The sequence below is a fragment of the Tiliqua scincoides genome, chromosome 12, assembly GCF_035046505.1.
Source record: "Tiliqua scincoides isolate rTilSci1 chromosome 12, rTilSci1.hap2, whole genome shotgun sequence".
Taxonomy (NCBI): Eukaryota; Metazoa; Chordata; class Lepidosauria; order Squamata; family Scincidae; genus Tiliqua; species Tiliqua scincoides.
Genome location: NC_089832.1, coordinates 3,504,116 through 3,575,948, shown reverse-complemented (window position 1 = coordinate 3,575,948; position 71,833 = coordinate 3,504,116). Strand labels below are relative to the sequence as shown.

The window sequence follows — 71,833 nt, the reverse complement described above, 5'->3', positions numbered from 1 at the left end:
CTACCTCACAGGGTTGTTGTGAGGACAAGAAGGAGGGGAGGAGCAGCTGTGTAAACCGCTCTGAGCTCTTTGGAGGAAGGGCGGTATAAAAATGTGAATGAATAAATAAATAAATAAATAAATATTTGCATGACACTGAAAAACCAACATCTTTTTGCATAATTGGCGACATACTTCTGTTGCTGAGATAGTTTCTTCTTATAGTCTTTGCATTTCTTCTTTTTCTTGCTAGCATCATACTCCCCCTTCAGTTGAAACTGTGCAACTTCCACGTGCAGTTTGTAGCCTCTAATTTCGTTTTCATCCAGAAGTTTCAAAGCAAGCTCAACAGATTCTCTCTATTAAAAGGAGAAGGAAGCTTGTATTTCAGGATTTCACTTTCCACTTATACACAAGTTAAATCCATTTATGAATGTTTCCAGACACATTTACCATAGTAAGTCACCTTAAATTTCCAGCGACTGCTCAGAATTAAAACACTGCAAACTGACATCAAGAGAGATGGGTAAAACATTTGTGTCTTGGTAAAAATAAACATCAGACACATTGTCAAGGAATATACTTGAAATATACTACTGACCTTTAAATAACAACAGAGTCCGTCTCCTTTAAGGTTTCCTTCTTTGTCTTTATAAAGCTTAATTTTAGGTTCTTCTGTCTGAGGATCGCGCATAATAATGCCACATTTTGACATAACCTGTACAAACTCATCTTTTGTTATGTCTGGCGGCAAACCTATTGGAATAAATTCAAATAGCCACAAATACAAAAAAATACACACATTAAAACCAGGTGTTCAGCAATACTATTAAGTAGAAAATTCTACTTTTTCTTCACAAAGTCCCAGATTTAACAATACCACTATCATTCAGCATTTGTACAATGTTTTCCCAAATGCACAAAGCATTTCATATCTTCCTTACAACAACCCTGTAAGATGAGTAAGCATTATTATCCCCATATTGCAGATGGGAAAGACTGAGGCTGAAAGGAAGCAGCTTGCCTAAGGCTACCTAGTGAATGTGTAGAAGAGGCAAGATTTCAGCCAGAGAAGTTCCAATTTCCAGTCTTAGCCACTACACTCTACTTTCCCCTCTTTTCACAAGTCCTAATTGTTTTTACACTCTGGGCAAGAGCAGACCCTCCCAAAGTACGTGCCTTTCCACAGTACTAGGAAACATAGCTTTCTTGCATTACAACATGACTGCAGGACCTCAGAGCTGGCTGCCCACATGCCATGAAACCTTTAACACATGATTTACGCTCAGCACAACAAATCTTCAAGTCCCAGGCCAGGCCTTAACTGCAGGCTATTGTGCAGGCATGCCAACCATTCTGGAGAAGTCAGTCGCTGTAGGGAGTCGTATTAATGGCAGCAAACACCTGTTGCTTCTGGGTTCAGTGAGGTGAAGAAGGCGGAGCAGAGTCTGCTCTGTTACTCAGTCTGGCCTTTCTAGGGCTGCAGTCTGGTAATCCTGAACCAGAGAAGGTGAGCCTTACAGAAGAAGCCAGTGGAACTTCAGATCAGCAGACCAACTCTGCTTTGGTGCCATCAGGAGCTGACAGGAATGGGACAGATGGGGAGGAGAGAACTGCAGCCCAGACATTTGAAGGGTCATCTTGTTCTGGCACCACAAAAAGGTTTCTTGTGCAATTTGCAAATAGAAAACTGACAAGGAATTAACCAAGTTTTTGGTTTCTGCTGGTTTCACTCAAAAGTAATCCAGTCATCACTAAACAGATACCCTGGGTGGGCTCTCAATCTCAGGCATCACAAACAGAGATGAAAGGATAAGATCTCAAAACAAAATTCATTCACTCGTTTTACTGTATGTAATCTTATATCTTGTGGACTTTAGGAATACTGCACAATTCAAACGTTTTAACACTTCATTTTGCTGTTTGTGTAGCCTCCTCCTCTAGGGATAATGCGTTTTTTTCATCTTAGTTCTAGCCCATTAACCAATCATTCACCTTTTATTCTGATTCCACAAAAGACTACAAGGGCTTTGCATAATTAGAAATAGAAAATAAGTTGTACTTGGGATTTTTATTACTAACTAAGAGTTGATGAAGAGGCTTGCTTTTTTTATCCTTGTAAGTTTCCTAACACATCTTCTGCAATTTGCAAATATCAATACACTGCCCCTTACCTGTCACATATACATTAGTGTTTTTCTGGTCTTCAACATGAAACCATCCTAAAGGGGAGATTGTGATTAAATTAGTTATGTTGCAGTTCTAAGCATACAGAATAGCTCTTCAGATTCAAGTTCATATCTATCAAGTTTTTGCACTTTAACAGAGCTCACAAATCACTTAAAGTGGTCTGTAACCTTTTTTACATTAGACCTTCAGAATCTGATCAAGCAGCAGTTTCTGAATAGTTACTAGAATAGGAACAGGCCAGTGCAACACTGCTGCTGAAGCCGTTAGGGCACAACTGTAGAAATACACATTTCTTCTTGAGCAGCAGACTACTTCTAAGCCATGCACAATGATCCCCTTGCCTGCTTCAGGCTTTCTTTTCTCTCCTTTTTGTTTAAGATCTGTGGAGGGCGGCACTTTTTGCTCTCCCGGCTGCTGGACCTTGGCTGTCTTAGAATCTGCAGAGGGCTTCGTTTCAGTCTTTGTAACAGAAGTCGACAAATTATCAGAACTTTCATTGGGAAAGCCATAGTTAGCATGATACGTTGCCAGAAAGTCTTCAGTGATCTGAAAGAGAATTTGGAAATTACTCCATAGCCTGAAAATCAAGGCTGAAGCAGAATTGTTTTCCACATTTTTATACCGCCCTTCCTCCAAGGAGCTCAGGGTGGTGCACATGATTCCTTCCCTCCTCCTGTCTTCACAACAACCCTGTGAGGAAGGTGAAGCTCAGAGACAGTGACAGGCCCAAGGTTACCCAGGAAGTTTCATAGCTGAGCTGGGATTTGAACTTGGATTTTCCAGAACTCCAGAACCATGACACCATCCTGGCTCTCAAGAGTTACTGTGTCTAATGAATGATCTAAGCTTAAGACAAGCCTCTGAAACAAATAATGCAGGCCATGTGCTATGTTTAGATGGTGGGGGTGTAACCTTTCACAGCAGCACTACAAATGACAGGCAGCCAAGGAGCACACACATGCCTCATGTACAAAGCACAAGAATGTTCCTCCAGCTATGTTAGTGCAAGCCATGATGTGAGCCACAACAGCTGTGCATATCCAGGGGATCAAGTCATAAACGATTTACAGCACGTTTATACTCAATTAACAACCTTCCTGTTGAACTAACTCTCCAGACTCTTTTGAGAGAATGGTGAGAGAAGTCTTGAAAATGTCCACCCAGAACCATATTAAAAGAAACTCACAAGTTTTCAGGAATGCCTGCTTGTAAATAATTCAGTAGCAGGGCAGCATGACCCGTATTCACTAATCTAATCTTGTGGCTACAGCATTGACGCTGGAGCTGGATTCCAATTTCAGGCATGGAGCAAATATCACTGGATAGATCAAACACAGGCAATACTTCTGAGACCTGCCAATAAAATGGGGATAATGGGCGGGGTGTGTGTGTAGGAGAGACACCTTGGCTCACTCTTGGAGCACCTGCTCAGCATGACAAGGCTCAGATTCAATCCCTAACAGTTCTACAGGGAGGACTGGTGAAGACTGCCGCCTCCCTCCTCTCCAAGTCTGAAACCCAGGAGAGACACCACCAATCAGTGAAGACAATATGGGGGATAGATGGATGAATAATTTGATTTGGTAAAAGGTAGTTTTATATGTTTTGCAGTAAAAACAACTTTCCTAACTGGAATCTTCAAATGAGCAAAGAACACAATGAACCTTGCATAAATGACAATACATGCAAGATAATAAAATGCAGAAGAGAATTAAAACAGACCACTTGGGCTGGGGTGTGTAGAATCACTCTACCATATCCTATTTTACTGCCCTTTGTATCAGGACCTGTGGTCATGCTATCTTACTCCAATTCTGGACATCCATCCAGGCTGGAATGACCTGGTTAAAACTCAATATATTCTTAGGGGGGTGGATGTGGGGTTATCAGAGGTGGTGGCCAAGCACATAAAGCTGATAAATAAAGGTACACACCTCTATGGTGGTTATCTGATTTTAATATATGATGGGGCAGATCGTGTTTGTTAATTGTGGAACATGTGTTCCGTACGTAAATTTATTATGCCAATAAAGGTTCTGATATTGATATTTAAAGAGAGCATCGTTCACCATCTAACAGATTGTTAGCCACCTCAAGAGTTACTTACTAAGATATGGGACAGAAATATTTTAACAAAAACATATCAAAAAGTTTAGTCCCAAGATCACCAACCACTCCAACAGCAACATTTGCAGATTGAACTGAGCTACTAGAACTGAATAGTGTTATTAGTGCTCAACAATGTACTAAAGCAAATTACACCTACAACTTTGGAGGAGGCCATCATGGAAGAAAAAACTTGAAATAAATGTCTGAACAAGCTCCCCAGCTTGGCCTCTTCACCTTTTCCTGGGGAAGCTGTGCTGATTTAATATCAAACGTTGCTGTGAACAAGATTTGGAGGAGATGGAAGAGTGAAATCTGAAGTTCACTGTGATGCTAGCAACAGGACCCTGCTTTCCCTTAAGCCTGAGGTTGAAAGGGCAGCCACACATTTCGACTTGCCATACAAGCCAAGACATATGAACCTCTGTACATAAATACTTTTCAATGTTTGACAAGGGAAGGAAGCAGAAACACTGTTTTAAAATTATGCCACCTGGTCCATGGAATGTCTTCAAACAACTGGAGAAGCTTCACCAGTTGAATGTCTGTTGGTCACTCACCTATAAAGGCATACCCAGGCCTTGATATTCATACACGGGAAATAGTATAGTGTAATGATTAACAGTAACAAGCTTTGAAGTGCTGTGTACAGGCTTCAAATTCATGAAAAGAGCTTAGGGAAGGTGCTATACTCTTAGTGCTGGCCCACCCGCCCGCCCGTCTGCTGTCTGAAGATAATATAGGCCTACTTTACACAGCTGTTCTAAGAAGATAGTCACATGAAACACTCTAAACACCCTGAAGCGCTATATAAATACTACTGTGATTATGGGTTTGTAAATACCAAAGAAGACCAGGCTAATGTCCAACAGTCATCTCTAGGCAACTAGAAAAGAAACGTCTGTGAGTGTCAGAGTAGCCTGGCTAGATTTAAAACAAAAACAAGAACTGGTATGTTTTCTGGCCTTATTTATAAGGCGGTGTCATCTACCCTTTGTCTAAACCTTACAGACTTTCCTATTCCTGTAATACCAAGTTAGACAGCACTATACTGAAGTTCATTATTACTAAGAGTTAGATTTATAGCCTAACAACAACCTATAAAAGAAATAACGTTAATATGTTATGTTAGTATTATGTTTTATGATACTGATTTATCTTAAATGTTAGGGTTAAGATTTAATGCAATTGTAGTATTTTTACAAGTTGCTATAATGTTTTTCATAAGTTACTTTACGATCTAATGCAGTTCATTATAGTAACTACACTTGTTGCTATAACACCTAATACTATTTACTACAGACCGCTGGCTCAGACCATCAAGCTCAGTCCCGAACTTAGCACAGGAGTTGGATACATCCAGGAAGTCCATAAACAAGGCAAATTCCCTTATTGTTGATTCCCAGCAACAGGACAGGGTACACAGCAATGGAAATACTACAAAATTTAATAGTCTCAGATCTTTCAAAGTCATCTGAGAAGCAATCATCTTGTGGCAGCAAATTGCATAAATTATGTATCTTTACATATCATGTGACTAAGGGCTGTAGCTCAGCAACAGAGCCCCTTTCTTTTCATCCAGAAGTTACCAGGTTCAATCTGTGACAGCTCCAAATAGGGTGGAGCAAAATTCCAGATGTGGCGCCAGTCTAGATGGTCCAATGGTCGAAATCAGTCTGTGTCAACAGTACTGATCTAGTCACACCATCCAAGTTAGTGCCAGACGCTCTCCAGGGGTTTGGGGCAGATATCTTGCTCTGCCTTACCAGGAAGCCATCCAATGGTATTATGCTGATGGTCACTGATTCTTCAATCTTTCAGGAAGGGATCTAGCTGCTAGGCCAGTGGTTTTCACACATTTTAACACCAGCACCCACTTTTTAAAATGACACTCTATTGGGACCCACCTAGCTTTACAAGTCTTTAAAAAAAGCTGATTAGAAATAAATAATACTTTTATTTATGTATCTAAGAACATAAGAACAGCCCCACAGGATCAGGCCATAGGCCCATCTAGCCCAGCTTTCTGTATGTCACATTGCATTGGCATCCTTCAGTCTTGGAAGACTATGGTATCGCGCTCGGAATGGTGGTTCTGGAACAGAGTGTCCTCTCCAGTGCACAAAGCCTGGGTAAAGTAGGTATGGAGGATAGACTGTTTCCCATGCAGTAAATCCCCCCTCTCCACGTCACTGAAATGGTCCAATGGAAAGGCAGAGGCCAATACAGTTGGTTCCAGCAGCGTCGCAGGATATGCCAGAACGTGACTGTGTTCAGCCATGAACCTCCTCAGGGACTCCAGCTCCAGATTTTGCCTCAAGGTTGACTCCTGAAGCCTTTTCCATAACTGGATGTAGCCACAAGGCAGTGGAGGTTTGGGATCAGTGTTTTCCTTCTCTCAGATGAGCTGCCTTCCCAGGCTATCGAGTCCCATCTACCCGGTGGTTGTTTAGTTGCCTCTTACGGCAAGTACAGCCAAACTGAGCACCTATTCCTATGTATCTCACAGCAGCCCACCAAATGCCCCAGAGAGCACACCAGACAACAAGAGACCTGCATCCTGGTGCCCTCCCTTGCATCTGACATAGCCCATTTCTAAAATCAGGAGGTTGCACATACACATCATGGCTTGTAAACCGTAATGGATTTTTCCTCCAGAAACTTGTCCAATCTCCTTTTAAAGGCATCCAGGCCAGATGCCGTCACCACATCCTGTGGCAAGGAGTTCCACAGAACAACCACACGCTGAGTAAAGAAATATTTTCTTTTTTCTGTCCTAATTCTCCCAACACTCAATTTTAGTGGATGTCCCCTGGTTCTGGTGTTATGTGAGAGTGTAAAGAGCAACTCTCTATCCACTTTATTCTTCCCATGCATAATTTTGTATGTCTCAGTCATGTTCCCCCCAGGTGCCTCTTTTCTAGACTGAAGAGCCCCAAACGCTGTAGCCTTTCCTCATAAGGAAGGTGCCCCAGCCCAGTAACCATCTTAGTCGCTCTCTTTTGCACGTTCTCCATTTCCACTATGTCCTTTTTGAGATGTGGCAACCAGAACTGGATGCAAAACTCCAGGTGTGGACTTACCATCGATTTGTACAATGGCAATTTTATAATATAATTTATTGTTCAATCTATTTACAATACCATTACATATTAAGCAATACAATTACTAAATAACTTATTTAATAATTGGTATAATCACTGGCATTACATTATTGGTATATTACAATATTGGTATAATTGAATTTAAATATTATTACTTATTTAGTTACCTAAATTATTTTTATTTATTATTTTTGCATTAAATTACTTAAATTAAATTTGATAACATTAACAAAGTAATAAATTACTAAATATTGATGATTAATGTTAAATTTAACAACTAATTAGTAATAACTAATTTATTACTTTAAATAATGATATATTTAATAAATAATAACAAATAAAAACAACATTTAACCCAACTGTGGATCAGAGCAAAGGAGGCCCCAATTTTATTACTATTATATTGGCATTTGATACAATAGCAACTAATATTGGTACTGATTAATTAAATTTAACTTATTTAATTATTTAAATTAAATATTACTATTTTAATTTATTATTATTTATTAAATTTGATACATAAAGTTATCAGAGTAATAACCAACAGCCCAATCCTACCCACACTTACCCGGGAGTAAGCCCTATTGACTATAATGGGACTTACTGCTGAGTAGACCTGCACAGCATTGGGGTCTGAGGCTGCCATCCTATCCACACTTTCCTGGGAGTAAATCCCATTGACCATAGTGGGACTTACTTCAGAGTAGACATGCACAGGGCTGGGCTGCCCGTCCTGCCCACTCCCACCAACGCAACCTGCCGAGGACCCAGGGGCACCCCTCCTGGCCCCGCCGCGTGACGTCATGAGGCCCCGCCCCCGGCCTCACCTTGGGGAACCAGGCCTTCCTCTCGGCGTCCCACTCGTACTGGCTGCCGTCGTTGTGGTCGGTGTACGTGAGCTGGTCGCCGCCGCCCTCGCCCTCCCTCTTCCCGTACAGCTCCTGGAGCCGCAGCTGCTGGTGGAACTCGTCGTTGCGGTCCGAGCCGCCGCCCACGCTCATGGCGCCGGTGCCGGCCCCCCTCGCGCAGAGCCCGGCCTGACAGCAGCGCCGTGCACCCGACTACAGGCCTCGCCGCCGCCGCCTCCTTCTTCGCCACAGGCGCGAGACACTACTGCGCATGCGCACGCGGGCCTGGGCCGTACTGCGCAGGCGCAGCGCCAGCGCCCCGCCCCCTCGCTCTCTTACCTCAGGGGATGCTGTTACTCGGGGCGAGAGCGAAAGGGGCTTTTGCGCATGCGTACGTCTCTCACGCAGAGCGGCGTCCACCTTATGGGTCTCTAGGCGTCGCCCCTCCCCCCGCTGTGAAAAGAAAAACGAACTTTCCCGCCTCCTCTCCTACTCAACGCAAGAATGTGATACCACGTGACCCTTTCAAAGCGAAGCGACCAATCAACGTTCAGATACGTCCGCCAATGAACGGCTGAGAGGATGGCGGTGGGCAGGTGTGAGTGCGCGCAGAGATGCAGTGGCGCACGGAAGGGCACTGCGCATGCTCAGTAGAAGCGGAGATGTCCGCTTTTTAAGGGGCGCGGGGGGCTGTGGGCAGCTCCGCGAAAAGGTATGGCGCGCGAAAGGACTGGGCATGCGTAGTGGGAGTGGAGGTGTGGGGGGCGCTTTCCCGCCTTTTTAAGAGGTGGCGGGGAGGGGCGTGTGTAACTCTTTGAAAGTGTGTGGCGCTCACTGCGCATGTTCAGTAGGGGGGTTGAAGACGCTCAAGGTTGCGCTTTCCCGCCTTTTTTAAAGAGGCCCGCGTAGTTTGTTCCCTCATGAGGTAAATACAGATACAGATAGCAGCTGACACGGGCAACATCAAGGGGATGTATGATGGTATCAAGCAGGCCCTAGGTCCAACACAGAGGAAAATTGCCCCTCTGAAGTCTGCCACAGGTGAGGTCATCCAGGATCGGGCGCAGCAGATGGAACGCTGGGTGCAGCACTACTCTGAGCTATATTCCAGAGAAAATGTAGTCACCGAAGAAGCGCTGAACAACATTGAGTGCCTGCCTGTGCTGGAGGAGCTTGACAGTGAACCAACCCTAGAAGAACTTCACGTGGCCCTGGACTCCCTTGCCTTTGGCAAGGCACCTGGAAAAGACAGCATCCCTGCTGAAGTCCTAAAATGCTGCAAAGAGATCATCGTCACTGAGCTGCATGAAATCCTCTGTCTCTGCTGGAGAGAAGGTGGAGTACCTCAAGACATGAGGGATGCAAACATCATCACGCTGTACAAGAACAAAGGTGACAGGGGTGACTGCAACAACTACCGCGGCATCTCTCTCCTTAGCGTTGTAGGAAAGCTGTTTGCCGGAGTTGTACTAAAGAGGCTCCAGGTACTTGCAGAGAGCGTCAAAGAGGCAAAGAAGGAAGGCCCATAGCCAGGGAGACAGACCAGGGACAGACTGCACTTGCTCCCGGTGTGGAAGGGATTGTCACTCCCGGATTGGCCTTTTCAGCCACACTAGATGCTGTGCCAGAACCACCTTTCAGAGCGCGATACCATAGTCTTTCGAGACTGAAGGTTGCCAATACATGAGGTAAAGCTGGGCTGTGAAGTGGCCCTTCATAGGCATGTAGCCTAAGTGGCCCTCTTCCCCCCAGGGCTTCAACTGCAGATCTGTGCTACAGTGAGGCCCTTAGCATGAGCACTCATAGAGACAAGTGTGTACACACGTGTTTGCATGCACACATGTACATATATGTGTACAAGCACGTGCATACACAAACACAGGCACATATATGTGTACAAGCACGTGCACACAATCACGCAGGTATGTGTACAAGCACGTGCACACAAACACGTACATATAGGTGTACAAGCACACGAACACACAAACACATGCACATATATATCAGGAATGAGTGGTGGATGGGGAGGCAGGTGAGGCAGAGCCTCCCCACAGGAGTCCTCCAAAAAGCACCACTGCCTTGTGAGGTGCGGAAGCAAAGTGCATGGGTTGGGTGTGCTTCTGCATCTCATGGCAGTGGCGCTTTTCGGAGGACTCCCGGGAGAGGCTCTGTCTCACGTGCCTCCCCATCCACCACACGTCAGGGTGGTGTACATAGTTCCTCCCCTCCTTTTGTCCTCACAACAATCCTGTGAGGTAGGCGAGGCCAAGGGAGAGTGACTGCCCCAAGGTCATGCAGGAGGTTTCATGGCTTGGGTGTGCTTGCGCACCTCACATGGCAGTGGTGCTTTTCGGAGGACTCCTGTGGAGAGGCTCTGCCTCACGTGCCTCCCCATCCATCGCACGTCAGGGTGGTGTACATAGTTCCTCCCCTCCTTTTGTCCACAACAACCCTGTGAGGTAGGCAAGGCTGAGGGAGAGTGTCTGCCCCAAGGTCATGCAGGAGGTTTCCTGGCTTGAGAGTGCTTGCGCACCTGACACGGCGGCAGCTCTTCTTGGACGACTCCCGTTGAGAGGCTCTGCCTCACCTGCCTCCCTGTCCACCACAGGGTGGTGTACATAGTTCCTCCCCTCTTTTTGTGCTCATAACAACCCTGTGAGGTAGGCGAGGCTGAGGGAGAGTGACTGGCCCAAGGTCAGTCAAATGGGTGATGTAAAGCAATGTTCTCTCATGACCTTAAATTATGAATTAAGAGCTGAAGACTTCATAAAAACTTCATACAGTTTATTTTAATTCTTAAATAAAATCTTGGTTAATACCGGACCATATGATTTAAACTAGGTCAACTGTGATGGGAAAGAAAATGCAACTTGGGTAGCCTTTGCAAATCCATCTTCCAAACACAAATATGTATATCTTACTATCATGTAAAGTAGAATGATGATAACACAAAGAAAACACTCAGTGGGGGAGCTACTAAGTGGTTGGTCAACAGGCTGTCAGATAAGATTGCAGGAGTTGTAAATATAGACGGTCAGTAACCTTTTCTTGGTATGTTTAAATGCGTCCTGCCTAGTTAAGAGTCATCATGTTTCAAGAATTTTCTGTTGGAAGAGCTGTGATGTCCATCCAAAGATTATTTCACTACCAAGTCATTCAACGGGCACAATCCTAAGCAGGTCTACTCAGAAGTAAGTCCTTATTGTCTTCAATGGGACTTACTCCCAGGAAAGTGAGGATAGGATTGCAGCCAATGTAACAGAACAAGAGGCATCTTAATTTGTGATATTTCAAGATAGCAAATCGCTATGATGATTATTCTTTGCATTATCTTAAACTGAATATTCTCAGTTGCACTTTATATTCTCCGTTGCACCCCACCTCCCCCCACACCCGGCCTCTCTGCTGCCCAGCGGTCCATGCAATTGCCGAGCGGTGGAGGTTTGATGTTCCACTGGCGCACTGGGCTGGCACCAGCACTCCACCGGTGCTAGGGCCCACAAACATGCCTTATGGCACATTTGCAACAGTGTGTGCCGGCGATGAGCCGGCACACACTCTTTATGATTGGGCCTGAGTTCCATTGAAAACACTGGGTGTAAAGTTACTATCGAATCCTATGCATGGTTTCTCATGAATTTGTTCTACAGCGTTCAGTGCAACTTATACTCAGTTGTGTGAGCCTTAATGATCCCAACTAATGAAGGATGACACCGCCACATCTTGACACAATTTGGAATTGCACTTCACCAATTGCTGTTTATAAAAAAAAAAAAAAAAATTGGGTGCAAACAGTACTGATACCAGGTTGCTGGCGACCCAACCTGGTCAGGGCAGGGTAAAGCACTGCACTGGGTCTGCCATGATGACCCCTGGACTGCTACAGAATGGTGCATGGGACACTGCTACTGGAATTGAGGATTCAGGGTCAGCTCAACTTGGTGGGCCCTCTGATGTGCACTGGCTGTTGGCCAGTGTAGCTAGCAATCCCTCACACCACCCTGAGTTTATCTCCCTCTTTGGCAAGCCTGTCAGTCCTCATCCTCAAGCTCCTTTAGCTAACCCACCATACCTTCCCATGTACCTGGGCTGGCCTTCAAAGCAACAACATTCAGCTCTTCCTAATGTTTTTCAAATGGTTGCAGCAGCAGCAACCAGGTAGTCTCACTGTAGGCCACCCACTTCCCCCTGCCATCTGCTTAAACCAACTATTTTCAACCACTGTGCTGTGGCACATTGATTTGCCCCGCATGGTCTCCAGGTGTGCTGTGGGAGTTTGGGGGAGGGTCATTTATTAGTAGGGCTAATGGGGTGTGAGCCCCCCACCAGCAGCATGGTGTGCCTTGTCAATGGTAAAAAACTGGTGGTGTGCCTTGACAATTTTAGCACCTTGTCAGTGTTCCATGAGATGAAAAAGGTTGAAAATCACTGGCTTAAACACTGCCATGGCTGTATCTGAGGCACCAGGGATCCTAGGAAAGACAATTTTCCCCAGGTTACCTAACACCTTTGTATAGCTGTAGCAGCATTCAGGTTTCTAGGGAGAGGCAGACTTCCATTGAGACCTTCTTGTCACCACCACGAGTCTAAGCTGGAGAAGAATTTGTGGAACTGTAATTCTTACCCCATACAGTACAAGTTGCTCAGGATCTTATTCAAACCAGGGACTAGCAAAAGTTTTGGCAATACAGTATCAACAATTGCAACCAATTTTCTCCACTGATTTCAACAGGACAGTTTGATTGAGATTGTAGTTTCTAAAACTAGAAGTCAGTGGTATACAAAACATAAGAGCACAATGAATTACAGTACTCATAATTCATGTAGGATCTTTACAACCACTTTTTGGTTGCAGATGCAAACTTTATTGAGCAAGTAATTAATCATGGTATAAAGCTGTCGAAAGCAATTCAGTACAGGATGTAAAAACTGATCAGATCAGATTTGCAGTGTGGACCTGCAAACTTGTAGCGTTAATAGAAATGAGGACACAATATCTAAAAAGAGAAGAAGATGGTTGAGAAACAGCGATGAGAAACAGAGCAAGAGGCAGAAACCCCAAGTCCCTAGAGACCAATTCATTTGGGGAAGGCGGAAGAAAGAACTGACTCCTACCCTCCTGCCAGTTGGGTTGATCCCAGGTTCTCCTTCCTCTCCTTGGCCATCTGGCTTGGTTCCAAGGGTTTTCTGAATGCAGAAGGTTCCTGGGAACATGACCAAATATCTAGAGTCAACTTGTGACTCTAGATCAGGGTTGCCCAAACCCCGGCCCCCAGGCCACTTGTGGCCTACAGGGGGCCCCAATCCAGCCCCCCAGGGAGCCCCCCATCTCCAGTGGGTGCTCAGCCCGTTGGAGACCCACCGACTGCTCTTTGCAGCGACAGCAACAGCAAGGAAAAGGCTAAGCACTCACAGCAGAGCAGGAGCCCCACCCATCTGCAACCCTCCCATTATGTTGGGGAGGCTGCAGCTGAGTCCAGGCGTCAGATGGGGGTGAGAAGTCCTGAGTCTGTTTGCCCTGCTGTTTGGGTTGGGGGGGCGGGGGTAGGCACTGAGGAGGGATGGGAAACTGTGGGTCTATTTGTGCTGCTTGCATGTGCTGGGGGGTGGGCACTGCAAGGGAGAAATTGCGGGATGCTTGAATGCAGCTGGAGAGCATGTCTGGCATTGGCATCCTTCAGTCTCGGGAGACTATGGTATCGCGCTCTGAAAAGTGGTTCTGGAACAGCGTCTAGTGTGGCTGAAGAGGCCAATTCAGGAGTGACAATCTTTTGCACACTGGGAGCAAATGTAGTCTGTCCCTGGTGTGTCTCCCTGGCTACAGGCCTTCCTTCTTTGCCTCTTTGCCTCAGTCTGTTGGGAAAGTGCCTCTTCAAACTGACAGGGGCCATGCTGCACAGCCTGCCTCCAACTGCTCTCCCCCTCCTAATTATAAGAGGACGTGTTAACATAGAAATGTTAAGTGGTTGTGTTTGAAACACTCCTCTTGTTAGTTGTCTGAACAACCTTGTTGGAAATTGGGATGGAACAAAAGAAAGAAAGAACGAAAGAACGAAGTTACAGATTTTAATGTGCTCTACTCTGAATCTTCAAGCAAAAAATTCACCAGACAAAGTGGGCATCTTAACCAATGCCTTGGATAAAGATCAGAATAGGAACAGATCCGAAGGTCCACCTAGCCAAAAGATATCTCTAGAAAGCCCATGTGCAGGGCACAAAGGAAATAACCCTCTCACGCCATTGCTCCCTGGCAACTGCAACAGATTGCCGCAGAACACAGGGTACAGATTGCCTTGTACCCAGTTATGGCTACCAGTCATTGGAAGACCTACCCTCTGTGAACATGCCCAATTTACTTTTGAAATAAGCTACTGGCCATCATAACTACATTACATTATGATGTGTAACAACATCACATAGCAATTTTTTTGTTGGCATCCTTCAGTCTCGGAAGACTATGGTGTCACGCTCTGAATGGTGGTTCTGGAACAGAGTGTCCTCTCCAGTGCGCGAAGCCTGGGTAAAGTAGGTATGGAGGATAGGCTGTTACCCATGCAGCAAATCCCCCCTCTCCACGTCACTGAAATGGTCCAATGGAAAGGCAGAGGCCAATACGGTTGGTTCCAGCGGCATCGCAGGAGTTGCCAGAACATGACTGTGTTCAGCCATGAACTGCCTCAGGGACTCCGGCTCCGGATTTTGCCTCGAGGTTGACTCCTGAAGCCTTTGCCATAACTGGATGTAGCCACAAGGCAGTGGAGGTTTGGGATCAGAGTTTTCCTTCTCTCAGATGAGCTGCCTTCCCAGGCTGACGAGTCCCATCTACCCGGTGGCTGTTTAGTCGCCCCTTACGACAAGTACAGCCAAACTGAGGGCCTATTCTTATCCCCAGCCCCCAGGGGTAACGTAGCAATATATATATGTATATTATATATGTATATTATATATATATATATATATATATATATATATATATATATATATATATATATATATATATATACACACACACACACACACACACACACACACATGAGTTTTGTCTCCACAATGCCCTTCTGTTTTTCTGTCAGATCTGAAAAGGTCCATCCATAGAAATAAGCCCCATTGTGTATAATGGCACTTACTCCTATGTAAATTGCGTAAGGCTTGCAAGGTTCAACGAATAATAGTAATTACTCTCCTATCACCCTCTAGTGTTCTTAGTATTGTTTCATATTCAGATCTAAGAAAGCAATCTTTTGTGAACATTTTTGTCTTCTCATTGTCTGCAGCAGTAAAGGGCAGACAAAAACATTTCTAGAGGTTGATTGGAATTTAGTGGGACTGGAGCAACAGCTTGGTATAGAAACTCCTTGTGTGTAGAACAGATGGATTTCATTTCCAGTGAAAATCTTCTCTGTATGCCTGGGTGTGAATTTTGTGCAATATAGCAGAAAGTGCTCTGCTCAAAAAGTTTTGCATGCATTAAGAAATGAGTGCTTGGCCCCCCCAGTTCTGTTCTAGATCCTGACACGCTTCCACCCAGATGGATCTTTCCATCGCGACTGTCCTCAGAACTGATGGAATTAAACACTCTCCTCTTCTTTTGTGATGCTGTAATCTGTAAGCAAAGTAACACTGATCTCTGATCCTGTGACCGACATAGCCCTGGTTGGGGTGTAATTCTGGGTGATGCTGGAACGCCGTGCAGGGATCTTCTTTTTGCAACACAGGACTTCCTTCTTAAAATGTTGACGGAAGCTTTTACTCAGCCAGTAGAGAGCAAAAGGGTTGACACAGGAATTGCTAAAGGCCAAAGCTCTGGAGAAGATAGTGGCCACCAGGTGGAAGACAGACGTATCTATTGAAGCATGATAGGTGAATGAGCGATACAGGTAAAGGATGTGGTTAGGGAGCCAGCAGAAAGCAAACAAGCCAACTAAGACCAGCACAGTTTTGGCAACTCTCTTGCGGGATTCAATCTGTGAAATAAAAAGATTGCAAAATGAATAATCATGTTGATTCTTATATCCAGTTATTAGAAACAAATAACCCAAGATCCAAAACCAACATGGCAGTGAATATTACTAGACTGTGTCAGATTTATACTCCTTCTTGTCTTTGGGTGGAAGCTGTGATGGTTGTGTTACTACCGGGGGAAGTCTAACAAACTTTCTGCACTGTGATTTATATGTATAGCCCAGCATTTCTCTCAGCTAGCAAGCTGCTGGCACTTGGTGGTGGGATGTATCTTGGTGACAAGAGCATACTTGCAAGCAGAAGTTCCTGAATTCAGTCCCTGGTATCTCCAGTTAAAAAGATTCCAGGTATTGGGAATGAGCAAAAAGATCTTCATCAAGGACCCTTGTAAAGCCATGGCAAATCTGAGCAGACTATGCTAGCCTACAGGACCAGTATCTTACTAAGTGTAACACAGCTTTGTATCAGCATGGCTGAAACGGAGTTGAAAAGTCCTGCTAGCCAAGCTCTTTGTACTGTGTAGGAGAACATCTGTTGCTTTGCTTTCCATATCTTAACATCAGCACAGAAGCACAGCTGGGCATAGCCCATCCTGGAAAAGTTGGATATTAATTCATGCTGCTGTGAAAATAAGGTGGTCTTGATGCCGAAGAAAGAAGTGAATTGTGCTCTCTACTAGCACATATAGCAGGTTTGAGGACCAGCAACATCTGTCCTCAACCCAATGGTTAAAAATCCCTGCTGTAGTTGGCACATGGCAGATCTCAACAGCACATTACCACAGACCATTGATTACTGAGCAGTCTTAATCAATCAAGATGGCATTTCCCAGCTCTGTGGCTACTCCCTCATTCATTGATACTACCATCAACTGAGTGATGTCATTGGACTTATATGACCAGAAAAAGATCATGGTGCAAACATTGCGAGAGTGGGCCCAGGCTCTAGAACCTTCCTTACCTGCTTACGTGCATGGCCATGTTCTTCTGCTGGCATGTTGAACGTACTTATGTACAGTGCTTTGGCAATGAGAAAATAGTAGACTGAAATAATGGATAGTGGTAAGACATAGAACATCAAGAAGCAAACCAGAGAATGAGCTTCCTGCAGGACTCGTTCAGACACTGGGTAAGGTGCACAGGTTTCAAAGGAGCCATTTTTCTCAGGAATGTGGAAAGTGTACAAATCTGAGGACACAGCCTCTGGGACAGCTAACAACATGGAAATGATCCAAACGCCGGCAGCTTTACAGCAGGTCTTCAGGACTGCATCGGCCCTCTGGAGTTCCAAGGGCTTAACAATGGCCCTGTACCTAGAATCACAAGGTCAAGGCGTTAAGAACAGAGCAACGGACCTCCTGGCATTTTAATACCATTCTTTGTGCATCAGCACACACCAGGACTTTTGTTTGTACCATAGTCTTTCGAGACTGAAGGTTGCCAACCAACCAAACTGTCAGAAAGCAGTGATTGACAGAAGCCATCTTCATAAGTGAAATGAAATGCAAACAGTGTCATCAGCCTCCGTCAGGAAGTGAGTGAATTAGCTGCAGAAATGACAGTGTAGGTTTGGCTTTATCAAGAAAAGGAAACAGGTTGAGGAGGTTATCAGTCACGTTCACACTTCCATATTTCTGATCTTTGTGAATTGCTTTCATGCACCACTAGGTAGCACCAATATACAGCAGATTTTTCCTTGACTTAGAGAGTTGGATATTTCTTTCTGAACACTGTTGTCTTCCAAATTCTCACAGTTACCATCAACCATTTGGAGTGGTTTTCAAGTATTTCTGAGTTCTCTCCCCTTAAGAACTTTTTCACATACAGCTTTAGTGATTCACAAATCTCAGACATAACATTTTGAAATTCAAATTGTAGAAAATACTGCTGGTTTTTTTAATGTTAACATTATGAAGTAGGAGAGTGAGGGCCCAATCCTATCCAACTTTCCAACTCTGGTGTAGCCACATTGCAGCCCTGTGGTAAGGGAGAACATGTTACCATACCTTAAGAAGACCCTAGTGATTGCCCCTTCACCACAGGATGCAGCTCATACCCCACAGGCACTACTGCAGCAGCACTGGAAAATTGGATAGGATTGGGCCCTTAGGACCCAGTCCTATCCAGTTTTCCAGTGCCAGTGCAGCTGTGCCAATGGGGCGTACACTGCATCCTGTGGTGGTGGGGCAGTCACAGAGGCCTCCTGAAGATATAGGGACATTTGTTCCCTTATCTCAGGGCTGCATTGCAGCTGCACCAGTGCTGGAAAGTTGGATAGGATTGGGACCTTAATCACCAAACAGAATCATTTGGCTTTTCTGGAAAGACAACACTTTGAAGTGATAGAAAATAAGAATATCAAAAGCTTCAGTGGTCAGAGTTTCAATCCATGCCAGTTCTAACATTGAGTATCAAATGTATAGAGATTGGGAATCGGAAGCTAGAAATAAATAGTACTGTACTAAAAGCTTCTGTATCTGGTCACTGACAGACTTCGGGAAACTTGGCCAAATGGCCCTGTCTAGCTCAGGTTATTCTTTATAAAATTATATATACAAGACTCTTATATGTACATTTAACTCTTGATCAGTTAAATTTCTTCAGACGTACCTGTCAGCGCTGAGCACAGTTAGAGTGAACACGGAAACTCCTACAGATGTTCGCTGGATAAAGGACAGCAGCTTGCAGCCCATTCTTCCAAACAGCCAGGTGTCCACAATGTAGCAAGCAGCATCCACCGGCACGCAGGTTAGCAGAAGAAGCAAATCACCAAATGCCAGGCTAGTGATGAAGATGTTTGGGACAGTCTGCATGGATTTGATCTTGAAAAAGACTTTAACGAGGATCATGTTCCCAAGAAGACCAACGGAAATTATCACGGCGTACGTAACGTAAATTGTGCAGAGTATCCCCAACCCAAGCGAAGCGTCGTTGGACCATCTTTCCTCTATGGTATCATTGTCGATTACAGGTGCCAAGGACTCCGTAGCATTTACAGACATAGCATTTGTTGCCAACCATGGTGCCCGAGACATTTTATCAACTCAGGTGGAGATTAAATAAATAAGAAACATTTCATGTTCAGCATGCCAACAAAAAGGTCTTAAAAAGTGAGAGAGACCAAGTTATTTGCTGTAAATCGAGTTCCACAGGACATTTAACTCACTTCTTTCTCACTCTGGAATCTCAAAGCATATTAGGACTGGATTCACAGAGATTCGATGCTATACTGTGTGGGAGGTGGAGTACTTTCTCTCTCTTTAAAAAATATGCTTTGCAGCTTCTGTGGGGAAAAAGCAGAGAAGTGGGAGGAAGGAGGAAGAGGAGGGGGAGAGAATTAGCTTTTTCTCAGCAACTAACCCTGTCAGCATTACCATATTATTTTTTATTGCACAAATGCTACTCTTGCTACTGAATTTGTCTTCATATAAAGAGTGGAGAGTTTTTACAGTTTTTACATTTGTCTTCATATAAAGAGTGGAGGCATTGCCTATGGAATGCCTGGTTTGGAAAAACAGAGGAATGTCTTTTCTCAGAATACGGCAAAAGAGAAGAGAAATTACATTTATCTCCTACTTACTAGTACTTGGCATTTATATTATCTTCAAAACATTTCACGTTAGTACAGGCATGCACCAGTATCCATGGGTTCAGTTATCCACAGATATCATGGATACCAGGGACACCTCTTAAAAATATAGGGGAACATTTCTTTAAAATCTTGTTTTACTAAGATTTTTCAAACTTTCCCCTATCTTTTTAAAAGCATCCCTAGTATCCACGGTTTCAGGTATCCATGGGGGAGTCCAGAATGGAACCCCAGCAGATACTGGGGCATACCTGTATTTATATTTCACATTGTGTTATCTCAACAATGTTGTCCGCTAGTTCAGTGTTATTATCCCCATATTGCAGATGGGGGGCTCGTCTAAAGCTACTTCAATGCAAACCAGTACATGTTTATTCAAAAGCAAGTCCCATTCTATTCAGTGGGACTTCCTCTCAGCTAAGTGTACTGTGTACTATAGGACTGCAATTGTGGTAGGCTCTTGGCAGAGTTAGGATTTGAACCCAGGACTTTCCAGGTCACAACTTCTCTTAGGGCTCAGTCCTATCCAACTTTCCAGCACTGATGCAGCCATGCCAATGGGGAGTGCTCTGCACTGTTGTTCATCCATTGCTTGTGGGGAAAGATTCCCTGCATTTATTTTCTGGCCATTATTATTGCTCATTTCTTGTCATGACGATCACTATCTCTCAGCCTCACCGACCTCACAGGGTTGCTGTGAGGACACAAGAAGGGGAGGAACCATGCACACCAACCTGAATGCCTCTGTTTTGCAACCCCTGCCCAGAATAGCTCCAAAGGGGAGGGGGAGGAGCCACTTGCACGCTACGGTGAGGCTCCCTGCAAAACTTAGTGCTTTGCACCCCCTCTAGCTATGCCACTGACAGGGAGTTGCTGCCAGGGGTTTAACCTGGGACCATCTGCATGCAAACAAGGGATGCCTCTCCTGAATAACAAATGTTGCAGCTGATTCCAAATCCTATACCGTTATCTAAGGATTTTTACAAGTCATTCTTTTATATGGACACCTTTGAGTGATATGTTTGGATTTTGAAAGCCCTATAAAGCTTCTTAATTGATCTCTTAGATGACTATTAAGGCATTTGGCTTGTCTTCTATTGGAGTAATTGTCCCCCTGTGCTTATTAAAATCCACAAGGCTTGAGTCACTGTGATATGAAAAGACTGTGCTTGCTATATAAATCACATGCACTAGTAGCTAGGCATTCTTGCTCCTTTAGACCACATTTTATGGAGCTGCTATGTACTTATTGATATGTAGGCTGATACTGCCAGGGGCTGAGCCATCTGCAGGCATCTCATGGAGCTGTGCCAAGAATTAAGAGAACCAGTTAAAAGAACCTGTGAGATAAATTCACAAATGCACCAGGAATTCTTTATAGCCCTTCCTGTTGAGCCAAAACCAATGGAGAGCCGGCCAATGTCACTCAGTGGTACAGTACATGTTTTGCATGTTGAAGATCCCAGGTACTGTCTCCACAAGAGGCTGAGAAAGACCCCCCCCCCAAAAAAGTGGATGCCAATTGCTGACAATTAGTGAAGAGAATACAGACCTAGCTGGAGCATTGGCTTGACCCAGTGGAAGGCAGCTTCCCATGTTTTTAATAGCTAACTTAGGTGGCTAGAGTCACTCCTGTATTGGGGAACTTCCATCACTTCCCAGGATGAGGCTTCAGTAGCTGCACTCAGTGCTATAAGAGCCTGGCTCTAACCCTCTGAGCTCCTGCTGTGTATGCAATTGTGTGTCTGTCTTATCAACTCTGTACTCCCCACATGGGCTGTCTGAATGAAGGAACTTCAGAAGCCCTCTGGTTGAAAATGGCACACCAGGGAGTTCCATTTGCCCACCATTGGAAGACACTGCTGTATGGTTTCAACTTCACGGCGCACTGTTATATGCTAAATATCCTCTGGGGTTTAATAGCAACCATTACACTCAGATAATTGCATGCGTGCTTCGTGTTATGTACTTTTAAAACTTGTAGATTCTCAACCATCGCATCACATTTAACTGTCGTCCTGAAAAATATTGTGCTGTTACAGCAGTATTTTCCCAAGTTTTCGACCTTCAGAGAATCCTCTCTGCATTGACCAGTCTGCCACGGAGTCACTATCAAGGGCTTCTAGTCCTGAAGACTATGCGCTACCTCCAAATTCTGCAGCAGTTTGCCTCGGCTGTAGGTGGGACAGCATGTTTTTCTATCCTTCTGGGTGTCGTGCAGTGCAATCCTATCTTGCGCTGAAACAGGCAGACCAGGAGGCTGCCCTGGAGCCAGCACAAGATTGGGGCCAGAAGTGGCTCAGCTGGAGGCAAGGGAAACTCTTCCCCTTACCCCCGGGGTAAGTCACCACGGTCCCAATGGGTCACCTTGGACTTGTGCCCCCTCAGGAGGTGGCACAAATCCGAGGAGAACAGAGCAGCTTGCAGCCGCTCTGTGCTGCTCAAGGAATGGGGTTGGGATCTGGCATAGCTGCCAGTTCCCAGCCCTGTCTCCCGCTCCGTGCCCACCTGTCCCTGGGACTGCTCTCCACCCACCCTCCCCCCCACCCCAGAATGCCTGCTCCCTGCCCCCTTCCTTCCCTCCCCAGACCCGTGTGTCAGCCGAGCGTGGCCAATGCAACCCTCCCTCCCCAAGTCGGTGCAGAGGCTGGATGCAGCCTCCATGGGCCAGCGCACATTCCTGAGCTGGCCCAACCAACTCTCGAGGAGGCACAAATGCGCTTTACAGCCCATTTGCGACCCTCCTGGGCTGGCGCAAGGGACTTGCACCAGCCGAACGGGGAGTCAGGATTGTGCCCTTAAGGAGCTACTGAGACAACAGAGATTTACTTATGTTACATGTGAACCTGTGGCATGGAACTCGTGCACATTGCAAAGGATTCTGGGAAACATATTCGAGATGGCTCATTCCATCCTTCCCTATGGGATGCTCTTGGGCCTCACCATTGTCCCAACTGAGAATGCATCCTAGGACACCCTCCACATTCCCAACACAACCTCATATTCCTGAGAGGGGTTAGTGTGTGGCCCTCCCAAAACCAGTGTTCTTGGTTCTAGCCCAAATAACTAATGACATTTGTGTGGTTGACTCCCTCTTTGAACTGGCGAGAGATGTCACCAGTACAGCCATTATGGTTCCTACATTGTACTTGAGCCTGAAAGGAAACAAACATTTTAATGTAGCCTTATCTTTAGGTGCTCTGCTTTTAATTTTGAAAACAATTTAACCAGGAACATTTCTTCCCCCTACCTTCAATTACTTTAGAATAGCCAATTTAAAGTGATAAAATGACTTTATTATTTAAACAGAAGAATATCCAGTTTTCTTTGCTGTTATCCTAGGAGCCATCCACCTAATGCCAGCAGAAACTAATCAAATTGTTATTATTAAGAATATTTATAAACTGCCAATTAAGTTTGCCTAAAACCTTCTTCACTCTCTGTGAAGATGATGATTAACTGCAGACTTGGGACTTTCATTCTCTCCCATTTTTCTTTATTCTTGTTGCTTAACATTTGGCCTGAAGGATAGCTCTGGAGACCAAAAAGCCTGCTGGCCACTTTGTGATATTTGAGTTGGCTCCAATAAAAGCACTGCCCGTACTGTGGCATTTGGATTTCTGACGAATGAATCTACACAGCTACCTACAATTTTTGTGTTTTTCCACCTCGTTTACCATCAAAATGGTAAACATGCTCTTTAAGAGTAATTCAGAAATCTTGCGATGCACGCATCCTCACCGCAAATGCATTCCCAGGTGTCGCTAAGAGCCCCCCCAGCTGCATTTACACCCCATCTCCTGCCTTTTGTGTGGGTTCATTTCTGCACTTGAATCTGCTCCACTCATTTGATGCAAGTGACTCACAAGTTCTGGAGGAATCATTGAAATTCTGTCTGCACCTCTTCCCCACATGCACACACACCTACAAACCTGTAGCATCGCCCACCATTCTCAAACAAGATGTCATCATTAAGAGAGAACAAATGAAAGGGTACCAGATCCCCAAATCCTATTCACACCCTGTCATAAAATTATATGCCTTCATGCCTTCCAGCTGACAACTCAAACAATGCCTCATTTGATGCATAAATGATATGCTCTCAGATTGTGGAAGGGGGGGACAGACAGGGAGGCTGTTAGACAAAAGATGGAAAATGGAACCAGGCAAGTGCTCCTTTCTGAAAAAGTTGATGTTCTGCATTTAGCATAAACAAATAAGCATTTGGGTTGAGTTGGATTTTGCTTCTAAAGGAAGATTTTAAAAAAATTTAAAGTAAAATTAAGCACTTAAATTCTCTTGGATCAAAGCACACACACTTTTTTTCAAACTGTGTTGCTCTGAATCAGTACAGTAGTTGAAAAAACTGAGCCCAACATTTGCTAAAGTTGGACTGCATTGGCACATACCATCTTCATACCCGGTTCTACATCCCTGGTGATCTGAAGCTCAGTTTTCCTTTCTATAGTTGGGGGTTCTCCCAATTTTGTTGTTGATTCCTGCTTTTGGACTTCAGTCTTATTCCCATTTATCCTCAGTTCTCCCCTAATATATTCCCTAGACTCCAAAGGCGAGCGCCTGTCTCCTAACCCAGTGGTGGGCTGGCTTCAGGCTTATAGGATCTGCTTGTGGACCACAAGTAAAACATGAGCCAGCAGTGTGATGCTGCTGCAAAAAATGCTAATGCAATGCTGGGCTGCCTTAGCAGAGGCAGAGTCCAGATCACATGAAGTAACAGTTCCATTCTACTCCTCACTAATCACACCTGATTCGGAATACTGCATCCAGTTTGGGGCACCGTATTTAAGGACATTGATAAGCTGGAGCTGGTTATAATGGTTATAATGGAGCTGGAGCTGATAAGCTGGAGCTGCTGGAGGGCAGCTAAAATGGTGAGGAGCCTGGTCCTATGAGGAATGGATAAAAAGAGATATGGATTCAAGAGATAAAATGAATAAAAGAGATTCATATGTTCAGCCTGGAGGAGACAAGACTAACGGGAGATATGATGATATTTAAGTGGAAGGGCTGTCATGCAGAAAAAGAAGTATTCTCTGTGGCTCCTGAAGGCAAGACTGCAACCAATGGCTTGAAACTGAAGGGAAGTACATTTAGGATAAGCACGAGGAAGAATTTCCTGACTATAAATGCGATCTAATAGTGGGCTCTGCCTCACTGAAGAATTTCAAGGGGAGGTTGGACAGCCACCTGTCAGGACTGCCGTGGTACTTGTCTGCACCAAGCAGTAGGCTGTAGTTGGTAACCTCCAAGACCCTTTCCAAAGCTAACATTCTATGCTTCCACTTTGTTTTTAACTCAAGTTCTAAGGCAGGATTTCCCAAAGTGTGGTTCCATACCCACTGGTGGGTCACAAGCCCATGTGTGGTGGGTCACGAGCTGGACCTCCCCACCCACCCTTGCCTGCGGGCAGCTCCAAATCGGAGCCATTCTGGAAGCATGGGGGGGGGGGTCCAGAGGCTTCTCCCAGGTTGCACTAGGCTGATGACCCACTCTGTTGGCCTAAATGGGTCCCAGAATGGCCTGCACAAGCATTTGGAAGTGACTTCTGGCTTTTGGATGCAACTTCCAGTTTGACTCGAAATCTTTTCCAGACACTTCTGCAGGCCATTCTGAGAACCGTGGAGGCCAATAGAGTAGGTTACCGGCCTGCTGCAACCTAGGAGCGGCCTCTGGGCCTTCCCAGTAAGCTATGGCTGCACCAAAAGGATCACTGCATCACAACCTAATGGAGATGAAGTGGGTCACAGAACTGAAAAGTTTGAGAACCTCTGTTCTAAGGTCTACCAACCAAACAGGTGCAGAGTAGGCAGGGAGGGCATAGCATGGACATACAGTTAGAATTAAGGAACGGTGTGGCCCCTTGAGCACACGCTTGCCCCCCAAATTTGTTCTCAGTAGCTGAACAAAGTTGACAGTACCTTGACTCTAGCATCCACTAACATTGTGCTGTTTATTTTCACACAGCCCTGTATTCTTTTTTATCTGCTGAAGTGTTTTGCAACCATAGCCGATCTTGCTCTGGCATGTGTTAAATTTTCTCAGAGCTTTTCAGCTGCCCACACATCAGACGGTAACTTTGACACACACACTCACTCACACACACACTTCCTCTCATGCATACACAGACACAAGGTTACTGTGTGTGATGGCATTTTGAAAAGCCTGTTTCATTAGTTTTCTACATGAGTTTGCATGCAGTTCCTATACTGAACAGATTTTATGTACAGAAATCTCTGATGGCATATCTGCCTGGCCTTCCAGGCTCCTTGCAAGATGCTACAGCAGGGGTGTCCAAAGTTTTTGGCAGGAGGGCCACATTGTCTCTCTGACACTGTGTCGGAGGCCGGGGGGGGGGGAAAGAATTAATTTACATTTCAAATTTGAATAAATTTACATACGTTTACATAAATGAATATATTAAAGATGAACTTATATGAATGAATGAAGGTCTTGCAATAGCTCAAGGCCTATAAAAGGCCTTGCACAAAGCAAGGCTGGCCTTTCCTTTGCTGCCACTACTGCATCACAGACATGAAACAGCAAGCAGTGGAGGGAGCCCTTATCCCACAGCTCACTCGAGAGGTCAAACAGTCGCCCTCATGCTGAGAGCAGTTGTGTCCGGCCAGTGCGGGCTCCAGTAAATCTCCAGAGGGCCAGAAGCTCATTGGAGACTGGGGGCTCCCTGAGGGCCGCATTGAGAAGCCTCAAGGGCCACATGTGGCCCCAGGGCCGGGGTTTGGGCACTAGGGTTTCCAGGATTCCCTAGCAGATAACGAGAACTGACCCTATATCCATGCAATTTTATCATCTGACCCAGCCCTCTGTCTCAGCCTAACTAGGCTGTTATGAGCTAAATGAGATATAAAAGTGTAGGATATTGGGTGCTCCCTGAGGGCCGCATTGAGAGGCCTCAAGGGCCACAAATGGCCCCAGGGCCGGGGTTTGGGCACCCCTGTTCTAGAGCAATGATTTTCAACCTTTTTCATCTCATGGCACACTGACAAGGCACTAAAATCGTCAAGGCGCACCATCAGTTTGTTGACACGGCACACCACACGAACAGCAAGGGCTCACATCCCCCAGTGGCCCTACTAACAAATGATCCTCCCCCAAACTCCCACGGCACACCTGCAGACCATATACAGCACACCAGTGTGCAATGGCACAGTGGTTGAAAATGGCTATGCTAGAGCTTGGGCATTTATGCCTTTTCAATGTGCCTGAACTGTTTAGGATGATCTGCCTCGTTTCAGGAAAAGGTGCTGCTGAAATATTCCTCCTTCTCCACCCACCTGACAATCACTGTGTGGGCGTTTGCTCGCCGGAATAAAAGGCGCTTTTGTATTCCCTTCCCCGCGTGGGGACTCTTAAACAGCACTCCATCACAACCCTTGCATATCTTTTTTCATTCTTGAGGAGGCTGCTGCCAAACAGCAATTATCAAAAGTCTTCAGAGGTTGGTGAGCAGCCTGAACTGTACACCAAGGAAGATGATACTGAAACGAGGATCTAGGATTCAGTTTTTTGCATGCTAGGCCCTGCTTCACGAATCATGAAGTGCCAGAGACTAGATCCATTTTCTGTAAGAAGAAGGGATTTTGCTTATGGTCTCTTATGAACCCTGAGCGGCAACACCTCCCTCCCAGGGACCACCAAATCCTGCCTGGTACATCTCATGAAGTGCATAGGAGCCATCAAGCATTTGGGACAGGGATGGCCTGGGACCTCCTTATCCTTGAGGTGGCATGCAAAATTCTGCCCCTCTTATCCCGAGGGATATCTCTGCCATTCCTCCCCAGATTTGAAATATGGAGGAGAAGAGAATTGATATCCTCTAGGGCTAGGCCATTCTTCTCTTCCTTTCTGAATCCAGGAAGCAGAACACAGAGGCGTGGCAAAGGCAGGTGGGCACAGAGAGGTGGGTGCCCCCTGCCAAGGCAACTGCTTCTGATTTAGGGCATTTTAATTTAGACAAAAGGTAATGATGGGAGAGCTCACTAGAGGTTGCTAAATTTACATGTGGTGTGGGGAAGGCAGATAGAAGCTTTTCACTCTCCCACTAGAGCAGGGGTTCATCCAAAGAAATGAATGGGCAGCGGAGTTGGTCCAACTTCACACAATGCAGAATTAACCTATGGAATTGACTGCTATAATGTGTAGTGATGGCTGGCTTTAAAAAGAGATTGGACAAATTCACAGAGGTGAAGAGGTCTGTCGGTCGTCGCTATACCCACTGCAATGGCACTGCAGAACCCCCATGTTCAGAGAGGCAAAGAGGCCCTTTTTCCAGAAACGGCTCACGAGCGAGATGTGGTTCTTAGGATGGAGGTTTGTTTGCCGAGACTGGAAAGAGCTTCCAGGGAGCCACAAAGAACCAAGCAGGTCCTCAGGACAAAAGTCCTGTTTTCTGAGTCTGATGTAGCTCAATGACTATTGATGATAGACTTCTCACGCGTGGAAGTTTGAAGCTGTGGCAGGTCAAGGGTGAACAGCTAGTGCGGTAAGAAGTTTGATCTAAAAAATAAACAGATGGTAGAGGTGTTCTTAAACGTACTTATATTTTCACAGATTTCAATTTTTCCCAAGTGCAGAAAGCAGTTTTATGTGTTTTTATTCCAAGGGCACATTTTTATAAGTTACAATTATCAATTATAACCGCTTTAAAAGTGTACTAGGTAGGTGATATAGGTGGTATAGTGTCAGCAGATGTAGCCACTCTCATTATCCATGCAGCCCCCCATCCAATCCATTATTTTTTCAAAGATTTCCCAGTTTATTTTTTCACAGATTCCAGGTTTTTGTTGTTGTTTTTTTCCAAAATTGAGAAGTGCAGAAAGCGGACTTATATTTTTTATTTCATTATCACCAAAAATTGCACCTCTAACAAATGGAGGTCATATTCAAAGTGGGGAGATCAGCCAGAGACTAGCATATCAGGGATAAAGATTCTTGCTCTCCTTAATATGCTTCTTTTCTGTGTGTACATTTTTTTAAGTTACAAGAAACAAATGCAGCCCCCTTCCCTGCCATTGGAAAACTACCAAACATTATTTTTGTACTATCACTTATCATTGCCAAAGCAAATTATCATTGTCTTCTGTATTTAGCTTCACTGGGGAACTGCCTTTGCGGCCATTTGATTTCAGCATCCACCAGTGTTGTTTCTAACAATCTGAACCCTTCCAAGTGATTTTATTGGCGTAGCTCAGCTCTTTAACAGATGTCTGTGCTGACTCACTCTATTTTAAAAGCGACCTGCGTTCTCTATATACACCACCTCTACTCACCAACTGAGCTGATGTTCATGTTGGAACTCGCTCCTGGCAAACCTCCAGAACTGTTAGACGTCGAGGTGGTCACGCAAGACTTCAAGCTCAGAGAATGGGACGATGGTTTCCGCTTGAGGTTTCGCGAGGGATGTCCCAGAGTTGTGACAGAGCCACTCCCGTCTGAAAACCAAATGGGAGGTTAGACTGCAGTCCCGTCCAGATGCCATGACACACCAAAGAAGTGGTCAGACCTCATGAGAGTGGGGTGCAGGGGATAAATTGTACCCAGACCCAGGATCAAAAAGGGGACCCAGGAGCCGAAAGGACCTCCAAAATTTCCTAGGATCTTACATTTTTCAGTTGCATGGTTGCCCTATGCTGGAGTGCTTGCATGAATCCATTTGGGGCTGAAGGAGGGAAGGGAACAGAAGGAAATAGCTGTCTTACCAGAATAACTGAGTTGAAATCTCCCACAGCAGAAATTCATTTGACACTGCTTTCTGACGTTCTCCTTCATGAGACAGTGAAACACAAAGATGAAGAACCCTGTAGGAAGAGGGGAAAGGTGACATCTACAGTCTTGTTTTCATTTCCATGCAAGCGGAAGCTCAAAACAGAGTGCAGCATCCAGAGAATGATACCTTTCTTGTTTGCAAGTTTGCAGACCGCATGGCTCCAAAAGACGGCAGTATGTGGGCAGTGGCACTGGGTGAAGATTCTTCTATTTAATGGATTACAGTGGGCCCTTTTTATCTGCAGGTTTGGAATTCGCGGATTTGATTCATCACAGGCTCTGAACCTGCAATGGACAACCCTACCTGACCTCCCAGAGGCTTTTTTAAGGCTGGGCTGCCCACACGCGGCCTTTCTGGGCCTCAACACCTATGGACATGTTTGGAAGGCGGTTGCAGGTGAGGGCCCCAACCTGTGGATTCAGTTATCCGTCGGTTTTGGCATCTGCTGAGTTTCCAGGCATGGAGTCTGAGGGCTGACTGCAGTTTCCTGCCTTTGATATCCCTGGTGTTGCCACATTTATTCCCTGCCCTCTGCCACTTTGATTTTTAACACTTTGCAAATATTACTGCTAAGAATATTTATATGCAGCTTGTTAACAAAACATCGTTTGCAAAGCTGTTAACACAACCAAACAAATAAATAAATGATTCCCCGTCCCCAAAGGACTTGCAACCTAAAAGAGACACCAGTAACTGCCACTGAAAAAGACACCATGCTGGGGTGAAGGGGAACAGCTTCTCTCCCCCTCCTAATTATAAGAGGACCTGTTAACATATAAATGTCAAGTGGTTGTGTTTGAAACACTCCTCTTGCTCGTTGTCTGAACAACCTTGTTGAAAATTGGGATGGAACGCAAAGAAAGAAAGAAAGAAAGAAAGAAAGAGAGAGAAAGAGAGAGAGGTCTATTTGTTCGAAGTACAGGTGGGGCCTTGGTATCCACTGATTTGACTTACTGCTGATACCGAGGTCCATCTTTAAATGCCTTGTAACAAGGGAAAAAAAGCACCAAAATTTCCTTCCTTCAAGCTGTTAAATAATTATAATTTCATTCCATTAGATTCCATTATTCACCCCATCTAGTGGCTGAATGTGGTATAGCATCTATGTCAGTGCAGTCTGGGGTGACATTAGAGGAGCAAGAAACCTGAAAGTGGGTCTTTACAGCTATTTTTTCCACTGATTTGGCATCCACTGATTTTTTTTTTTATCCACTAGTGGTTCCAGAATGGAATCCCAGTGGATAACAAGGCACGACCTGTATGTATGGTAGTGCTCTGTGGCGCCTTTGTGCAATGTGCTTACCTTGCAGGGTGTTGCAAATGGCGAAGAGGTACATGAAAAAAACCTTAACTGGGCCCCAGGCAAAGAAAGCAAAGCCCCAGGTTAGGCCAAGCAAGCAGCTCAAACTGGCCACCCGCTTCAGATCGTGGAGGAAGCCACGGTGCCAACTCTCGGCTTGCCCTCCCTGATGCCTGGCTTTCATCATCTGAATCTGCAGAAAGACTGTGACGAACATGGCGATGTTGGTCAGGAAGACCACGCAGAAATAGACCACCACCGAAACGTAAAAGGCGACATCATTCTGAATCCAGCAACTGTTGAAGGTAAAGAAAAAAAGCACGCTGTTACCACGGCCTGCTGACTAATGCTTTCTTATGCTGACGGCGCAGGCGGTCGGTTGCGGTTTTGTCCATGGGAGCTCAAAGTAGGAGATAGTCTCCTAACAGCTGCAAGTCCCTGATAGCTGGCAATGAGGCCCCCACCAGTGGTTGGAGAAAGTGATGCCTCTCTAGCTTAAGGGAATGCTCAGACTGAGTGTGTATACGTAAGAGACAACATGGGCAGTTTTGCAGAAAGAGCATTTCTAGCTGGAACTTGGGGTGCAGCTTTGGGGATCCTGCCCCAGCTGCTGTCTCTGGAGACCTTCTGCCCTTTGCCTGTGATTGTCTCAACTTGTGCTAGAATATTTGGACATAAAGCCAATATTACAGCCATGTCAAAAGTCCCCAGGGCTCTCTGTTCCAAAGCAGGGAGTGTTGTCCTGTGGAACTCTTCACCACAACAATATGCACTTGAGGAAAGAAAGAGCAGTACCCTTTCTTTAATGATCCATACGTTCATCGGCTAAAAGTGGGAGAAGGATGGCATAAAAAGAAGCAAGAGAGAGAGAAGGTGAAATAAAATTTTTAAAGGAAGCGTGTCCTGGATCCACAACGCCCTCCTTCCTGCTTGTCGCTTTCTTGGTTCCTTAACGGGCTCAGGTCAAACTCAGGATTATCTGCATAAGGAACTCACAAAGGTATGGATGGGCCGTTGGTTCTGGAAGCAAGTCCGGTCCCGTAAAAGTCTGTTCTTACAATGAGGACAACAGCAACGATGATTGCGGGTAGTCCTTGATGGCACAGAAGAGAGAAAAGGAATGCTGAAAGAGCACAGCAGCAATCTCTTCCCTTCCTGCTCAACCCACTGCTAGTATCAGAGTCAGGCTGGGGGCAGTGGCATCGCTGGGGGGGGGGTGCAGGATGTACCAGGTGATGCACATGGGGTGGTGACACCACTACTGGCCCAAATTTTTAAAATCTTCGTATGTTTGAATAATACCATCACGTTACATATAATTTGATCTGTATTCTGATCAACCCTTCTGAACATCGTGCAATCTCCTTGGCAAGATTCAATGTGTTTCCATCCAAGGTCACAGAAGGCAGATATAGGCAAATACCATATAAAGAACGCCTCTGCCCTTGTGATTTGGGAAATGTTGAATCAATCATACACATTCTTTTTTATTGTCCTCGGCATACTAGATCCCGCCACACTTACATGACTCCACTTCTCGGCAAAATGAATGGGCTTTCGGATGAGGCAAAACTGAAGTGTCTCCTAAATCACTGCTCACCAGATGTGCTAGAGGGAGTTTCTAAATTTTTACTTTTGGCAATTTCTAAGCCTTCTTAATGTAATTTGTCAAAAATGTTGATATTTTATGTTGAACTGTAAATGTTTTATTAGTAATTTAGTATCCTAACTCCGTTTTTGATAAACGGGATTAGGACTAATTATGTTTGCTTTTATGATTTCTCTATCTATGCCTAATAAAGGTTCATTCATTCATTCATTCATTCATTCGATCTATACTTTCATGCTGAATGCAATGAAACCACTTTGAAATATCTCTATCCTTACCCTGCACATGCCCAGTTTTGTCTGATCTTGGAAGATAAGCAGGGTCAGGCCTGGTTAGTACTTGGATGGGAGACCGCCTGGGAATTTTGGGTGCTGTAGGCTTATACCACAGTCTTTTGAGACTGAAGGTTGCCAACCATCTCCCTATACTGAACACTATCTCCTGATCTCGTCTGATCTTGGAAGCTAAGCAGGGTCAGGCCTGGTTAGTACTTGGATGGGAGACCGCCTGGGAATACCGGGTGCTGTAGGCTTATACCATGATCTCGGAAGCTAAGCAGGGTCAGGCCTGGTTAGTACTTGGATGGGAGACCGCCTGGGAATATTGGGTGCTGTAGGCTTATACCACAGTCTTTCGAGACTGAAGGTTGCCAACCACCATCAAGAGTTACAGCCAAAAAACCAGTGGGGGTGGGGCAATGGTACATTACCACTGCCTGGGCTGTTGCCCCACCCACTGCATGGGAGGAGGTCCTGTTGGGAGGTGATGTGCTGGCCTCCCGGACCGTGTGACACTAAGTTTAGTGACACCACTGGCTGGGGGGAAACTGTTTACAGCAGCAAATTATACTGGGGGGGGGGGATTGCTCCTCTCAGATACACTCATTTTGCTTCAGAGAATGGACCCCAGCCCCACTTCAGGTGTGCATGTATCTGACACCTCCATGTCTTGCCGGATCATGTTTAGTTAGGCCCTAAGTCAATGCTATCCATTGACCAGGTCAGGAAGTAGAGGTAGCTCAGTGGCATTTTCATGCAGGAGGTCCCAGCTTCAACTCTGGCAGCATCTCCAGGTTGGGCTGGGAAAGGCCCCAGTTGGAGCCCTGGAGAGCTGAGACTGCCAGTCCTTGTGGGCTACACTGAGAGAGTCAGATCAATTGACTCAGTGTACAGCAGTTTGCTGTGTCCAAGATAGCAGACTCTTCTTACTTACCCCAGCCAACCAAGGATAATTTAATGATGTAGTTGGTAATGTAAACGCTGAAGACCTTGACGAGTGCATAGTACATGTGGATGGCTTCCAGGCCCATCCAGGTGAAGGCAGCCAGCAGAAAATAATGCAGGGCCGAGGCAACCGCGACGCAAAGGCCACGGCTGTGGAATGAGGCCAGCCACGAGTCCATTAGGTAGACCAGGTTGAGCATAAGCAGCGCAAAGCAGAGGTTGACGAGGATTCGGGAAGGGTAGTCCCTGCGGAGTTTGCTGGAACAGAAAAGGAAAGATGACAGCCTCGCCTCCTGCACTATAGCCCTTGTTTCTCCTGAGGATCTGTTTCAGCAGCGCTGGCTTGTGCAAAGCGGGAGGCAGGCAGGCTGCTTTTGCACTGGTGCACGTCTTGATTTCACAGCCTGACTGCCTCTGATGCCTTATCTCAGAATCCTGGTCCCACTGCAAGCTTGGCAGACTAAGCTCTGTGTTTCGAGGGCACCCTCTAGACCGCAGTACCTGAGAAGCCTGCCTGAGAAGGCTATCAAGGGCCAATCATCGTCCACCAGGCCCTGTAACACTCCAACTTGTTTACTGCTCTTAAACTTGACTCTTACCTGTTTTGAACCATGCACTGCTTCTGGCTCACCCAGTCTGACTCTCCTTGGGTCCCAGAACCCATCCACTTGGAGCTTATCTCCCCTAGGTTGTATGTTGTGCCTTGGGGCAGGGAGCAGCTGGGGGGGGGCAATCCATGCATTAGGCAAGATGATGTGGGTTGCAAGGTGACAAGAATCCAATGGATTCAGGGTGCCTTTCACCCAGCACCACGACCGCCGCCCTCCAGCCTGCTGCAAATGTAATTCACACTGATCCACTTTCTCCCCATTAAAAGCAAACAGAAAGTGGATCCAGGTATGGCAGTGCATACTTCTGGCTTGATTTACAGGGACTGCATGATCAAAGGAGCTTTTTCATTCATGCAGACCCTTTAAATCAAGCTAGACGTCCTGCAGCTGAAGAAACCACAGGAGGAGAAGCTGCCAGTAAACATTTCTTAGAAACTAAGGCCCAAATCCTATCCAATTGTCCAGTGCTGGTGCAGCCATGCCAATAGGACCTGCACTGCATCCTGTGGTGGGGAGGCTGTTCACAGAGGCCTCCTCAAGGTATCAGAACATTTGCTCCCTTACCTTGGGGCTGCACTGGTGCTGGAAAGTTGGATAGGATTGGGCCCTCAGGGCCCAGTTCTATCCAACTTTCCAGTACTGGTGCAGCCGCAATGCAGCCTTGAGGAAAGGGAACAAATGCTCCCTTATGTCCAGGAGGCCTCCATGATTGCCCCCCCACTGCAGGATGCAGCGTGTGCCCCACTGGCATAGCTGCACTGGTGCTGGCAAATCGGATAGGATTTGGCTCTAACCTCCCTCACAAGATTGTTGTGAGGATAAGCAGGGGAGAGGGAAGTCACTTGCCATGTTCGTCATCCTGGGCTCTTTGGAGAAAGGGGGATGAATAGTATGTGGGGAAAAATGGGTTTGCTAGCATAAGCCTTTCTACAGGTAAATATATACTCCATTAGGAGTAGCAATGTAAGATTCCAAGGCTGTAACTGAGAGTAGCAGTTGGCCAGGGTGACCAGATGTCATCACCGCAAAAGAGGACCAGGCACCCTAAAATGTAGGACATCAAGGAAAATGCAGGACATAAGAAAAGCTAAAAACACTTGTGTATTGATTTCATGTGGTTAATTGAAACTACTATATTATTTATTATTAAATGTATTATTAAATTTAAAACTATGTTACATATAGTTTATTACATATAATTTATGAATTACAAGAAGGCTCTGTGCTGCCTGCTCACAGGGGAAAGGAGGACATTTAAGTTATTTTCCAGGACGTGAGGCTGAAAAAGAGGACATGTCCTGGAAAAAAGGATGTCTGGTCACCCTACGCTTGGCACCCGCTCATCCACTTGGTGTATACCTTGCAGTTCCTGTGCAACTCTCTGCAAGTTTATAGCTGCAAAACACACATAAAGCAGACCCAGGGCAATGCAAGACAACAAGCGACAAGAGTGCAATAAACGGGATTTTAATTCCATACAGAATCTAAACAAAGAACATGGGTGTATGGAAATTAAGACCTTCAAGTCAAGCCTACTCACTCAATAGAGAGGTGCACCACAAGAGCCAAGCCCAGGAAAATGCAGGAGATGCCACATCCCGTATAGGAGATCAACGTTAAAACCCGATCATCCGCTTCATTGGTTGGAGCCCGAGATAAATCCTAGAAAGCAGCATGAAAATATCGTCCTGTTAGAGCTTGCTGAGAAAAAAGAAGACTACTTCTGTTTCAGAATTACTGAAGCCTTTGAGGTTCGGTTCTGAAAATGTTTGGAATATCCTATTCCCCCTCCGGAGTCTTTCCACCCACCCACCCCCAGGCTTCTTGGACTTGCACCAGATATTTATCTGATGCAAATCCAAGAAGCCCCATTGGGCAAGATGGGGCTTTTCCAGGGCTAAGGAGACAAATGTCCCCTTACCCCAAGTAAACCTCCAGCCTGCTCCCATAGTACAGGATATGACATGGGCCATTTGGCCCCACTGCACCAGCATTGGTTAAGATTGAGTTGTAAACAGCACTAAATCCACTGTAGTAGAGTGAGGGGAACTCTTAGAAATGAGTCTTGGTGACCTGAAAAATGCAGAGTATTGCTGATGTTCTTTCTCTGCAGAGAAACACACAAATAGACCTGCCCTCCACTCCATTTTGGAATCCTCCCTGCTCCATCAGCACCAATGTGAGTCTGTGACCAAGCCAGGGCCCTCCAGGTGCCGGCTTCGACCAGGGAATGGATCCATCACAAACACAATATCCACAACTGGATTTCAACTTCCTGTTTCGTTGGTGTAGGTGAGGTTTTAAAGCAGCTGCATGTTCTCTAGGACCCCCCAGAAAGAGTCCACTCAGTGCTGTCCCTCCCAGGAACTTGCACGCCAAGGAATGGCAAAACTCACCATCAAGACCCCAAAATGTGTCAGGTGATTGCAGTTGCACACTGTGTAATTTGCGTTAGTTTGGTTTTGTTTACAGCCTGCTGTGTTCCAGCCGCCACTGCCATCTGCAAAGCAGGAAAGTGAGAGATTTCATCTGTGGTTAGTTGGTCCCTGCCATTTATAGCTGTTCCTGGTGGAACATGGGGGTACATGTGGATAGGTGCACGAGGCTCACGCCGATTGATGATCAGCTGACTGAACGATCAGCTCAGCAACAGCAGCACTCTGGCAGCAAGATGTGCAAAGCTCCCAGAGTGCATTTCCTGCATCATCTACTTAGGTCATTTTTAAGTGGAGATGCCATAAACAGAGCTAGCAGAACCCAGGAGACTCTACAGTGGCGTAGCTAGAGGGGGTGCAAAGCACTAAATTTTGCAGGCACCTAAATGTGCCGTGCAAGTGGCTCCTCCCCCTCCCCTTTGGAGTCATTCCAGGTGGTAGAAGCAAAATGGAGGCTTTTGCCTCAATGGTGCGTTTAGGTGTCTGCAAAACATAGTGCTTTGCACCCCCTCTAGCTATGCCACTGAGTCTCTGTCAAATGAATTACAGGTGGGCTCCCGTATAAGAACATAGGAACAGCCCCACTGGATCAGGCCACAGGCCCATCTAGTCCAGCTTCCTGTATCTCACAGCGGCCCACCAAATGCCCCAGGGAGCACACCAGATAACAAGAGACCTGCAAGGCTTCCTGGGAATTGTAGTTAAGAACAGAAGAACAGCCCCACTGGATCAGGCCATAGGCCCATCTAGTCCAGCTTCCTGTATCTCACAGTGGCCCACCAAATGCCCCAGGGAGCACAGCAGATAGTGTATCACCAGTATCTGGGGAGGTTTTGTCCCATCCTGGAGGCTAGTGCAGGCCATTAGCCTGCAAGCTACAGAAAGACTAACAGAAAGCAGGAACTGCTCTGCTTCTTGTTAGTTGCCCTCTAAGCATGCAGGCTTGTTGCCCGTCATCACATTGCTTTGTTTAAGCACATTTAAAGAAAGAAAGACCTGCACTTCCTGTGCAACTATACCAAAAATAAAGTACTTTTTATTTTATTTTACTTATTTTATTTTATTGGACCCCCCCCCCCCCCCCAAATCTACGGATAACTGAATCCATGGGTGGTGGATCCATGGATTCAGGGGCCTGGCTGTATGATTATTTATATAGCGTAATCCGCATATAAGACCAGTCTCTTCCCTGGGGGCTTACAATGTAGACACTGACACAAGAGACACAGCAGGGGGAGGGAAGGAGATTGAGGTGGGGGCAAAGGAGAATATGTCTCGTTGCTTCGGTTACTAAACTTATGTTTCACTTTAGTTACAGACAAGACACCACTGGCCTAAATAGACCAATGGTCTGACTCTGGATTAAGTCAGGACATGTGGCTACCGTATCTCCAGAAGAGACACTCGGAGGCTGCATTAACAAGGAGACCCCTTGAAGAAGGGGATTTGTTGCACTTGCACACAGTACTCACTATTCCTTTCAAAGTCCCAGAAGACGCAGTGTACAGGAGACTGGTTCTGAAAAGGACACGGAAACAGCTTAAGACAATTTGCTCTTAGAATGATAGCTCCATCTTAAGCATCATCTACAAGAGTTTTAAATCACCATTGTGCCACAATCTGTAGGAGAGAGAAAAAGCTGGAAGGGACCCTGGAGGTCATCTAATCTAACCCCCTGCTCAGTACACCTTCTCAGTACACCTTCTGCAGAGGACAAATGCTCTGCCACTCCACTGCGGCATCCCCCTCCAAACAGACCCTTCCTGGTCACGGCATGCCCCGGGAGACTCATTAAGTCCCCTACCCTTAGGGATGCTGGGTTCTTTTAAGGCTGGTTCTTTTATTTGCTCCGTAGTGTAGCCTACACTGTATCTTTTATTAGCGAATTTCATAGGCATTTTGTTTTTAAAATATGGTTCGTTGCTTTTGCAAGGTGGGGATCCTGTTCATGGGACAGAAGGGTGAGTTTAAAAAACTTTGACTAATGAAGGGCCCGATCCTATCCTTCCCTGGCGCCCAGTGTACAGTGGAGCCAGAATGGTCACCTCTGTATTCTTTGGGGTCAGGGAAGGTGCTGAAAGTCTCCCCGGGGTAACCTTGGTTGCCTTACCCCATGTCGAGCGCAGTTGGCCCCAATAGGTGTACTCGGATCTGCGCCAGCTCTTGAGCTGTGTTGGGCAGCTTGGGAGGGGGCACAGGATTTGGAGGCAGCCTCTGCTGCTGTCCCTACCCCCCTCCTGGACCCAATCCACCCTCTGGCCCTCCCTCCCCTGCCCATTCAACCCCTCCCAACCTTCCCTCTGCTTTCCCCTACCTCCCTGCCCCCACCACCACCACCACCCAGCAGGCAGACTTACTGCCTTGCACTCCTGGTTGGCATCCTTCCAGCACTGAGGCCCAGCACTGACTGTAGTGGGACTTACTTCTGAGTAGGAATGCATAGGCTTGCACTGTTCAAACCAACAGTGCAAGCCTAAGCATTCCTACTCAGAAGTAAGTATTAGCACCATTACAGCTTGATCCTATGCCGCCCAGTGCTGGGCATCGTAAAAGTACCATAAGGCACTCTGGCAGAGGGGCCAGTGCAAGTCCCACTGCATTCAGTGGGGCTTCTGCCCAGGACAAGTGTCTAGGCTTGTAACCTAAGCCCCTTTCTTTTGCCCCTTTCTGGTCACCCCACCAGTAGACTCTAACAGCACCCCCACCCATCACAGGGCAGAACAATGTTCTTTGGGCATAAGAAGCCCTCTAAAAGCAGACTAACATTTCTTTGCCCACAGCAAGCACAGCATCTCCAATGGCCAGGAAGCAAAGCCCGACAATGCACTTTCTTGTGGCGCAATTACTGCTAACACAGGCAGAGACAATGATGCAGTACCAGGTTTTGCTGTATGTGTTTCAGTGTGATAACCACGGGCTCCTCAAGGTTTTTAACAGGCGTGTTTTCAATGCTGGCACCCACAACATAGCTGTTCAGCTTTACGTTCCTGTGGCCGCTGTTCTGTAAGAAGAAACGTGCGCAAATGTAAAAGGATTCACAGCTCTGCATTCACCTGGCATTTAACCCATGTTTTTCCTTCGGACTTTTGGGGCCCAATCCTATCCAATTTTCCAGTGCTGGTGCAGTTGTGCCAGTGGGGTGTGCGCTGCATCCTGTGGTGGAGGGGCAGTCACTGGGTCCTTCTCAAGATATGGGAATATTTGTTCTCTTACCACGGGGCTGCATTGTGGCTACACTGGAGCTGGAAAGTTGGATAGGATTGGGCCCTTGGTTGGCTACGCGATAAGCAAGAGCCAAGCATGACCAAACCGTGAATCTTGCCAAGTCGGAGAATAAGAGCCCAATCCTATGCATGTCTACTCAGAAGTAAGTGCCATAAGAATCAATGGGACTTACGCCCAGAAAAGTGTGGATTGGATTGAGCTGTGAGGGCCCAATCCTATCCAGTTTTCCAGTGCCGGTGCAGCCATGCCAATGGGGCATGCACTGTATCCTGTGATGGGGAGGTAATCACAGAGGCCTCCTTAAGGTATGGGAACATTTCTTGCCTTACCTTGGGGCTGCATTGTGGCTGCACCAGTGCTGGAAAACTGGATAGGATTGGGGCCTGAGGCTGCAATCCTATCCACACTTACCTGGGAATAAGCCCCATTGACTATAATGGTACTTACTTCTGAGTAGGCCTGGCTAGGATTGGGCTCTGAGTCATCATTGGGGACAATTGTCAATTTACCCAACTGGGGATCACTTCTAGATTTGTTCCTGTAACCACTGACCATTGAATACCATGGTGTGCTTGCCAAAAATCCCCCCCTGCCATAAGTACTCATTCATCCCTTTTCTTCTCTGGTATGTTTGTTTCAGAACAAAAAAATAATATTGGGCCCCATTCAGACTGGATTCTATTAATTCCCCCCCCCCCCCAAATGCAACCCCCTAGCACCTAGCAGTGCCTGAGGGAAGCAGAGGATTGCTCCTGGCAAGGAAGGGAAGAGCTTGAAAGGTATATGGGGCGAAGCAACAGCCAGGCAATAAATAGTCCCTCTTAAATCTGAAATAATTCCACCTCCTAGAAAACTTGAGAAGGCTGAAGCAAGGAAATAAGGAAAGACTTGGTGGGTAATCAGAGGACTAAGAATGATCAAAGCTTGGCAAGGTGACACATGGAAGGGGGTTCTGGGTTTTTTTCCTTGAGCAGCTGGTGTTGGGTTGTTGAACTCCACCGTCCTGTTACCACCTTGTTTTCCTCAAACAGCGAAGGCGTGCCAAAGAAACTAAACTGGATCTCTGTGTGATCTTCTGGCTGAAAAGACTGGACCTTCAGGTATCTACTCAGCAACCTAGGCAAGGAGACTGAGGCCAGCGCTTCAAAGGGCACTTGACGGATATCAATCTGTGGGAAACAGAAAGCATTTGGACTGCTAAAGACATTGCTGTGGGGAAATGCTGAAGCCCAAATCCCTGTTTGCATTCTTCCTCTTTGGGGACCTCTTATGTGCCCATCTACTACGTATAGCCTACAATCCAGAGAATGGTCCATGATCCATTTTTACCTCTGTCTTCACCAGACTGGAGTTCTAGTTGGATACTCGGATGCCAGAATCTCTGAACACTTTGATGTGGTGACTCTCTAGTTCTGGCAGGATGTGGGTGGAGGGGAGAAGGGTACAGCTCAGAGTGAACCTTACCTCTGGATCCCTCTTTGGATCATAAGAAGTAACACCAAAGATGATTCCCTGAAAACTCATGGGATCTGGACGTAACAAGGCCAAAGCCAGGCTGGGCAGTATGAGGAATAATTTTTCCTCCTTGAAGTCCACCTTGAAACCTATTTGTTCTATTATTTTGAAGATGCTGTGCAACAAAGTAAACAGACACAGAAACAATTTCATTCCTGTCATAATTAGCCAGTGAAATCTCAATCAATCAATCAGTCAATCAATCAATCAATATTTGTACCTTGCTTTTCAGATAATTCCCAAAGCATAATACAAGTTACAATCCAAAGAGACCCACAACAGGAAGAGATTGTAAGGGTGTTTAGGGCAGGCTCTTCTGATCCCAGGTAATTTAGGGCCAAATCCGATCCAACTTTCCAGCCCTGGAGTAGTTGTGCCAATGGGGTAAGCACTGCATCTTGTGGTGGCAGAGTAGTTATGGAGGCCTCTATAAGGTAAGAGAACATTTGTTCTCTTGCCTGGGGGCTGCAGTGCAGCTTCACCAGCACTGGAAAGTTGGATAGGATTGGGCCCTTAATGACAGAATCCAGGGTTTAGGTTCCTCCATCCAAAGGATCAGGGCAGAAGAAGCTGCAAGTGGCAAGAGGTTGCTCCACTATCATTCCAATGCTTTTCAGGGTCAAAGCAGATATGGCATGAAATTCATGTTTGTTTCTCCATTCAATTTCCTGTTCTCTGACCCCACAATCTCCCCTTTTTTCCCCCTCTATCAGATGCAAAATATTTCAGTCACACTGGATTCAGTGTTGAGTTTCCTGCTGATCCCCCCATCACAGATCCATTATTAGCTATCAATTAAATTGACATTTAACCAAACAGTGCTACAGAAATGCACGTGGAGGTGTCCCTCCAATGATCTGCAAAGGTCTTCTGGTCCCTGGCACTTGGTGACACTGTCTAGAGTCCATGCTCTGGTGAGATGGGGCAAAAAGTGCTGCAAAAAACACTGGGGGGGAAGGCAAAGAGGAGGGTAGCAAACTCTGGAGTCATGGCATATCGCACTGAAAATCTTACATGAGTCAAATTGCCTCTCGATTTGCAATTTTTCACACAATCTGCTCCGCAAAATCACACCAGGAGGCGGTGGATTGAAAAGCAAAACTGCCTGTTCAGTACCAGTTTAGAAGTGGTTTGCATTATATTTTTTCATTTCAGTTTGTTGCAAAAAAAAAAAAAAAGCAGGCTATTTTACCTCCTAGAACAGGGGTCTTCAAACCCCGGCCCTGGGGGCCAGATGCAGCCCCCAGCAAGCCTCTTCCTTTCCCACAGCCAGACTCTTGTCCCCTGAAAACCTCTGGCCCACTCAACTGAACAAGACCGAACTGTGCTCTGGTTAACATAAGAACAGCCCCACTGGATCAGGCCATAGGCCCATCTAGTCCAGCTTCCTGTATCTCACAGCGGCCCACCAAATGCCCCAGGGAGCACACCAGATAACGAGACCTGCAAGGCTTCCTGGGAATTGTAGTTAAGAACATAAGAACAGCCCCACTGGATCAGGCCACAGGCCCATCTAGTCCAGCTTCCTGTATCTCACAGCGGCCCACCAAATGCCCCAGGGAGCACACCAGATAAAAAGAGACCTCATCCTGATGCCCTCCCTTGCATCTAGCATTCTGACATAAACCATTTCTAAAATCAGGAGGTTGCACATACACATCATGGCTTGTAACCTGTAATGGATTTTTCTTCCAGAAACTTGTCCAATCCCCTTTTAAAGGTATGCAGGTCAGATGCCGTCACCACATCCTGTGGCAAGGAGTTCCACAGACCACAGACCAAGACATTGGTTGTGCCTGGATGGTGTTCTGAGGGCCGGAGAGGTTGAATGAATGAGCCCATTCATTCATTTATTCACTCATCTAAGTTCCATCTGTAATTTATTTATTTAAATTTTATTTTTTAAATTTTTTTTTTTCGGCCCTCAACACCACACCAGATATTTGATGCGACCCTGTGGCCAAAAAGTTTGGAGACCCCTGTCCTAGAACAATTGCACTGCCAGGGAGGGGGGAATTGTGGTTTCCCCTTAGTGTTTTTGTGATCAGCCCAGAGCCCTGAAATCCCACTGTCCTAAACATCTGCCTGTACCACCCATCACCCCAGCTTGCTTGTATTAGCTTACAAGTCTAATTTAACCAGCATAAAGCTGCCAACTAGGACGACTGCTCCAAACACTGCAGCATAGGAGGCAACTGCAGGAGAAAAACATTGCCAAGAGAATCACGACACAGCTCCACGCTGGGAAGTTTACAGCCTATTTTTGACACTCTCTCTTTTTCCTTTTGAAGCCCCAGTTTGAAAGCCTACGAGAGAGATCTGAGCTTTCAGGGCACTTGGCAATGGTTCCTTGCCTCCCACATCCACCCACCCTTCCTCTACTTCCAGATTGGGTTAGGGTGAGGGTGACCAACTGGCAGACCATGGGTTGAATCTGGCCCAGGGAATATATTTGGCCCATAGCAACAAAATTCTGATGAGGTTGTACCAAAAAAAATGCTTTCATGTTTCACTAACCACATGAAAGATAATAAACATGCGTTCGTATGAAACGCATAGTTTAGCTCATGGTGGATTGTTTTTAATCTGTGCTGATGCTTATTATTCTTTTGCTTTAAAATGTACTGCACAAAAAATGGCAACTGAAGGCAGCAAACAACTGAATAAAACATGATAAATCAATTACAATAACACTGTATCGTAATGAACAAAACAGCAAAGAACAAAACTTTGCTGTTTTGGACTTTGATTTCAGCTTGAATTCAACGACTATACCCATAGTCGGTCTTTCTTATCCATGGGTTTAGCACCCACAGATTTGACTCAGTGAGGGTGCTGAGCCCTCATCTGGCCTCACAGGACATCCCGGACACAATTGAAAGCGCCTTCCAGTCATGTCTCAGAAGGCCTCTCAGAGGCTCTGGAAGGCATTTTTGTTTCTTTCTGCCGGACACATTCAGTAGGTCCTGCGAGGCCTTTCCGCGAACGTCATTATCTATGGAAATTGGTATCCACAAAAACTGGTATCCAAAAAGACCCCCGCAGATACAGAGGGCCTCCTCTACATGGCTCTGGGTCTTCCAATTCTACCAGGCTTGGTTCCACTTGACATTGCTCCCTGACATAAACTCCCTGCTCATAGAAAAGGAGCATGTCAGGGAGGAGGATTCTGGCCTCACCATCTTCCTTTTCTATATACTGTCAATGTCCACAACCCAGGTAGGGATCACAGTACGAGGCGCAAAGCTGATGCATCGGGGAGCTGACAGGATTGCAATAAGCTCTTGCACTGGGTGACGCAACTCTAGTGATGCCTCTGGGCAGAATTAAGGATTCACAGCCCAATTCTATGCATGTCTACTCAGAAGTAAGTCCCAGTTGAGTCCATGGGGCCTACTCCCAGGAAAGTGTGGATAGGATTGGGCTGTCAGTCTCCTCTTGAACTTTGAAGCCAGACAGATCAGTAACAGGCACATGATGTGAGGCTACTGACCATCCATTTTGCCCTAGATGTTCTTTGCATTAAGCTGGGGGGTTCACTGGCCGATCCCTTACCTGTTGACCTTCAGCTGCAAGTCCTGGATATTCTCTGCCTTTGTTATAATGATATTTATTATTTTTAACGTCTTCTCCGCAAGCGTCTGACTGATCTCTTCGCAGCCGGCAATGGCCGCCAGCGTGTCTATCAGGACCTGCATTTCTTCATCACTCAGCCCTTGAACCAACTCGGTAGAATTTAGTAGAGTCAAAATGTGGTTTGCAACATCTTCGGCATTTTCTGCAAAGAGTCAGAAGGAAATAAAGGATTTGCCAGGAACTGCCTGATTCAGTGGGGCTCTTATGTTCTTATAAACTGCAGTGTAACAAGCAGTTTGCCCCTCAAACTCAACCGAGACCTAAGAATGGAAAAACTGCAGCTGATTCTTGCTCTGTCCCAACATCATGAAAACAAAACCCGAGAAAATTTACCCTCTGTGATAGTCACGTTTTCAAGACCCATAATGTATTTGGGGAGGACTTCCCAGGACTTCAGCTGGCAGGCTGTCAGATTTGGTGTCCTCCAGTAAGCACGTCCTGTTCCAACGTTAATCAAACTTTAAAACGAGGAAGAGAGAGAGAGAGAAATATGAGTATTGGCAACCTTCAGTCTCGAAAGACTATGGTATCGCACTCTGAAAGGTGGTTCTGGCACAGTGTCTAGTGTGGCTGAAAAGGCCAATTCGGGAGTGACAATCCCTTCCACACTGGGAGCAAGTGCAGTCTGTCCCTGGTCTGTCTCCCTGGCTATGGGCCTTCCTTCTTTGCCTCTTTGCCTCAGACTGTTGGCCAAGTGTCTCTTCAAACTGGGAAAGGCCATGCTGCACAGCCTGCCTCCAAGCGGGCCGCTCAGAGGCCAGGGTTTCCCACTTGTTGAGGTCCACTCCTAAGGCCTTCAGATCCCTCTTGCAGATGTCCTTGTATCGCAGCTGTGGTCTACCTGTAGGGCGCTTTCCTTGCACGAGTTCTCCATAGAGGAGATCCTTTGGAAGAGAACCAATTTTCATCATATTTGTGAGATGCAAGTGCCACTCACAGCCCAATCCTAAGCTGTGCTGCCACAGCCAGGCCACACAGCTTGCGCTGCATCCAATACAACTTAGGAGGTGGCTGGAGGTCTCCTCAGGGTATTTTCTCCTTACTCCTAATAAAGTACCAGCCATCCCTATGGGGCTTCAGAGATCCATACCAGCTATATAGTTGGTGAAAATCCAGGAAGACTGCGTAAGGCTGCCCAGCCTGAGAACAGGGTTTTAGGATCCAGCATGCATGGCTTCCTCCAATCCCATTCCCCTCTTGGGCCTGATCTTCCCCCCATTTTGCCCTCCCCATCTCCAAACCACCCTCTCCCAGCCCCCATTCTGCCTGAGAAACACCTGTGACAGCTAGTGCAGGCCAGCACAAGCCTCAGCACCAACCCAATCGGCTCGCAAGTAAGTGCAAAAGTGCCTTATGGCGTGCTCGCGACACTCTGAGCCGTGCCAGCTCAGGTCAAGGTAGGATTGCATGGCCAGTTAGTTAATGTGCACATGGGGAATGTGGAATGTGTAGGGGTTTCACCCTCGGTTTGAGCATATTCCACCACCAACCCCAACAAATCCGCAAACGTGTTTTTAAATTAAGAGCGTCAAAAAAATTATTTAATCATTCTGTGAGGTGTTGGGGGAGAGAGGACATGCATGTTCACAAAACTGGGCCAGAGCCCGTATGTAGAGCAGCAGCCAGTTAGGCTCAAAGACTGGAAAAGGAGAAGAATCCACAACTCACCATGCTCTGCTGGCAGACTCTGTTGGGTTTTCCTCACAACTCAGTTTCGCTGTGTCGGCAGGATTTGTCTCTGGCCACCTGTAGTTTCCTTTGTATTTCGTCCAATTTTCAAGGCACGTCCCTGGATCTTAGAGCAAGGTAAGGATATAAGAAGAGTTATAAGAACATAAGAACAGCCCCCCTGGATCAGGCCATAGGCCCATCTAGTCCAGCTCCCTGGATCTCACAGCGGCCCACCAAATGCCCCAGGGAGCACACCAGATCACAAGAGACCTGCATCCTGGTGCCCTCCCCTGCATCCGCCATTCTGACATAGCCCATTTTTAAAATCAGGAGGTTGCGCATATGCATCATGGCTTGTACCCCGCAATGGATTTTTCCTCCAGAAACTTGTCCAATCCCCTTTTAAAGGCGTCCAGGCCAGACGCCATCACCACATCCTGTGGCAAGGAGTTCCACAGACCAACCACACGCTGAGTAAAGAAATATTTTCTTTTGTCTGTCCTAACTCTCCCAACACTCAATTTTACCCGTTGCATCCAGCCTGTAGCAAAAAGAAAATGTGCTTTGATAGAAAAGTTAGCCCATTGAATGGGCAGTGTGCTATAGTGGTCAGAGTGCGTGTCTTTGACACCCAGCTTCAGTTCCCACACAGTCCCATGGAAGACTGTGGTCCAGTCACTGAACTCACAAAGCTCCCTTTTACCTGGAATTCTGTGCACTAGCATCTGCTTTGCTTTTGAGCTCTTGCCCCTCCCCAGCATATGAAGCTGTTTCCTCCTAAGACAGGCTATTGATCCATTTTTGCCCCAGTAGCATCATCTTGGAGCAGCTCTCCCAAGTCTCCCAAGGCCTTTCCCACCAGCTGCTCCCTCCTCATTGAGTTTCTAAGCTTTGAACTGGGACCTGCTGCATGCAATTTATGTGTTCTACCACTGTGCTATGGGCCTCCTGCCTCTTCCTCTCAGGGTCACTGTGAGGATTGGGGGGGGGGGGAACACACATGCATGCCACCCTGAACTCCTTGGAGGAAATAGTGGCAAAAATCTGAAGTACCAAAGTGAGTAACGGCCACATCCTGAGAGTCCACGGCCATGGACAGATTCTCTTCCTCATGCTCGCCACGCAACATGCTTTGTAGCTGTTTCTCCAGGACTTTTGTGGTTTCATTGGATGTGGCCTTGATGACCGACTTTGAGGAATAGCTGAAAGCAAAATACATAAAGACAGCCAGGCAGGGCTTCCACTTCTGCCAGGGCTCTGCCGCGATTCCTATTTTCAAGATCAAGGTCCAACGCTGAGACATAATAATGGATGACAAGCCCCCCCCCCCCAAGCAAACGCACAGTGCTTATCCCTTACACCAGCGGTTCTCAAACATTTCAGCACCGGGACCCACTTTTTAGAATGATATTCTATTGGGACCAACCAGAAGTGGTATCATTAACCTGAAAGTGATGTCATGGCCAGAAGTGACATCATCAATTAAGGCTTTGAGCCTAAGCCGCGATCAGCCAAAGGTTCCATCTCTCAGTGTGTTCATGCTGTTACTTGGCATAGCTCAGAATTCAAGCATTCCAGCTTGGAAGTCACAGCAGAACACAGACCTGGATCTGTCTCCAACCACACAGCCCTCCCTCCCTTTCAGCCAAAGGTCCCATCTCAGGTTTCAGAGATGTTTCTGAAACCATCTCAGGTTTCGGCTCAGAATTCAAGCACTCCAGCTTGGAAGTCACAGCGGAACACAGACCTGGATCTGTCTCCAACCACACAGCCCTCCCTCCCTTTCCAGCATCCCAACTTCTCACCTATTCAGGGCAAAGCACCCACCTGGAGCCCACCTTGCCCAGAAGCTCTGCACCCTGTATTTCCAGCTCTGTATTTTCAATCACCTGCTGAGCTAGGTGCTACCAGACCAACCTGAAATTGGCTCATGACCCACCTAGTGGGTCCCAACCCGCAATTTGAGAAACACTACCTTACACACTCCCCAGGTGATGAAAGAGAATCCTCCCACATAAGGGGCTGGAGCTGGGAGAGGCGATGCCATTTTACTCCTCAGAATGTGTGTTGCTTCCAAAGGAGTTCCCCGCAGCCTGGCACTGCTTTTCCCCCTGGGATTAAGCTCTGCAACTATGCTCCCAATGCCTGCCTTGCAACAGCACTCATTCACACAGGGGGAATAGCTGAAGTGGCCTTCCATTGAGTCAGATCATGGATCCGTCTCACCAAGAATTGCCTTCATTGGCAGGAAATCCTGTAGCAGATCTCCAAGGTCTCTGGCAGTCAGACTTCCCTATCACCTGCTATGACGTCCTTTTAATCAGAGGATGTTGATGGTTGAACCTGTGACTTTCAGTATTGTCCCTGAGCTGCTGCCCCAACCCCAATCAGCCAGAGCCAAAAAGAGTCCCTGGTTGCCCACCACTGCCAGATCAATCTGGCATGTCATAGAATTACAGAATCATGGAGTTGGAAGTGGACCCACAAGGCCATCTAGTTCAAACCCCTGCCTGTAGCAGGAAATCTTCCTAGAGCATTTTCAGCAGGTGCCTGAAGCCTCTGCTTGAGGCCAATATAGGGGAGCATGGAGTGTGTTCCAGGCCATGCTCTCAGTATGCAAGGGTCAGTAGTGAGGCCCGTGGGAGTGTGCATCAAGATCCTTTGCAGAATTCTGTGGCATGGACTCCTCAACTGACATGTACTCCCAGAAGGCAAAACATCTGAAAAGCCACTGCTTTAGAAAACACACATCCTACCTTTCGGGATCCTGTTTCTCCTCCACCTTCCATTGACAAGATGTAAAGAGAGAGAAGCAGAGGGGTTACTGAAGTGTGCAGTTGACGAAGGCGGAATGAAGCACAAGGCAATGAATGCAATCAGGGCAGTTTCAGAAGCAAGGCTTCTGATGAGCTTGCTTGTCATGCTCGGGGTGCCTCTAAGCTGTATCTTTCAGCCTGTGTGTAATGAATGGTGCTTGAATGTGGCCATAGTTCTAAGGGCACCCAGCATTTTGAATGCTCTCCATTCATCCCTTTCAGCACTCTGATTATTGCCATCTTCAGATTTTTGCTCTCTCCTGAAAAGTGTGGCACAATTGAAAGCAAGTGTGTGTTGCCTGGATACTGGAGAGCTCTTAAGAGTGACATGGGGGTGGGGAACAGGCAAATTTAAGAACTGCATAAAACGTTGGAGAAGGAAGAGATATATTCCACAGGGGGGGAAAAAGTGACATTCATATTTCCCAGTTCTTAGATGCAACTCAGAGAAAGTTAGGTGTGCTTACATTGTCCCAGAAATCAGCAAGGCTTACTCGGGGTTAAAGGCCAAATTAGATATTATGAGGTGTGTGTAGCTACAGCCAACAACAGAGGATCCACATCTGATAAAGAAGATGCAGGGCATGATATCACCTTGCTCGGAGTCTGTTTCCCATCCTGCATCGTTGAATGCCACTTATGGATGGGCAGGGAAACTTAATGGGTCTCATGCCTTCCTTTCACAGAAGGTACTAGAAAGGCATAGGGAGCACACCCTGGGCTGCATTTCGTGGCAATAGGCCTGCATCATAGAAGGTAGCTCAGGGAAGGATGCGTATAAAGGATTAAAACTATTCAACTTTCCAGTGCTGATGTAGCCAAGCCAATGGGGTGTGCAGTGCATCCTGTGGTGGGGTGGGAGCAGTCATAGAGGCCTCCCCAAGGTAAGGGAATGTTTGTTCCCTTGCCTCAGGCCTGTACTGCAGCTGCATTGGCATTGGAAAGTTGTATAGGATTGGGCCTTCAGCCCCATTAAGTCAACAGGGCTCAGGTGTCAGCAACCATAATGTCAAGAAGCGACTATATCCACCCACCCCACCAAGTTCCATATCTCTATGGTGGCAACCCTGCCTGGGTATCATTGCTTGCTCTGTACAGTGCTGCGTTCAGCTGGTGACCAACTGACAGCATTAGAGTCCCACTGATTTGTCACTCTGATTCTAAAAGCTCCAGGGGAAACAACTGTTACCCTGCACATGCCCAATCTCGTCTGATCTCGGAAGCTAAGCAGGGTCAGGCCTGGTTAGTACTTGGATGGGAGACCGCCTGGGAATACCGGGTGCTGTAGGTTTATACCATGATCTCGGACGCTAAGCAGGGTCAGGCCTGGTTAGTACTTGGATGGGAGACCGCTTGGGAATACCGGGTGCTGTAGGCTTATACCATGATCTCGGAAGCAGGGTCAGGCCTGGTTAGTACTTGGATGGGAGACCGCCTGGAAATACCGGGTGCTGTAGGCTTATACCATGATCTCAGAAGCAGGGTCAGGCCTGGTTAGTACTTGGATGGGAGACCGCTTGGGAATACCGGGTGCTGTAGGCTTATACCATGATCTCGGAAGCTAAGCAAGGTCAGGCCTGGTTAGTACTTGGATGGGAGACCGCCTGGGAATACTGGGTGCTGTAGGCTTATACCATAGTCTTTCGAGACTGAAGGTTGCCAACCAGGGGAAACTGTCAAAATGAGGCAGGACTTGCCAGGAACCTGTTGATTTGAATGCTGGGGTAGCTTTACTCAGCTACAGAGTAGAAGGCAAGGAGGAGCAGCACGATATGCACAGAGGCAGTAAAAGACTACGTACAAGCTTCATTGGCAAAGAGAAAGAATGTTTTCACCATAGAGGTGCCAAGGGACAGAGTAGCATCACGCTCTACATAGAGGATCATTGCCATTGGTGTTCTGAACTCTGAAAGACCTTCTGAGATGCAAGTGGAAGGCACTTTCAGTCGCATCCAGGAGGTCCCCTGAGGGCCTCCAACACGGGCTCCACATTGAGTCAAATCCCTGGATTGCAAGCCCATCGATAAGTAGGGCCCACTGTATTCTCTGCAGGGTTGCTCCCAATCTCTGACACCCCATCCTGCAGGTATTGAGGCTAGGGTCTGCCCCAGTTGCTTATGCTCAGAATCAATGCATTCTGGGAAGATGACAGGACTTTAAAAATATGCTTAATGGTTCCAACCCAATTATGGAACAAGAGAGCCCAAAACACGATTAAATGCCACTGTTGTTATCTCTCCATAATCTGCAGGAACCAGTAGTGTAGCTAGAGGGGGTGCAAAGCACTAAGCAAGACCTCCGTTTTGCTCTAGCGGTCTGGAATGGGACCAAAGAGGAGGGGGGCCGCTTGCACACCACAGTGAGACACGGTGCAAAACTTAGTACTTTGCACCCCCTCTCGCTATGCTAGTGGCAGAAACTAGACAAGTTCACTGTTAACCACCTCAAACCAAGTTACCATGGTACATTTTCTACTGCTACCATGGTAATCCCCTTTACCTCGAGAAGAAAAATTGGGCAAGAAAGACCTGCAAAACTCATTTCTAAAATGCATGAGGCGCGAGAGCATTGAATGATTCTGTTTACATCAAAGGAGAAGAATTCAAAGTACGGTAGGCAAAATGATTACCTTTGCTCTCATCCGCAGACGTCTTCCTGAGGTGACGGCTCTGCATCAGAAGCAGACAAAAAAAAAATGTTTTGTGATAATTCCCTGGCAGAAATAACATGAGTGCAAGGGAGTTGGGGAACCTGTGGTGAGGAGGGCTAGGGTGTTGACAAGTGTCATGACCACAGGAAGACTAGAACCCCCTCAATTCTATTTCCAACAATTTTGTGGTGGAGGATGCAGGGGAGAAGACAGATTGGGGGAGAAGAACCCCTCCGGAGCAGATGCTCATCTCCTCCAGCTTATCTGAATACCCAGCATAAATAACCAGAGCCCAGGAGCCAGACCCACCACCCCAAACCCAGCCTTTCTTTGGACTTCATGCCCTTCTCAAGGGCCCCTCAAGGAAGATGATATTCCCCCAGTGCCAACAGATGCTACACTTAGTGCCCAGTAAAACAAGGTTATGGAGTGGAGCCAGCCATCCAAAATAGGGGGAACGTCTTTCTCCATCCTCAGTGAGCTCCAAATTCTTCATGGAGCAACGTCTCAGCTGTTCAAATAGGAGCTTCCAGCCAAAGCTCCTTCATCGGAACAGTCCAGTCTGAGGTATAAACCTACTACAGGTGGACTACCCCTTATCCAGATACCCAATATCCAAACTCTTCTAAGATCCAGACATTTTTGTCCAAACTTTTTTTTAAAACTTTCTGTAGTGTGAACACTACAGAAGGTCTTGTGCTTATTCCCACACCCAGTGCAGGTACTGGTTGTAAGTTCTATGCTCTGTAGTGTGTACCTATACAGACATTGTTGAAAAATGTCCAAGGGATCACCAGACATCCATATGCATAACAGTGAAAAGAGCAAAAGGAGGCATTTCTCATTATATTTATGCAATTATGCAAAACTCCAGACAAATCGAAAATCCAGACACCTTCCCATCCCAAGCAGTCTGGATAAGGGATACTCAACCTGTACCAAGATTTTCACCTCCACCTGAATCTCTGCTTTAGATAGACCACCGGCCTAACCCACAACCCTACCTGGGACAGGACACATTCAGAAAGCAATCAGGACACTGAACCTTTGACATACGTCTGTAGATGCAGAACAGATCCCATGGCATGGTCTTCTGGCACATGATGCCAGAATATCACCTAAGTTTAACTGGTCTGGGTCTGCATCTGGACCAGAAGGACTACCTGAGGCCTCCCATCTACACCAACTTGGTTGCATGATGGAATAAAGGTGGAATATAACTAAATAAAGATCCAGGTCCTTTGAATTTATTATATTCTTAAAGTCCCTCTGTGGGTAGAGAACCAAAATATTAGCTGGCAAGTCAGGAGAGAAATAGTAACATTTGAGACAGAGGGAAATTGGAATCTCTACCATCCTTTCTTCTGAGTTGGATCTCAGATTCAGAACTTGAGCATGTCAAGCTCCCTGGAATTGCCTGGGTCTGACCTTTAGATTTAGCCTTCCCACAAAAAGTGGGACCATATATACATGATCGACTGTGCAATCTTAATGCATGTTTACTCAGAAGTAAGATCCACTGTATTCAATGAGGCTTGCTCCAAGGTAAGTGTGTTTAGAACTGCCACCCAAGTTCTCTCTATCTAAAGCTCACCCCCCTTCCTTCAAAGCACACTTCTGTCCCAAAATCCAGATTACTCACGTGTTTGCCTTGATGTTATGATTGGTCACAACAAATTTAGAATTACTGAAAATCTTTATAAGCTGCAGAGGAGACAAAAGAGTTGTTAAGCAAGGCTCAAAGTCCTGGGCGGAAATGGGTCAGCATCTGCCTAAAGATAATTGCCTGTCAAATGCTTCCCAAGCGACATCATCTGCTTACCTGCAGAGAGAGCCACAAGACTCCTGCAGATCAATTGGACCTGCCGGAGATGGGAAAGATGAACATATACACCCTGCAAACGCTCCCTGAAGCATTTGGTGGTCCACTGTGAGATATAGGAAGCTGGACTCCATGGGCCTTTGGCCTGATCCAGCGGGGCTCTTCTTATGTTCTTAAAATGGATAATATGTGGGCACTTGATGATGAACAAGCTCTCATGCACTGCAGAATATCCATAGGGAGAGTGAAAATGGCCGCCTTTATTGACGTATGTAGTTTGAGTAAGAGAAGAAGAATGTATTTGCCCCATAAGAAAAATGGGATTTGGGATACTGCCTGCCCCTCCATAATCATACAGTTTCCACAATCAGGCATTAAATATTTGCTACAGCTCAGCTGTAGAGCATGTGCTTTGCATGACCAAATCCCCAAATTCAGCCTCAAGTTACAGAATATTAGGTAGTAAGCAAATGGAAAGACCCTTCTCTGCCTCCGATCCTGGACGGGGCTTCTGCAGTCAGCAGAAAAGACAGACGGATCAAGACCCCATGCAGTGGCTTTGTATTTTCCTTTCTCCCCAAGATTTTCAGGACTCCTTTCCCAGGGCCGGCCCATCTATGACACCTGCTGAGGCACTTGCCTCAGGCAACAGATTGGGGGGGGGGAGCATCAAATTCTGTCTGCCCATTCTCTTCCAAAATGCTCTAGCTCATCCCTCTCCTCTCCTCCTTGCTTCACCTTCATTACCTCCTTCCCTTTGGAATCCAGGCAGCGGTGAAGGCCGGTGGGTGTATAGACGTGGGTGCCCGCTCCTATTCCACCTCCTGAGGTGATAGGCTTGGTGAAATGCCATGATTACCCCTCATTTTACTCCAAAGTAGACTTGGGTGACCAAGTGGAGGAGGAGAAATGAACACTTGTGTGCTCCTTCGGACATTTGGTGGTTCACTGTGAGATACAGGAAGCTGGACTAGATGGGCCCTTGGCCTGATCCAGCGGGGCTTTTCTTATGCAACACTGGGAATACTTACCCAGTTTCTAGAAAGCTTCACAGCATCATAATAATCAAATGTCCCTGGAGCCTTAGAAGACACTGAGAAGTTCATTTGGATGTTATAGAAGGTTACTACAACAAAGGAGAAGGAAGGGGTGATTATTTTTACACTCCATTTTGCTACAGGGAAAAAGTCACCACAAGGTGATTTTCGTCATATTAGTTTCAGATGGGGAATATTTTGACTCTGCCGTTCCCTGGGTGCATTCGTTGTGTAGGTGCTGCTATTCACCCCATAAAGAAATGGTTGGCAACCTTCAGTCTCGAAAGACTATGGTATAAGCCTACAGCACCCGGTATTCCCAGGTGGTCTCCCATCCAAGTACTAACCAGGCCTGACCTTGCTTAGCTTTCGAGATCATGGTATAAGCCTACAGCACCCGGTTTTCCCAGGCGGTCTCCCATCCAAGTACTAACCAGGCCTGACTCTGCTTAGCTTCCGAGATCATGGTATAAGCCTACAGCGCCCGGTATTCCCAGGTGGTCTCCCATCCAAGAACTAACCAGGCCTGACCCTGCTTAGCTTCTGAGATCAGGCATGTGCAAGGTAACAGAAACTGACAGCATATTCCTATGCACTTTTACTCAGAAGCAGTAGCATAGCTAGAGGGGGGAATGATAACTACTGAAGACCCTGCAATGTGCCACGTAAGCAGCCCTTCCCTGCATCTCCTGCGCATTGCCGTCACTGCCTGGAATGGGCAGGGGCTGCTTGTGAGTGGGAGGGGCCTGCTTACACAGTGTGCTACAACACCTGCAATACTTACCATCCCCCCCTCCTCAGTTTTGTTATTGCTTAGAAGGAAATCCCTCTGTGTTTGGTGGAACATAATCACAAGAATGAATCCAGTGTTGGTTCCCTAGATGAGTTTCCTTATCATTCATTCATTCATTCATTCATTCATTCACATCTGTATACCACCCTTCCCCCAAGGTGCTTGGGGTGGTGTACATAGTTCCTCCCCTATTTTTGTCCACACAACAACCCTGTGAGGAAGGTGAGACTGGCCCAAGGTCACCCAGGAAGTTTAGTGACCGCACAGGGATTTTGAACCTGGATCTTCCAGGTTTAAGCCCAACTCCTGAACCACTACTCCATCCTGGCTCTCCACGGTAACTATCAGCTCTCCCCACAAGAGGGTACGTTGAAATGGCATATGCACCAGGGGATCTTGATTTGGTAAAATAATTTCAAGGTGACTACATCACCCAATGAAGAAATCTTAGCTAATGAATCACATACACTTTAGTTAATTGATTTAATTAACATATATTCACATGCAAGAAAGATATGGGCATCTCTGCGGATCTGCAGATCTAGTTCTCTGCCTCCCCAGTGCCCATTACCCTTCTTAAGTGTTCTGTGAAGCACTCTGCTCTCTTCTTGGGAGCCTCTGGGGGCATCTTCTGGGTCACGCTGGGCTGGCCACCCACTCTACTGGCCTCCGCGGACCTCAGAATGACCCACAGAAGTGTCCGGAAACTACTTCTGATTTGCAAATGCAACCTCCAGTTTGACCAGAAATCGCTTCCAGTTTGACTGGAAGACGCTTCCAGTCACTCCTGTGAGGCATTCTGAGGCCTGTGGAGGCCAGCAGAGTCTGTTGCCAGCCTGGCAGGACCTTAAAGAGTGGGAGGCTCCCAAGAAGAGATCAGAGTGCTTTGCAAAACAGTAAGTTTTGGTTCCTTTTCAGCTGCGGTTTCTGGTATCTGTAGGTGGGGGGATATCAGGAGGATATCAGGGGAAACCTGTAGTTCTAAAGAAAATCCATATGTTCCTTTCCCCCCTTTTTCTTTTTTTAAACATGCAGATACCATAAAAAGCCTGATCTTAAATCACAATATTATTATTATAGTATATGCCACTTTTCATCAATATTATGCATACGTACTCGGAAGTAAATCTCATTGAATTCAGCTATGCTTACTTCCAGGTAAATGTGTGTAGGACTGGGCTGTGAGAGAGATATCTCCCATTCTGGAATGGGCAAGGTGATGGCTGCCATACAGCTACATCCACCATCGAAACCCTGCAGGTGCCAGCAGGCACTCGTCCTCGCCTTTTCTAAGAGGGCATGTGCCACCTGCTGGTTGTATAAATCTTGTGTGTGTATTAAAAGGATTTTAAAATCTGCTGATCAATTGATCGGAGGCAACTTTTCTGTTGTTAAGTACTTTCCATCAATTAACCTAACCAATGAATCACAGAAATGTTGCATATCCTACGTTCAGAAGCTTTAAAGGGTTGCATATAACTACACTTAAGGGTGTGTTTAACATGGAGAAAAATAAGATAATGTTTGCTAGGAAGCTGTGGTGAATCATCCCTTGTTGCAAGATTCAGAGCAATTAGAGGTCAGAGTGAAGTGTTTGCAAACAAGAGGTTCTGATCGAAACCCAGTGGGCCAATATCCTAAACCCAGTGTCCTGGGTGTCCTGGGTTTAGGACAGAACCTCTTGCCATGTTTCCAAGCCATGTTTCCTTGGAAATAAGTCCCATACCCTGCATGTGCCTGATCTCAGAAGCTAAGCAGGGACAGGCCTGGTTAGTACTTGGATGGGAGACCGCTTGGGAATACCGGGCGCTGTAGGCTTATACCATGATCTCGGAAGCTAGGTAGGGTCAGGCCTGGTTAGTATTTGGATGGGAGACCGCCTGGGAATACCGGGCGCTGTAGGCTTATACCATGATCTCGGAAGCTAAACAGGGTCAGGCCTGGTTAGTATTTGGATGGGAGACCGCCTGGGAATACCGGGCGCTGTAGGCTTATACCATAGTCTTTCGAGACTGAAGGTTGCCAACCAGTCCCAAGTGTGGTAAACAGGAAGATGCTTTAATGTCAAGCTTGCCATGTTTGGCAAACACAAGTTGTTCTATTAAAAGACATAATTACATCCTGTTAATCAAACTGATTGAACGCAGCATTTTTTTTAAAAGGTTACAGTTGCAGATCAGACATCAAAAAGCTTCTCAAAGTTTAATCACGTATGATTTAATATCAATTCAGTTCACTACCTGAAACCGGCAGAGTAGGTTCAGACTGAGAAGGCGATGGTGTTGTTTGGACATCGACAGAAGTGGTTGTCGCTTTAGACCCAGTTACAGGCTTTGTATTGATGAGTTGGGGAGTAGTAGGTGCAGTTGCATCAGTCTGTTGGGTAGACCCATTCTGTTTGGAAGTGGAGGGGGTAGGTTTGGAGGTGGGTGTAGGCTGCGCGTGTTTGGGAGTTGTCCCACCATATGGAGAGGTTGGGTCACTCCAGGTCCAGGTGGGTTTAGCTGAAGTCCCAGTCAGTCTAGGAACAGTTGGATAACTCTCTTGTGTTGTTTCACCAGATTTGGAAGTGAAGATCGTCGTCTCACATTGGGGTGTTGTCCCACTAAGCTCAGAGGTTGGTGTATTCATGTAAGGCATAGTGGTAGCCGATATAGCTGTTGGGGTTGTGTTGGGTGTAGTTCCATCAGTCTTGGGAGTGGATGTAGCTTGTTGAGGGTTGTGTGAAGCCACAGTTCCAGAAGACATCCCTGACAATGCATTGTCAGATGACGGGACTGCAGACTTAGGTGTAGTGAAAGATGAAGATGAGGAAGATGAAAATACAGTTGTGACCACATCAGAATGAGCTGTCGGAGTTATCTCTGTCCCTGGAGATTTTGATGTGGTCGTCCCATCGGGTCCCATAGCAGATGTGGTGGAATCTTCAGAGGGGTCCTTTGTACTCAGAATCGTGACTTGGGCTGTAACATTCCTAGTAGGAACTGCATATTTTGGGATAGATGCCATCCGTGTCGTTACTTTAAGTTTCTACAAAATATTTTCGTATCAAAAATATCCTACACTTTTATATCTCATTTAGCTCACAACAACCTAGTTAGGCTGAGACAGAGGGCTGGGTCAGATGATAAAATTGCATGGATATAGGGTCAGTTCTCATTATCTGCTAGGGAATCCTGGAAACCCTAATGCAGGGGTGCCCAAACCCCGGCCCTGGGCCACATGCGGCCCTTGAGGCTTCTCAATGCGGCCCTCAGGGAGCCCCCAGTCTCCAATGAGCCTCTGGCCCTCTGGAGATTTACTGGAGCCCGCACTGGCTGGACACAACTGTTCTCAGCGTGAGGGCGACTGTTTGACCTCTCGAGTGAGCTGTGGGATAAGGGCTCCCTCCACTGCTTGCTGTTTCATGTCTGTGATGCAGCAGAGGCAGCAAAGGAAAGGCCAGCCTTGCTTTGTGCAAGGCCTTTTATAGGCCTTGAGCTATTGCAAGACCTTCATTCATTCATATAAGTTCATCTTTAATATATTCATTTATGCAAACTTATGCAAGTTTATTCAAATTTTAAATGTAAATTAATTCTTCCCCCTCCCCGGCCCCCAACACAGTGTCAGAGAGATGATGTGGCCCTCCAGCCAAAATCTTTGGACACCCCTGCCCTAGTGGATAGCAGATAATGAACCATTGACCGTATAGGACCAATGAGATTAGGTGCGAGGGGTACCTTAGGAGGAAAGGGGTACCTTACTTACCTGTAGGTGAATCCAGCAGAGACCCTCAGGAAGCCAGCAGGAAGTGCCAAAAGATCTCTGAATGCTGCAGACACCAGAGGCTGCAGGGACCTTCAGAATGGTGCAAGTGACCAGCATGGACCCCTTTAAAATGGCGGGCGGAAGCTTCCACTGGACATTTTAAATGGGTCAGTGCTTCTTGTAGGTATTTGTAACCCCCAGAAGGTCTCTGAATAGCGGATAATGAGAACAGGGGCGCAGATAACGAGAGGTCGGTAGCAATTCTTTCCCTCGCGAATAAGCGAATTCACATACAGGTGGGACCTCGGTATCTATTGATTTGGTATCCACTGATTTGACCCACCACTGATACCAGGTCCACTTTTAAATGGCTTGTAACAAGGGGGGAAAAAGTGCCAGAATCTCATTTCCTAACGTCACACTGTTAATTATAATTTTATTCCATTAGATTCCATTATTCACCCCATCTAGTTGCTGAATGTGGTATAGAGTTTATACCATTGCATTCTGGGGCAAATGGAGAAAAGAGAAACCTGGAAGTGGGTATTTACAGCTATTTTTCCACTGATTTGGTATCCACTGATTTTTTTAACCTGGGGGGGGGGGGGTTCCAGAATGGAACCTGTACAGTGAGTTCACAAATAAAGAGAACTGACTGTGTGCCCCTATGCATGGTGGAGATCAAAATTGTGCATATTTTTCCCACCCGCCCAATGCACCTGCCTTGACCTTCATCATTACCAGATGGGTGTGATATTCAAATAAAACATGCATGTATATAATCCAGCACGCACAGACCTCGATTGTACAGTCAATATCCCACATAAAGCCTGAGGGCTGGCTATGATATCTGGGCCTTCTAACATTTGTTTCTGTCCTAAACCTTTAAGGACGTCACAACCGTACAAGGGCACACAGCGCTGAAGGTAGTGATGGAGCAGAGCAGGGGCAGTGGGAGGGGTTGGGGGCATGTTGCCCCCAATTTTGAGGAACCCCCTGGCAAAGTGCCCCACCTTTCTAATATTCCCTTCCAGAAGGATGAGTACCTGGATTTGTCCAGGAATCAAGTAAGCTGGTTGTCGGTGGTGGAGCTGCGGGTGTAGGTTCCATTTCACCTGTTGAAAACAGATAGAATGTATTTATTTAGTTCTACAAGGATAACCTGCCTTATATAAATAAAAAGGAAAGGTCTAATGTGCCTCTAGGAATGCTTGCTATTGCAGTGAAATTTCTGCCAGGCTTCAAGACTCAGGAGAACAGTAGTCAGGAGGAGGTGAGACAATGAGTCAACCCAGTGTTTTGGAAAAAGGCTCATGTGGTATAGCCCTCCTGGGAAAGTGCCATGGCAGAAAATGAGTGTGCTGGGCTGGGGCAGGTGTCATATGAATCTTCTTATTGTACAGATCCATCATGTAGTGACTCACACAATACTAAATAAAAAGAATACTTGTTTGTATCACAACCGCTTGCCCAAAATCCAGGCGCCTCTCATGCATCATCCTTATACCCTATTAGCTGTTTGGCATTGTCAGGTACCATCAGCGGTTCGTGTATTTTGGTATATCAAAAATATCCCTTGAAAAGCAAGGGAGGAAATTAATAGCATCTGCAAAAGTTCTCTGAAGGTGGTTGAAACACAGCAGATTTAACACACTGAGAAGTTCTTCACATCCCTTCCCTCAGCTGGGATTTCAGAAGTCCAGCCTTTGCCATGATTGCAATTGGCGGAAATGTGAGTGGGAAGACAAGGGCCGCACCCTCCAGCACTGCAGGCTGCGGAAAGGGGCAGTGGCGCAAGATGGAGAAGCCTCACCCCCAGGCTTCGACGTGGCATGATGTCACTCACCACAGCGCTGATGAAGGGCAGGTTCGGTCTTTGTGTCATTGAAGGACCAGTAATTGCCCTGCCAGCTGACAACATTCCCAGGTTCACACTTGATCATCTGTTGCTGGTCTCTGACATAGTTCCACATCTGGAAATAGTGCAAAATGCCCACAAAGTTCCAGGCTGGCAATGGGTCCACATGGCCGTCGATGTTTTGGTGCAGTTGCCCCAACAGCAGAGTCCCGTGAGGCCTCAGGCACTTGTGAGTTGTGTCATGAAGTGTCAGGTTTCTCATCTTGCCCCCATTATGGAACACCTCCAGCAGGCGCTTGTTGCCGTCCCACACGCAGCACACGTGGTGCATCTTATAGGGCAAGAAAGACTTCTGCAGGCTGACCACAGCGCCCAAAATATGCACATTCAGGACATCGTTTTGGGCAGAGAGGGCCAGCTCTATGTTGGTGGAGAGGTTGCTGGTGTCGTAGGAATATGCTGCCCAAGAGCCCCCGACTGTCTCCGTCCTGTTTAGATCAATACAAACTGTAAACCTACACAGCTCAGGAACATCGTGGTTGCTCAGGGAGACACGCTTACTAAGTCCTAATAACACCAGTTGTTTTCCTTTCAGAGATGCCGTTTCTGTGTGTAGAGAGAAAGAGAGAGGAAAGACCCAAAAATGTTTCATTCATGAGAATCTGGGACAAGCCCTGCATCCTGCATTCCACAGTGGCCATTCAGATGCCTCCAGGAAGCAGGACTTGAAGGAAATAACATTCTGTCCTGATGGTGATGAAACAGGTCAGAGACTTTTCAAATGTAATGTTCCTGATCTTGTCTGATCTCAGAAGCTAAGCAGAGTCAGGCCTGGTTAGTACTTGGATGGGAGACCGCCTGGGAATACCAGGTGCTGTAGGCTTATACCGTAGTCTTTTGAGACAGAAGGTTGCCAACCATCTCCCTATACTGAACACTATCTCCCGATCTTGTCTGACCTTGGAAGCTAAGCAGGGTCAGGCCTGGTTAGTACTTGGATGGGAGACCGCCTGGGAATACCGGGTGCTGTAGGCTTATACCATGATCTCGGAAGCTAAGCAAGGTCAGGCCTGGTTAGTACTTGGATGGGAGACCGCCTGGGAATACCAGGTGCTGTAGGCTTATACCGTAGTCTTTTGAGACTGAAGGTTGCCAACCAATGGTTTAGCGAAAAGGGGGGGAAGGGAAATCAGACACAGTTCAAATATTCAAACTTAGGTCCTGAATTAAAGGCACAAGAAATTAAATCTTAACTGAAGTGACCTAGACTTTCCCCCAGCTATACGTTCCTTCTTAGATGCCGCTCCTTTGTTTACCCCCAGTCTGGGGGTGAAAAGGGGCATGCCAGTAAAGGACATGCAAGTTAACTCTGCAAGTACTGGAGCGGAAAACACAGCATCTGGATCCAGCCCTCCCCTTTTAAGGGGGTTCATTGGGATCAAGATCCTTTCCCATTCCAGAGTTCTTATTCCGCCACCAGGAAAGATGGCTCAGCCACCTGGACCTCTACGTGGCTGTGGTCAGGTGGATGGACAGGTGACAGCAGACCCTAGCAGGGTGCTGCCCATCATCTAACAGAGCAGCGCTACTAGCCAGGTTCTGTTCCTTGCCGTGAGAACAATAAGTCCAAAAGATGGAACATTGTCTTGGGACTTGATCAAGACAAAGGTCAAACGACTGTTTATCTTTGAATGTTAACATCATCACTGAGAGACCAACTACATTTGAAAAGGGAAGTGCCTTTTATGGTCCTCTTCTCAAACCTGTTTTCCTCATCCATTTATCTACATTCCCCCGTTGCCACATCCATGCCAACCCTATGCAGCAGGCACCATAAATCCCCCAGGTCTGTCAGCAGGCTGTAAATCTCATTGGGTTGTTGACAGTTCCAATAGAGATTGCACACATTGACGTACCTTCCTCTAGCTGCATGCTATTCCAAGTGAAGGGGGGTCCCTAAATGATGGATTAGCAATTAAGGGGAAGAGGGTGTTGCTTTTTCACCCTGTGCACTTGGAACTGTTTTTTGTTTTTTGTTTTTTTGTAGGATAATATATTACTGGGTGGAAATCACTGCATGTCAAGGTTTGGAATCCTCATCACAAAGCCATCGTATGGATTGTGTGTTCTGATGTCCTCGTAGCTTCCTCCTTAGCGGGGACATGCAGTGGGTGGGGATGCAGGTGAGGCAGAGCCTCCCCACCAGAATGCTTTGAAAAGCGCTGCCATGGGTGAGGTGTGCAAGAGATGTGTGAGCAATTATGCCCAGTGGCATAGCTAGGGGGTGCAAAGCACTACGTTTTGCAGGGAGCCTCACAGTGGTGTGCAAGCAGCCCCTCCCATTAGAAGCCATTCCGGATCACGAATGCCTCTGTTTTGCTCTAGAAAACCCAGAATGGCTTCGAAGGAAAGGGGCAGGGGCTGCTTGCACACCACGGTGCGGCTCCCTGCAAAACGTAGAGCTTTCCACCCCCTTGCTACACCACTGCTTATGAACATAAGAACAGCCCCACTGGATCAGGCCATAGGCCCATCTAGTCCACCTTCCTGTATCTCACAGTGGCCCACCAAATGCCCCAGGAAGCACACAAGAGACCTGCATCCTGGTGCCCTCCCTTGCATCTGGCCTTCTGACAGCCCATTTCTAAAATCAGGAGGTTGCGCATACACATCATGGCTTGTACCCCGTAATGGATTTTTCCTCCAGAAACTTGTCCAATCCCCTTTTAAAGGCATCCAGGCCAGATGCCGTCACCACATCCTGTGGCAAGGAGTTCCACAGACCAACCACACGCTGAGTAAAGAAATATTTTCTCTTGTCTGTTCTAACTCTCCCAACACTCAATTTTAGTGGATGTCCCCTTATGCTTTCTCTCTTCTCTTCTCTCTGTGCTCGCAATCCTGGGTTTGAGAGTGGGCAGTGCTCAACTGTACAATCAGGTTTAGTTTTGTTTGTGTTTTCAGATTGTGATCCCTTTGGAGACAGCGAGCCATTGCATCCCACTGCCACACAGTAGTGGCCAGCAACATGCTCTGGCTTATCTATCGCCTTTTGCAACAGCCAGAAAGTGCCTAGCACCACTGGAATGCTTGTTTCAGTGGCACTAGCCACAGTTAGAATTGGGCCCTCAGTTAGATCTAAGACAGCCATAACCAAAGGGCACTTTTACACTAGCAGTCACATGGATTTGGTAGGTCCATCAATAGTTTTTTCTTTAAAAGAAAAGGTATCTCCAGATTCAGTTTCAGGGAATAGGAAAGTTAATAAATGTGAAGCTGCTGCCTATGGAGTCAGACCATTGGGCTCTTGACCACACACCAGGGATTCAAGCAGAACCATTCACAGGCCCACTTAGAAATGCTGCAGGGACTGAAACTGAGACCTTCTTCCTGCAAGGGAAGGGCTCTGCCAGCAATTCGTTTTCCTCTCTCCTTACCTGAGCACAGGAAGAAGGTTGCAATAGCGATAGTCAGGCTGCAGAGATTCTTGTGCAGAGAAATACCGAAGGTACTTCTCCATGCTGGTTTTTTCATCCTCTAACAACAGTCTGCAAGATAGAGAGGATTTCACAATGGAGAAAAGGCAACAGCATTTGGGGCTCTTCTGTCTAGAAAAAATGCACCTGAGGGGGGACATGACTTAGGTACACAAAATCATGCAGGGGATGGACAGAGTGGATACAGAGATGCCCTTTTCCCTCTCACCCAACACCAGAACCAGGGGACATCTGCCAAAATTGAGTGGTGGAAAAGTTAGAACAAAGAAAAGAAAATATTTCTTTTTCTTAAGGAACAGAAGAAGAGCTCTGCTGGTTCAGGCCAAGGGCCTATCTAGTCCAGCTTCCTGTATCTCACAGTGGCCCACCAGATGCATCAGGGAGCACACAAGACAACAAGATACCTGCTTCCTGTTGCTAACCCCCTTGCATTTGGCATTCAGAGGTAGCCCACATCTAAAACCAGGAGATTCCATCACGGCTTGTAAACTGTGAAGGTCTTTTCCTCCATATATCTCTTCAATCCCCTTTTAAAGACATCTAGGCCAGATGCCATCACCCTGTCCGTAGCAAGGAGTTCCACAGACTAATTACACACTGTTTAAAGAAATATTTTCTTTGCAGAGGCAGTATACCTTAGTGGGGAAACAACAGGAGAAGGCCACTGCCTTGCTCTTGTCCAGAAATAATACTAGGCAAGATAGATTTTTGTCTATTCCTTATGAACTCCTCATTTTGCCCACAAGTCTTTTGTTACGGGCTTCAATGAATGGGCTCCAAAATTTCACCATCATTCAATTTTATATCCTGGGTCTTGAATACAGCACCCTCACCGTTAGCTAAACAAACCAGCTCCATGTCCCAGCCTTTTAATATGGCTTCATGCTGGGTTTGTCATTTAGTTATTTGTTCTGTGACCTGCACAGATTGGATAGAACTAAGTGTCTGAAAAGTGTGGCCAGTGTCTGAAAAGTTTCAAGAAGACAGTGGTGTATTCCAAATCTGTCATCTATGACCATGAACCTTCATCTTACCTCAGTTCCATTCCACAACAACTCTGCTTAGGTATGGCTTTCACAGAAAGAAACCTACACAGGACACACTGAGTTGGTCTTGCATTGCACAGTTGCCCGCTGGTCAGGGTGACCAGATACAGTGGAGGACAGAATGCCTATACTTTTAATAATAATAATAATAATAATAATAATAATAATAATAATAATAATAATAATAATAATACAGGTATTTCTATACCGCCTTTCTTGGTCCTCAGATTTCTCCTTAGACTTTATTCAAGGCGGTTTACATAGGCAGGCAATTTTTAAATCCCCATAGGGATTTTTACAATTTGAAAGAAGATTTCTATCTTTCAAGAAACCACAACATTCAGATGTTCCTTTCTTGATCTGGTCGCACATTCTGGCCTCCATCCTCCCACGCTCCCATGCAACTTTTTAAACCCTTCCATGTGGAGCTGCACCTGCCAAAATTCCCTCTTCTATACTATGGTTAAAGGCAGAAGCCCTCTGTCCCCCTTTGTATATGGTCACCTGTATGTGGACCTGATGAGGTCGAAGTTTCAACAGGCTTCAAAACAGAGGAATTTGCAGCTGCCTTTCAAAACCTCGTATCACCTTATCAACATTAGATTAATGGGAAATTTGCATTTTTAACACTTTTCGCAGCGAGAGGCACCTACACATTTATCATCCACATTTGAAAAGCACAATGAAGTCATTCTAATGTGCTTTGCAGCAACTTACCTGACAAAGGAGCAGCTAATAAGATCTCTGACCAGATTTTGCCAATGCTAGTCCATTTTCCATGCTATCCAGTACAGTTTCTTGCCCTGGGAATGAAACAAAGAGAAGACCTTTTGCTGGACAATATCAGCGCATGGGTGTCAGACAGGACCTTCCCAGTCCAAAGTGCTTTACCTTAAAAGTTACCAGAAGTCTGTGAGTGCCGCCTATCAGCTCTGCCTCTCGTTTCTTTTACGACTCTCTCTGAGATTAGTTCACTCAGACTTAGATTGACCCTTGACAGACACCTGATTTTCTCTCTTTATGGGCAATGCTTAATGTGTGATCTGTGCTTAAGTGAATTCTATGCAAAACTGTTCTCTTGTCTCATCCCAAATACAGGAAGCAAGCGACATAAACAAATCCGAGGTACAAAATGTTAAGCCACGGCACAGAAACTTGTCATTCCACCAAAACCTATTCCCTTGGCATTGCCATACAAGGATAAAACTGCTACTTTAGATATTTAGCACTTTGCTCCCACCCAGTGGCATAGCTAGAGGGGGTGCAAAGCACTAAGTTTTGCAAGGAGCCTCACCGTGGCATACAAGCAGCCCCCCCCCCTTCAGAGCCCTTCTGGACCATTCCAGGCATTGCCTCCATTTTGCTTGGCCTGGAATGGCTCCAGAGGGGAGGTGGAAGGGGCTGCTTGCACGGTATGGTGAGGCTCCCTGCAAAATTTAGTGCTTTGCACCCCCTCTAGCCACTCCACTGCTCCCACCTCATTTTTTATCCCAGTTGCTTACACACGGGGGGGGGGGGCGTAATCAGGATCAAAACTGCAGTGCTGAGGTTTTGCCACATTTCAAAGTGGGGGGGATCTATACACTAATTATAAATAACATGAAATACCCACAGATTTCACGGAATAAAATTCCATGGACTGTCGTTAACACTGGCAAATCGTATTCTTGACAACTGGATAATGTTTAGCTGCTTCAGGAGTCTGCCTAACTCTTGTTGGCATCCTTCAGTCTCGGAAGACCATGGCGTCACGCTCTGAATGGTGGTTCTGGAACAGAGTGTCCTCTCCAGTGCGCAAAGCCTGGGTAAAGTAGGTATGGAGGATAGGCTGTTACCCATGCAGCAAATCCCCCCTCTCCACGTCGCTGAAATGGTCCAATGGAAAGGCAGAGGCCAATACGGTTGGTTCCAGCGGCGTCGCAGGAGTTGCCAGAACGTGACTGTGTTCAGCCACGAACTGCCTCAGGGACTCCGGCTCCGGATTTTGCCTCCAGGTTGACTCCTGAAGCCTTTTCCATAACTGGATGTAGCCACAAGGCAGTGGAGGTTTGGGATCAGAGTTTTCCTTCTCTCAGATGAGCTGCCTTCCCAGGCTGACGAGTCCCATCTACCCGGTGGCTGTTTAGTCGCCTCTTACGACAAGTACAGCCAAACTGAGGGCCTATTCTTATCCCCAGCCCCCAGGGGAACTGCCTAACTACTAACTAACTGCCTAACTACTGACTCGAGAATCATATCCTGTGAACTTTCCCAATAGGTCTTTCTAACCCCAGGATACATCCGGGGTTAGAAAGACTCCAGGTGCCTTTTCCAGATGTTCTAGTATTTGAAGACATCCATTTCACAAAGCTGGGGGGGGTCTGTTGTTTGTACCCACACGTGCGCGCGCGTGCACATACATACACAGAGAGAGAGAGAGAGAGAGAGAGAGAGAGAGAGAGAGAGAGAGAGACTCTGAAATGAACCCAAAGAGCAAGATGAGATCTACTCCCCAACCCCTGACAAAGCAAAAAAGGAACCAGGAATGAAGACTAAATGAAGCCAAGTTCATAGCATTGCTTCTGTGTAATTGAAAAAAGGAAGTAATGATACACAATAAGCAAATAAAAAGACACACATTTATGATATTCATTTATTGAGTCCTTTTTACTGCTGCAGTTTCTTTTTCCACATATGTGGTGGCAATACAGCATTTCTGTTTTTGCTATTCTCTTTATTAACCTCTGAGTACATTTGTGTGTGTGTGGGGGGGGGGGTGATTTGTAGTCCTCGTAGTTTGCTCATCTATCAGCTGGTATCACTGGAACATACCAGTGCCTAGAGAGCTAGTGTCATGTTGTGTGGCTGTATCTCTCTCTTTCTGCTTGACCTACATCACATGAAAGTGAGGAGGCAGTTTCCCACTTTGAGCTCAACGAAGGAATAGTGGCATAAGGGCCAAATCCTAAAGTGCCCCAGCGCCAGTGCTGAGTCTTAGTACTGTCATCAGTGCTGTAAATATGTCATAAAGCACATTTACAGCACCCTCAGAGTGAGGCTCACTGGCAATGGGCCCCCGCCAGTCAAGCACCGGGCCCAATGCCGGCAGAAGGAGGATGCACCACCGCTGGGAGTAAGTGTGATTGCCAGACAGCGGTGGGCCTATGGGGGGTGGGGGGAAGGCAGAACGAGGGAGAGGGTGGGGTGGAGGAGGAACTGGGTCAGGAGGGGGGTGGGAGCCCTGCTCCCGTATCCTATCCTCCAGGCTGCAAAGCCCAACAAAGAGACTCTCATGCTGTCACTGGTAATGGCAACGCTCCTCTTCTTGTCCTTAGCACATCCTCACCATTCTTAAATGTTCATTAAAGGCGCAATCCTAACCCCTTATGTCACTGCTTTCCAGCAATGGGACATGTGCTGCATCCTGCAGTTGGATGTCACTCACAGAGGCCTCCTCAAAGGAAGGGAATGTTTGTTCCCTGACCTCAGAGCTGCATTGCCCTTATCTCAGTGCTGGAAAGCACTGACATAAGGAGTTAGGATTGCACCCTAAACCGTTTAGACAAGTGCTATTCCTCCCCCAGCACCCTGAACAGCACAGCCCCCTGCCCAAATCATGGGGATTTCAGGACAAAGTTCCAAACAACACAGTCCTGGAACGAGCTGGAATCCCTAGCATGTATGCACTGCTGAAACAGAGACGCCTGCGTTGGCTCGGTCATGCCGTGAGAATGGATGATGGCCGGATCCCAAAGGATCTCCTCTATGGAGAACTCGTGCAAGGAAGCGCCCTACAGGTAGACCACAGCTGCGATACAAGGACATCTGCAAGAGGGATCTGAAGGCCTTAGGAGTGGACCTCAATAGGTGGGAAACCCTGGCCTCTGAGCAGCCCGCTTGGAGGCAGGCTGTGCAGCATGGCCTTTCCCAGTTTGAAGAGACACTTGGCCAACAGTCTGAGGCAAAGAGGCAAAGAAGGAAGGCCCATAGCCAGGGAGACAGACCAGGGACAGACTACACTTGCTCCCGGTGTGGAAGGGATTGTCACTCCCAATTCGGCCTTTTCAGCCACACTAGACGCAGTTCCAGAACCACCATTCAGAGCGCGATACCATAGTCTCTCGAGACTGAAGGTTGCCAACAACAGTTTATGACATGATACTTACAAGTCATCTCTTCAATCATGAGGGCTGGAAACTTGGACTTTAAAAAAAAAAAAAAGGCTTGATCTCTAAGAAGTCATGAAATACATAGCTTCAAAAGCCAAATGTGTTCCATGTAAATTGAATCAGGCACTTAAATGGGCAGACAAATTGTTTTCTAGCATGAACAAATAAATTGGATCGTGCTAACCTCTGACCGCCAACCTTTAGAGTGTTTAAACAACCATGGAAATGCCAATGATAAGTAACATATTGGATCATAAAATTTGATCTGCCTGAGAGCCATAATAAAGATTAGATTTGTGTAATAAAATAATAAAATACATGGAGTACTGGGTAAGGTATAACAGGGCTGGGAAGGAAATCAGTTCAGCATCACATATTTTATTGGCTGAGGCATCCTCTGCTACTTTACAGCAATACTGCTGGAAGACAGAAGTGCCAACAGCAGGATTTTTTTCTCAGTGTGGATGGACAGGGATTGGCGGCCCAATCCTATCCAACTTTCCAGCACCGGTGCAGCCTCAATGCAGCCCTGAGGTAAGGGAGCAAATGTTCCCATACCTTGAGGAGGCCTCTGTGACTGTCGTCCCCCCCCCCCACCATAGAGTGCACTGCACACCCCATTGGCACATCAGTACTGGCACTGAAAAATTGGATAGGATTGGGCCCTGGGATAACTAGTTGCCCGGGTTAGGTTGCTCCCTGACATGTAGCTGGTAGAAAGCTCAGGAGGCCTGCCAGAAAAGGAGTAGGTTTGAAGGGTACTAGGGTATCTGTGTCTTAGACAATCATATCATCAGTGTGCTGAGATGCTCAGTGTGTGGAGAGAGTGAGTGGAGAAAAGCTTTTCTCCTTTTCTCAGAGTCGTGGAACTCTAATGAAACAGATCAACAGGAGATTGAGGGCTGAGGTTCAGTGGTTGCTTACCTACTTTGCATGCAAAAGGTCCCAGGTTCAAATCCTGACTAGGAAGGTGCATTGGTTGTGAGTTTCCCAGGTACATAGCTGCCCACCATTGGAAACAGGATACTGGGGTAAATGGCCCAACCTGGGTCCTATCCAGCAGGTTTCTTCTAATTTATTATTAAATGTGCACAGTTGAATTTTTTTTTTTAAGTTCCTTTAAGCATGTGAAAGATTGGCAGTGTTGAATCTATGCTTCATTGAAAAAAGCTGCTATACTACATTCACAGTGGTGGGGAATGTAAGTAATAATTTTCATCAAACCCACAGACATTTCCTAATCCGACAAGGGGGTGATTAGCTGTGTTCAGACAAACTGTGCTTTTCAGATGCAAGCATTTACATGCTTCTTCTGCAGGGGTCACTATTGTACAACACAGTGCCGCTTCAGTGAACCCAGAATTATAAAAACCAAAAAATAACAGACACTTAAAGGAAACACAAGCCATTTCTGCACTCCACCTTGAGATTGTGACAAACTGCATACTGCGGGGCTCCACCATTAAGCCCAACTTTTTTCTTCCCCAACCTACTTCGTGCAGTTTTTTGTTTAACACCCAGCCTGAAAAAGACCTTTGTTGAATTCATAAGTTTGTTCACTACGTTGTGATGTTGGTCCTAATCAAAGTTTTACCCTACAGCGGTAATC

The 71,833-nt window shown here is 46.5% G+C and overlaps 2 protein-coding genes and 2 pseudogenes across 2 annotated transcripts in view; 2 read left to right on the top strand and 2 right to left on the bottom strand.

The window, feature by feature from the left end:
- The window catches only part of HTATSF1 (HIV-1 Tat specific factor 1), a 14,559-nt gene extending 6,099 nt beyond the window's left edge, over positions 1-8,460 (bottom strand). Inside the window, exons 1-5 of the mRNA XM_066640213.1 lie at positions 8,207-8,460; positions 2,511-2,715; positions 2,154-2,201; positions 581-735; positions 175-338 (exon numbers count right to left, since the gene is read on the bottom strand). Of these exons, the coding sequence (XP_066496310.1) occupies positions 175-338; positions 581-735; positions 2,154-2,201; positions 2,511-2,715; positions 8,207-8,380 (746 nt within the window). The 5' untranslated portion in view covers positions 8,381-8,460. The remainder of the gene's footprint in view (positions 1-174; positions 339-580; positions 736-2,153; positions 2,202-2,510; positions 2,716-8,206) is intronic.
- Positions 8,461-15,795: 7,335 nt separating this feature from the next.
- Positions 15,796-23,749, bottom strand: BRS3 (bombesin receptor subtype 3). The gene is made up of 4 exons (XM_066640148.1): positions 23,737-23,749; positions 18,799-19,231; positions 17,150-17,501; positions 15,796-16,191 (listed from the first exon to the last, which is right to left on the bottom strand). Exons 1-4 carry the CDS (start codon positions 23,747-23,749, stop codon positions 15,796-15,798), a joined length of 1,194 nt encoding a protein of 397 aa, XP_066496245.1.
- A 9,151-nt stretch (positions 23,750-32,900) lies between these two features.
- LOC136663498 (5S ribosomal RNA) lies at positions 32,901-33,023 on the top strand (annotated as a pseudogene).
- Positions 33,024-50,800: 17,777 nt separating this feature from the next.
- Positions 50,801-50,914, top strand: LOC136663415 (5S ribosomal RNA; annotated as a pseudogene).
- Positions 50,915-71,833: the final 20,919 nt, after the last annotated feature.

Excerpts from the sequence above, each read along its gene's own strand:
- BRS3 (XM_066640148.1), bottom strand. Across the intron at positions 17,502-18,798 it reads ACTGTGCTCAGCGCTGACAG|GTACAGGGCCATTGTTAAGC; the intron begins GTACGTCTGAAG and ends TTGTGATTCTAG. Across the intron at positions 16,192-17,149 it reads ATGGCCATGCACGTAAGCAG|ATTGAATCCCGCAAGAGAGT; the intron begins GTAAGGAAGGTT and ends TTTATTTCACAG.